Here is a 72,089-nt window from a genome sequence, read left to right as displayed (position 1 = left end):
AATATTCATGTTATATAATGTACTAAATGTGCAGACTTCATACGTACCGGGAAGTTTGTGTTCCATGTAAGTTTTTCTTTGAATGGACCTTTGTGTGTCCTTATGAATTGTTTCCATATGCTGCAGAATAGAATAATGAATGATATAGTGTAACGGGGATAAAATTTAGGAAACAAACTTTTGCATAGAGATAAAGGTTCAAAATTATTACAAGCCTAGCATGTCTTGGTACTCCACCGGATCTTTCCTCAACGAATCGAAGATAGTGACATGGCTTCTTTCAAGTTCAATTATAATGAGGATCCAGTGGAAGTTGCGTACGTAAAATGTTCATGCATATTAGAGCTAACTAATTAATCATGTAAGGAAAAAGACAACGAAAGTAGACAGTATACACACAGTTACTTGAAGTTGTATAGAAGTAGTATGAAATCCTTGAATTTTTGTTTGTCTAGGAAATTGTATACTTCCACCAAGGTTTTTTCTAGTGATAATTGTATCTGTTTTTGGTTAACTATGGATGGATCCATGAAGCCAATATGTAGGTACGCCTCTCGTCGGCACATCTGAATTAGCATGTTACATAAAATGGAAGACGAAGTTAGTACGGTGACGCACGCAAAAAAAATAATGATATGAGGCAAAATTTACATGTAGATAAACGGACACTTACAAAACCCAAGCGCTGATTAGAGAGACGTCCAGGGCATCATGATGGTACACTTCGTATATATCCTTGAAGTCTAGCCACAGAACTTTCTCGCCTTCGCCGTAAAAATCTATCGATTTTACCTTAAGGCCCAACATCTTCCTCGAGTCGGCGGACACCATCATGTACCATTGATGGAATTCGTACATCTTTGTTGATAGCTTCCGTACCAACTCAGGCCTTACTACGGATTTGCCTAGCTCAAAAGTCCATCTCGGTTCAACTAGCAGTGCAGCTGGCGGCTTAACTTGCCCTAAACATTCATCAAGTCCCATACCAATTTCTTCCTTGAATTTCAATACTTGTGCTTGTTGATCCAAGGGCATTGCTGCTACCTTTTGAGCATCTTTTTTTGATAAATGCCCGAGGTTGGGGACAGCACCACTGGAAGATGACTCTCCTTTCCTTTTGTCCCTCTCATCAGCCTTTACTAAAGCCCGTTCGTAGTTTGATAGTAGTGGTATCATTTTTCTTGGCTCCTTCTTCCATCCTAATAAAAAATTTTAAATCTCTTCGATTTACTGGCGGTGGCTCCATCTCCCTTGCTTTTTTTTCTTCGGCTTGTTTCTTGAACCACGCACTGGCCTCTGCTTTGATTTCTGCCCACTATTCTGCATGACTCATTGCCTCCCAGCGTTCCTTATGAGTCACTTCAGGCTCCTTTGTTTTCTTCTTTCTCTATCTTTGCTTAGGAGGCGATGCTCGTGACTTCTTTAGTGGTGCTGCAGGTTCCTTCATCGGGGCTACTCTTAGTACCGGCGATGGTGATCGAGGAGGGGTGTTGTTATTGTCATCGTCGGTCCCACCACCAGGATGTGGTGGAGATGGAGACCTTGATAGAGTAGGAAGCGATGGTCCTAGAGCAGGTTGTGCAGGAGATGACGATCTCGAGCTATGAGGAGAAGGTTGATGCTGGGGATCTACGGGGAGCAGTCTTGAGCTTTGAGGAGATGGCTCCGTGCCGGGAATGATGATGTAGCATTTGCGCCATAGAATGATCCCATGAAGCGCATCTGCCAGTGTCCTTTCCCCATCGCCTCCCGGGAGGTCGAGCTCTAGGCCTTCATATTGGCTATCAACAACTTGCTCTACGCGGACGCTGGCATAGCCAGTTGGAATCTCCATGCCATGGCTGCTCTGCCCTGCCAGGATTGGTAACGCACTCCCATACACCACCTGTACATATAGCAGAAGTAAACAAGTTATTAAACTCCGATCCCGAGGCGTGGATCATTTGAGAAGATTGCATAAATATTATGTATAAGTATACCTTAATAGTTAGGTTCCTGACCGGTGCATGCAGCTCACATGAGGTGCGTTGTGTGATGGCATCCACGGGGATTCTTTGCTCCTCCACGGGTAACCTAGGTGTCTGTGCATCGGGGACCCCTGTAGAAGCACAACTACTTAAGAGACGTTGAGAAGGGCTGGTGTAGTTTAGATTCGGCAATGCTCTAGATTGGGCCAACTCCGCAACTGCATGGGCCACTCGACGATTGATTTCTTCCATCATTCTTTGTTCTTGTGCCTACATTTTGGATTCTAGCATCTGCCGCCAGCGACGGTGATCGGGGAGGGGTGTTGTTATTGTCGTCATCGCTCCCACCACCAGGATGTGGTGGAGATGGAGATCTTTATATAGATGGAAGGGACGGTCCTGGAGCAGGTTGTGCAGGAGATGACGGTCTCGAGCTATGAGGAAAAGGTCGCTGCTGGGGATCTACGGGGAGTGGTCTTGACCTCTGAGGAGATGGCTCCGTGCCGGGAATAATGATGTAGCGTTTTCGCCATAGAATGATGCCAAGAAGCGCATCTGCCAGTGTCTTTTCCCCGTCGCCTCCTGGGAGGTCGAGCTCTAGACCTTCATATTGGCTATCAACTATTGCTCTACGCGGACGCTGGCGTAGCCAGGTGGAATCTCCATGCCATGACTGCTCTACCCCGCCAGGGTTGCTAACGCACTCCCGTACGCTACCTGTACATATAGCAGAAGTAAACAAGTTATTAAACTCCGATCATGAGGCGTGGATCAATTGACAAGATTACATAAATATTATGTATAAGTATACCTTAATAGTGAGGTTGCCGACCGGTGCATGCAGCTCACATGTGGTGCGTTGCGTGATGGCATCCATGGGGAACCGTTGCTCCTCCACGGGTAACCTGGGCGTCTGCGCATCGGGGACCCCTGTAAAAGCACAACTGCTCAAGAGGCATTGACAAGGGCTGGCGTTGTTAGGATTTGGCAATGCTCCAGATTGGGCCAACTCCGCAACTGCGTGGGCCACTCGACGATTGATTTCCTCCATCATTCTTTGTTCTTGTGCCTGCACTTTGGATTCTAGCATCTGCCGCCAGCTCTCCTCGATCTGTTCCTTTCTTTGCTTGCGGCTTCTGTATGATGCATTATCGCCTCGGAAAGCAAACTTCCACGGAATGACCCCGAAACCTCGGCAATGTCCTGGGTGCTCGGGATTACTAAGGGCCAATGTGAGCTCATCATTCTCTCGATCCACCTTCAACCTTCCAGCCTTAGAATCTTCAATGTTCTTCATAAGACTTTCGGCCTTCTCACGTATTGTCTCGTTAAATATCAACATTCCATCCTCTTGGCTCAGGGAGCCTCTCCCTAGATGATGATGGTACCCTTTCTGACCAGAATTTATAGTGTTGGTCTGGATCTTTTTCACACCATCTTCACTCCTCTTATATTCAACAAATGCCTCCCAGTGGTCCCTCAACTTTGGCCACACACTGAAATCTGGAGTTCGACCCTTCTTAATGTAGTTGTCATCCAACATCTTCTTGAATATCTGGAATTGTGTAGCCATCTTCTTCAGGGTCCACGCTTTGACATCCTTTTCAATATATCCTTCAGGAAATGTGAAATGTCTCTTGACATCTTCCCATATCATATTCTTTTGTGTCTCCAGGAGCGCGTATGGATTAGTGCTTTTGCCCTTCCATTCTCTGATTCTGATAGGCACGTTGTCCCTTACGATGCCCCGATCTGACTCACGTACTTCTTTGCTACTTTTTCGGGAGCAACCGGCCTGCCCTCTTCTGTTAGTTCCGTGATGACAAGCCTCCCTTCCATCACCTTTGTACGACCTCGGGTCTTCTGCCTTTTCGTCGATCCAGAGGGCTAACAGTTCAAGATTTGTTAATTAGTACGTAGTATAAATGGTGGCGTCAAATAATACAAATTATATATACCTCGCCGGAACCTTTCGTCATGGCAAGGTGTTGCTGGGGCTCACGCTCTTCATTCCCATCGCTGGACATGTTGAGAAACATGTCCACCTGGGTGCCCTCTTCATCGGTGTATGATATTGAAAGGTTGTCGCCACTACCATCACCAGCAATAATCTGCTCCATGAGATACCTTGCGGTCTCGTCGTCTGCCATTTCAACTACTGATTGAAACATACATGGAATCATACATGACACTCATGAATCCTAGAACTGGATCATGAAATAGAAACCTCACACGAAATGAAACGTACATGAAATCATACAATAACATGAATCCCACAAAGTCCGGAATGTTTATACAAATTTCAACAAATTAGTAGTACTTTGTAAGAATTTCTAACAAATTTCTACTAATTTCTACATATTTATTGGAATTTCTACAAAATTTCTACGAATACCTAATAATATTACAATAACATGAATCCCACAAAGTCTGGAATGTTTATACAAATTTCAACAAATTAGTAGTACTTTGTAAGAATTTCTACCAAATTTCTACTAATTTCTACATATTTATTGGAATTTCTACAAAATTTCTACTAATACCTAATAATTTTACAATAATATGAATCCCAAAAAGTCCAGAATGTTCATACAAATTTCAACAAATTAGTAGTACTTTGTAAGAATTTCTACCAAATTTCTACTAATTTTTACATATTTATTGTAATTTCTAGCAAATTACTACTAATTCCTACTAATTTGAATGAATTTCTACAAAATTTATCAACTGATTTTCTAACTAATCTACAAATATCTATTGATTTTCTAACTAATCTACTAATATCTATTCATTTTGTAACTAAAAAATAAAAAAGGCCCTTGCTGATGCAAACCCGTGGGCTTGCGTCAGCAAGAGCCGTTCGTTCGCGGCGCCAGTACCGGCGGACCTCGCGCGCGCGGTGCCTAGCTGGGCGACGAGGTGGCCGGGGCGGCGGGATGGCGGCGGCTGGGGCGGCGGGACGGCGGAGGCAGGGACGGAGCGAGGTGGGCGCAGCACAACGGGCGGAGGCGGCCGGCGACGAGGGACGGAGGCGGCGCGCACGCGATAGAGGGGGCGACGATGAGGCGCCATGACGAACGAGGGCGCAGCGGCGATAGAGGATGTGGCGTTGATGGAGGAGGCGACAAGGCCCCGCGATAAAGGCGGCTGGCGGCGACGAGGTTGAGGGGGTGCGACAGAGGAGGATCGGAGGCGGGCCGGGGCGATGGAGGAGGAGGCGGTCAAGGCGCGGGCGAGGCGATCGAGCAGCGGGACAACGATGGCCGGGGCGGTGGGCGACGAGGACAACGGCGGCCGGCGAGGGAGACGGATGGGCGGCGACGGAGCAGGCGGGAGGGCGCGGGGTCTTGGCGGCTGTGAAAATTTGGCTAAGTGTCGTAACTGGCGTGGGGTGGGGGTAGAAGAGGCTATAGTGCTTTTTATCCCCCCCTTTTATCCCAGTTCGTAATTGAATCCGGGACTAAAGGTCCTTTTGTCCTGGGTGCCAACACCAACCGGGACAAAAGCCTTCCCCCCTTTTATCCTGGTTGCTAACTGTAACCGGGATAAAAGGGTACGTCCCCGGCGGGAAACGAAAACTACCCTTTTATCCCAGTTGTAGTTGTCAACCAGGATAAAAAGGGGGGCCTTTTGTCCCGGTTGGTGTTGGCACCCGAGACAAAAGGGATGGCCTTTGATCCCGGTTGCTTTTGGCAACAGGGATAAAAGATCCTTTTGTCCCGGTTTCTATTGGCACCCAGGATAAAAGGGCCTTTTCTCGCCTGTTTTTTTGAAAAGGATTTTATTTATGTTTTCACTGCATTTCAGGATGCAAAAACAAAAAACTTCACATATTTTGAACATGCAAAAATATATTTAATTAGCAAGTATATTGATAATAAGTGTGAATTAGTCATTAATTCTATAATAGTTCCTTTAGCCTCTAAAATAATTATTTTACTGCATCACTATGATAAAGAAATTATTCAATTAAATAATTTCAACGCGCAAAAAAAATCCATGTATGTATGTGGTTAACATTGTTCATGTTTATCTAATAAATCTTCACCTCAGCAAATTTTGAGAACATATGAAATCATACATAGGTTAAATTTAAAATTGTATCAAGTACTATACAAAGGTCAAGTAAATTTAGCGCATTACAATACAACGTTGTAAAATTTCTTCTTCACGAAAGTTCCTTGATCATGATCGCGGCGTAAGTACGGAGCCTCTTCTTTGGATAGCAGGATGCTTGGGTCAACTTCAACTGCGAATGGAGGCATGCCATCAAACTGATCATAATCATCTGATTGGTCTGTTTTATCCTTGACTCCCACGATTTTTCTTTTACCTGGAAGAACTATGTGGCACTTTAGCTCCCATGTCTCTTCTGCATTTCTCTTGGGTTTGCTGGACATGTCCTTCACATAGAAAACTTGATGCACATCATTGGCAAGTACAAATGGGTCATCATTGTATCCAGTCTTGCTCAGATCTACTATTGTCATGCCGTACTGATCTTTTGTTACGGTAGTTAGCTTCACCCAATTGCAAAGAAATAGAGGGATGTACAGCGGTCCGTATTCGAGTTCCCATATCTCCTGTATGAAACCATAATACGACCCCTTGCTATTATTTCTATCTATGGCATCTATGCGGACACCACTATTATGGTTCGTGCTTTTCTGGTCATGGGCTCTCGTGTAAAATGTATAACCATTTATCTCATAGCCATGGAATTTCACGATTGTGCTAGCAGGTCCCCTGGTTAACTAAGCGAGCTGTGGGTGAATCTCAGAGTTACCCACAAGTTGTTGGTGCAACCAGGAGGGAAAAGTTTCCATGTGATGACATGTAAGCTTAGCATCGGATTTCGTTGGGTTTTTGGAAACTACCATCTGCTTGTGCTGCTCGATATATGGAGACACAAAGGATGACTGTTGTAGAACAGTGTAGTGTGCCTTATCGAACAAATCAGTATCACTGCTCAACCTTAATTTCCTTCCAAGGGTGCCCATTCCCCGGAGCCTTACCTCGTGGCGTGAAGTTGGAACCCCAATCGAGTCAATTGAGTCAATAAAATCAACACAAAACTCGATCACTTCCTCTGTTCCATATCCCTTGGTGATCCTTCCTTCTGGATGGGCACGATTAAGAATGTAGTTTTTTAGGACTACCATGAACCTCTCGAAAGGCCACATATTGTCCAGGTATACAGGTCTGAGAATAACAATATCTTTTTTTAGGTGAACCAGTAAGTGCGTTATAATATTGAAGAAGGATGGTGGAAATACCAACTCAAAACTGACAAGACATTGCATCACATCGTTTTGTAGCTTTGATAGCTTGGATGGATCGATTGCCTTCTACGAAATTGCATTGAGAAACACGCATAGCTTTACGAGCGGCAACTGGATATTTTCTAGTAGAACACCCCTCAGTGCAACCGGAAGCAACTGGGTCATCAACATGTGGCAGTCATAGGCCTTGAGATTTGTAAACTTCTTTTGTTTCATATTTATTATTCCCTTTATATTCGAGGAGTACCCAGACGGGACCTTCATACTATTGAAGCATTCAAACATGGTATCCTTCTCTTCCTTGCTGAGAGTGTAACAGGCAGGATGTAAGTAGTGCTGTCCATTATCTCTCTTTTTCGGATGTAGCTCATCTCATTGCCCCATGGCTTTCAGGTCCTGTCGTGCTTCCAATGTATCTTTCGAGGTACCGTAAACACCCATGAAGCCTAGCACGTTCATGCAAAAATTTGTTCGTGAGGTGCATCACGTCTATTGCGTTGCGAACCTCTAGGATTTTCCCAATAAGGTAGCTCCCAAAATATTGACTTTTTCTTCCATATGGGTGCACGTCCGTTATCGTTGTTCGGAACAGGTTGGCTACCATGACCTTTTCCAAAGACTACATTTACATCCTTTATCATCTCGAAGACACGCTTTCCATTATGGTGTGCAGGTTTTTTACGATGGTCTAGCGCCCCTTTGAAATGCATCCCGCTCTTTCTCAGCTGGTCGTGAGCAGGGAGAAATCGATGATGACCCATATAGACGACCTTCTTACAGTGCTTCAAATACATGCTGTCTGTGTCGTCTAAACAGTGGGTGTAGATCCGATATCCCTTATTTGTCTATCCCGAAAGGTTATTTAGTGCAGGCCAATCATTGATGGTTACGAACAACAATGCTGGTAGATTAAAGATCTCTTGTCTATCCTCATCCCACACACGTACACCTTCTTCCTTCTAGAGCTGTAAAAGGTCATCAACCAACGGTCTTAGGTACACGTCAATATCGTTGTCAGGTTGTTTTGAACCTTGGATAAGTGTCGGCATCATAATGAACTTCCACTTCACGCATAGCCAAGGAGGAAGGTTGAACATACATAGGGTCACAGGCCAAGTACTATGACCACTACTCAACTCACTGAATGGATTGAATCCATCAGTACTTAAACCAAATCTTATGTTCCTTGCTTCACTTTCAAACTCCGGGAATGCTCTATCAATTGATCTCCACTGGGCCCCATCTGTGGGGTGTCTCAGCAAATCATCTTCCATACGTTCTTCTTTATGCCATCCCATCAACTTAGCATTCGCCTTGTTCCTGAACAAGCGCTTCAAGCGTGGTATTATAGGGAAATACCACATCACCTTCGCAGGAACTCTCTTCTTGGGAGACTGCCCCTCGACATCACCAGGATCATCTCGCTTGATCTTATACCGCAACGCTTTGCAGACGGGATAAGCATCCATTTTCTCTTATTCATCACCATGATAGAGGATACAGTCATTAGGTTATGCGTGTATCTTCTGAACATCCAATCCGAGAGGGCAAATAATCTCTTTAGCTTCATATGTTGTGGACGGTAATTCATTATTCTCGGGAAGCATCTTCTTGACAATGTTCAACATCCCCTGAAATGCCTTATCGGACACACCATTTTTTATCTTCCATTGCACAAATTCTAGAGTCGTACCTAGTTTTTTATGTCTCTGCTAGCAATCTGGGTACAACAATTTTCGGTGACCATCTATCATGCGCTGCAACTTTGCTGCTTCCTTCTCAGTTTCGCAATCTCTATGTGCATCTCGTAGCACCTGACGAAGGTCATCAGTAGGGCCATTTTCTGCAAACTCATCTTCATCAGCCTCGCCCATTGTAGTATCTGCAAAAGTTTGGCCTGCAACCCAGTCCAAAATGTTATCATCCTCCTCCTCATTCTCGTCGTCTTCCATTACAACCCCTCTTTCACCGTGCTTGGTCTAAACCAAATAGTTAGGCATGAAACCGTATCTAAACAAGTGGCTGTGAATAGTCCCCCAGGAATCCTTTGAATAGTCCTTCTTGTTATTGCATTGGAAGCATGGACAACATACGAACCCATTCTCTGGCTTGTTCGCTTTGGCCACTTCGAGAAAATAATGCAAGCACTGCCGGTCCATCTGTCTGCATTACACATCCACTGCCGATCCATCTGCATCGTATTACGCATGAAAATGGATTACACTTGAAAATGGATTACGTGTGAAAATTGATTACACTTGAAAATTGATTACGCTTGAAAATTGATTACACTTGAAAATGGATTACGCGTGAAAATTGATTACACTTGAAAATGGATTCATGATTGAAAGCATGTCAAACGTTGTAGTGCAAATAATGCTGAAAGTTTAGATATAGATATAAATACACATATTTAAATTAAAGATCCAAACAACATGATACAATACAACAAGCCATCCACTGGTTATTATCTAGGAGGACTTTAAGCATCCTTGGACGGTGAAGACGAAGGTTCCGCTGATCCAGCCTCATCTTGTGCTTTATTTGTGCTGTCTGACCGTACTAAGTGGACATGAAACACCCGGGACTAAGGGTGGAGCATAATGACTACAAAAAGGAGGTTCCTGACCCGCGGCAACAACGTCTTCATGACGTTTCTGCAAATAACAAAGCATTGCTTTCTCCAACGTGCTCATTTTGTTCGGCTTATCCTGAGGGCCAACTATGATTTTCCCCTTGCCGAAAGAGGAACGACGATCGCCTCCACTATTGCCATTTCCTCTAGTAGCAGAAGCCACTTATGTACAAAATTTTTTACCTTAGCACTGCAGAACTTGTTGAACTTGAAGATCATGATCATCTCGGTGAGCATGTTCTCAACTGGGCGGCACATCAATCTTCCTCACATTCTAGCTCAAAATACCTCTCCACTTTCTACTTCATCACATTCTAGCAAATAAACTTTCCATCTCCAAAGCATAAATCCAAGCGTAACACGAGGATGAAGTAGCAAACCTTCACAACACTTGTGTTGGCTGAGTGAAATTCCCACGAAAATGAGGGAAAAAAATTCAGGCAGCACCTCCCTTGCTTCGGCACCACCGAAGAGTAGGTGAAGCTGAGCTCTCTGTCTTTGTGGTGGACTGGCTGGGGCTGGAGGAGGAAGAAAGGCCTCTGTCTTGGTATATAATGGTGTTGAGTTTTTATCCCGCTTAAAACCTCCAACCGAGACAAAAAGGAACACCTTTTGTCCCGGTTGTAAGTTTACTCCCGGTTGAAATTACCAACCGGAACTAAACTTTTTGTCCCGATTGGTGTTACCAACCGGCACAAAAGGTCCACCATTTTATCCCGGTTGGAGCCTCCAAGCGGGATAAAAGGGTCACGCCACCGACACCCCGGAACTAGCCATTACAACCGGGACTAAAGGGGGCCTTTAATCCCGGTTGTAAATACCAACCGGGAGTAAATCTCCTCTTCATTTTTGTCTACCGTGACGCACCCCCTTTTGTCCCGAGCTAACTTTAAACCAGGAAAAAAGGAGCGCATCGATAGTCAGTTCTTTACTAGTGAGCGCTTTTACCAATACCGATTACTGTCAGTCAGTTTTCATGTGTTTTTCTTTCACGTGTAGACGCGCCCGGTGTCTGCTGAGCGCCACCATGGACTCGACGAAGGCGAAGACTTGAGTGCCTGACAGATGTTCCTATCGGTGACTGTAATTTGTCTGGCAGCCGGAAGAATAGTTACACCTCGGTACAGTACCGTTGCAGTACCTGTCGCCGTGCAGTACCGTTGCATCGACGACTATGCCATCCATTCGCGTATCGCTTTCACCAGCTGAAGCGCATGTCGCCGGGCACCGGCCGGTCGTGCTTCCATCACTAGCCCTGCCGCCGAGTTTGGACAAGGAAGAAAGGTATCAGCAATTTCCCCTTACCTTCAATTGGAATAAGTGCCGCCTCGTTTTACTGCTTTGATTTTGTTGGACAAATTCCACGTTCGGTGTGCTTCGATTGTTCTCACAATTGTCCTGTTTCCGAATAGTCAGTGACCGCCATATAACGGCAGGCTTTCCTAGCCGTAAGCTAGTATATATTCTCTGTCTAGTTTTTTGTTTTGAGAAAAATCTAATAAAATTAACTTTGCAGCTGAGAAAACAATATTGACACAGATAATTCTGATTATGATTTATGCACAAAAGTTCTTCTCGCAAATCCCCATGGGTGTTGCTGAATGGAGTCGAACACGGACAAATAAAGCTGGCTGCACTTCCTCGCAGCTTAGTGCTGAAAGTTAAGACAATATCGCTGGAACAAACTAGAGGACATTAGAGTTAGCTCCGCTCGTTCTTATGCGGCCGGTTAGCATAGGACTTGGAGGCGACAGGCGAGACGAGGGACAACATGGACAACGGCACTTCTCGCAGGTGCAACTAGTCTTCCGGCTGCCAAACGAATTATAGTCACACGATGTAGTGATAGAACTCAAGCAGATCAGACAGCGAAATCCAATAATGCACGTAGAAACAATCACGAAAGAAGGAATAGTCAAGTCTTCGGCGACTCGACGCTAGCGACGGGCCACCTGCAGGAATCCAGTAGGAAGCTGCATCGCTACATTACACACAAGCATCCAGTAGGAAGGTGGAAGCTGCACATCTATATCCAGCTGCGAGATCTTCACCTTTAGCTCAGCGGGAGGAGTTCAAATGAGGAGATGCGCAACACGCTCGAGCGCCACGGGGAGAGACACCGGCCAGCCAACGTTTTATCTGAAATATTATCAATTCAAGACAGATATATTGGAATTTCTACGACTTATTAGCACTGGTAGAGAAACGAGCATTAGTCTGTATTAGGAAACCTCATAGATATTGGTTTCCCAACTGGAACTAATTATTTAGGACTAAAGGTCACCACCTTTAATTCCGGGTCATTTACCTAAGACTAAAGGTACATCTTTAGTCCCGGTTGCACCGGTGGAAAACTCATCTTTAGTCTTGATTGGATAGGCTCGTAGATTCCAAAAATCGAACCGGTACTATCTATTCGGTAGAAAAGGAGGCTCTCTTTAGTCCCGGGTCATTCACCAGGGACTAAAGACCCTTTAGTCACGGTTGGTAAAATCAACCGGGACTAAAGGGGCTGCCAGTAGGCGCAAGCACGTGGCCCCTTTATTGTCGATTGGTTTTACCAACCAGGACTAAAGACTTTTTTTTAACTTTTTTCCCATATTAATACTAATTGTTGCTTCAAATATATATGTGTATACATCCTTAGCATACACTACTTACACGTATACACTCGTATTGTATGCAAGTTGTATATATATTTCATGATACTACTATATATATACAATTCTTAGTATATTATACACATCAAACTTGTATTTATATAATTACTATATATACAATAATTTGCCCTCTTCATTCTTAGAATCCTCTCGTTGTGATGTTGCTCTATTCGGCTACTAAATGTCCATCGTAATAAAATTCTCCTTCGGGATTTATGACCTCGTCCACTAGAAATCATATAAGAGCTTCTTGAATTGCCAAAAGCCTCTCCTTCTCCAAGAGTTCTTTAATTCGCAACATCTGTAATTTGGAAATATGTGAATGTTACACGAACAATTAAATATAAGAAGCTACAAAATAATTAATTATTCATATTTTTATTTTACGTACAGCTATATTGTCTGATATCACCTTGTCCCGCACAAAATTGTACATGTGCTCACAGACGTAGTATCCACATAAATTATTGCCTTGTTCCTATCTCAAGTACTTTAGTGGGAAAAAATAAGTTATGAAGTATTCGTGTTATAGAATGTACAAAATGTACAAACTTCATATGTACCGGGGACGTGTATTAAATGTAAGTTTTTCTTTGAATTCGCCATGGTGATTCTTATGGAATCATTTCCATGCGCTGCGAATTAAAATAGTGTATGATACAATGTCAGGTCAAAATTTAGGAAACAAACTTTTGCATAGAGATAAAGGTTCAGAATTATTATAAGTTTAGCATGTCTTAAATGTCTTTTATCGATCATAATAACAAGGAGAATCCAATGGAAACTGTGTCTATAAATGTTCATATTAGATCTAACTAACGTTAATTAGGTAAGGGAAAGGAAAATGAAAATAGACGGTACCCACACTTACTTAAAGTTGTATGACAGGTGTATGTATTGCTTGTAATTTTGTTGCTCCAAGAATTTGTATATTGTGTCCAATGTAGGCTTTGATTGATCCCATATCCGAGCTTGGTTAATAAATGATGGATCCATGAAGTCAATGTTGAAGTAGAATTCTCTACGGCACCTCTAAATTAGCATCCTACATAAAATGAAAGACAAAGTTAGTAGGGCGATGTGCACACACAAAATAATGATTTGAGCTAAAATTTACATCTCGATGACCATACACTTATAGAACCCAGACGCTGATGAGAGAGACATCAAGGGTATCCTGATAGTGCACTTCATATATATCCTTGAATTGCAACCACAAGAGTTTCTCACCTTCACTGAAAAAATCAATAGGTTTAACACGAAGAGCGAACATGACCCTTTCATTGGCTGATTACTCCATGTACCATTGATGGAATTCATACACCTTCGTAGACAGCTTTCGTACCAATTCAGGCCTGACTAGAGGCTTGCCTACCTTAAAGGGTCATTTAGGTATAATCTTTTCTGGAGCTGGTGGTTCAGCTTGTCCTAAAACTTTAGCAAGCGATAGACCTGTGTCTTCCATAAATGTAATGAATTGGATTTGTTGTTCTTAGGGCAAAGCTGCTATAGCTTGAGCATCTTTATCGGCTTGCTGCCCAAGCTGGGGGACACTACGACTAGAAGACAACTCTCCTTGTCTTTTCTTCTGATAAGACTTAACTAACAAACAATCATAGTTCGCTAGTAAAGTCTTCTTTACTTAATTTTTCATTCTAATAAAAAAACTTTAATTTTGCTGGATCTACTAGCTTTAGCTCCATCATCTTTGCTTTTCTTTGTTCAGTGCATGCTTGGAAGAACTCCCTCACCTGTGTTTGCGATGCCTTCTGCAATTCCTCAGGAGTCATATCGCCTGCTAGCTTCTTAATGGGCTACCTTGGCTTGGAGGATGGTGGTCCCGACTTCTTGAGAGGTGCTGCAGGTTCCTTGCTCACACTAGAGTTTAGTCCCGACGACGGTGATCAGGGAGGGGTGTTTTGGTCGTTGTCGCTTGCACCACCAGGATTTGATGGGGATGGAGATGGTGATCGAGCAGGATGTGATGGTGCAGTAGTGACGACGGTCCTGGAGGTGGATGTGCTGGAGATGACGTCTTGAGATCTAAGGAGATGGTGGCTGCGGGGGATCTATGGGAAGCAATGATGGCTCCTTGTCGGGGATAATGATGTAGCATTTGCGCTGTTGAATGATACCATGAAGTGCATCTCCTAGTGTCCTTTCCCCATCACCTCATGGGAGGTTGAGCTCTAGGCCTTCATACTAACTATCACAAATCTACTCTAGGCCAATGCTGGAGTAGCCAGGTGAAATCTCCATGCCATGAATTGTCTGCCCTGGCAGGATTGGTAAAGCACTTCCGTACACCACCTGTACATATAGGAGAAATAAAGAAGTTATTAAACTCCTGAGGCGTGGATCAATTGAGATAATTGTATAAATTATATATATGTATACCTTAATAGTGAGGTTGCCAAATGGTCTGTACAACTAACATGAGGTGTGCTGAGTGATGTCATCCATAGGGTACCATTGGTCGTCCTGCGCAACCACAGGTAATCTTGGCATGTTCTCATTGGGGACCCTGTGGAAGCATAGCTGCTTCGATGTTGAGAAGGGCTGATGACGGCGTTGGGATCTGGCAGTGCTCCAGATTGGGCCAACTTAGTAACTGCTAGGGCCACTCGCCAATTAGCTTCTTGTGCATGCACTTTAGCTTCTAACATGAGCTGCTAGCTCTCCTCTTGCGCCTCCTTTCTTCTCTTCCGGCTTCTATACAATGTCCCTACAAAAAGCAAACTTCCACGGAATGACCCCAAAGCCTCGGCATCGTCCTGGGTGTTCGAGATTCCCTAGTGCCAAAGTGAGCTCATCGTTCTCTCTATGAACCTTCAACTTTCCCGCTTTAGCATCTTCAATGTTTTGGATAAGCCTGAGGGCCTTCTGACGTATTGTTTCATTGAATATAAGTGTTCGATCCTCATGGCTCAGGTTTCCTCTGTGACCGTAATACCAATTCTTCAATCAATCGGGCCAGTCCATGGTCACTGGTACGATACTTCGATTGAATAGGTCTTGTAACATCTTTCTCCATTTGGGAATTGCACTCATGTAACCATCTTGCCCTAGACAATGATGGTACTCCTTCTTCTGGGCATTGGTTGAGTTGACACGAACCTTGTTCGCACAACTTTCACTCATCTTGTATTCCAGAAATGAGTTGCAGTGATCCCTTAACTTTGACCAGTCATTAAAAGCTGGAGTTTGACCCTTCTTGATAAAGTTGGCATCCAGATTCTTCTTGAAGGTCTAGAATTGGGTTGCCATCTTCTTCAGCATCCAGTCTTTCACAACTTGTTCTTCGACACTATCAGGAAATGTGAAGTGTTTCTTGACATCTTCCCACAACATACCTTTCTGTGTCTGTGGGAGCACGTATGGATCATCTTTTTGACCCTTCCATTCTCAAATGCTGATAGGCACGTTGTCGCTTACAGTAGCCCCGCATTGACTCACGAACTTTCTAGCCACTTTTTTGGGAGCAATTGGCTAGCCATCTTCTATCACTTTGGTGATGCGAAGTCTTCCCTCCATTATCTTTGTATGACCTTGCGGCTTATTTTGCTTCATCGATCCAAAGGGCTAAAACTTCAATATTAGTTAATTATTACATAGTAATAATGAATATGAAATTATAGATGGGGTAAACTAATGAAAATGATACATACCTCGTCAGAACTTTCCATTACGGCAAGGTCTTGTTTTGCATTGTCATCAACGCCGTGCTCGGGCTCATCCTTGCCATCACCTGATATGTTGAGAAACATGTCCGCCTGACTACCCTCATCCTCGGTGTAGGTTCTTGGAACGTTGGAGCCACTACCGCCAGCAATAATCTGCTCCATTATATACCTTGCTGACTCTTCATCTCTCATCTCAAATAATAATGACATTAGTTAAACACACATGAATCATAGATACATTAAATTAAAAATTGTATCAGGTAGTACAATTAATGTATAAACATGAAATCATAGAACAACCATGAAATAAAAGAAACTTGTGAAATATACACATGAGATAATTGAGACCCATGAGGAAGGATAAATCTTCACAGGAAGCCTCTAATAAGATACTTCTAAAATATACCATTGCTTCTATCCAAACATTAAAATTGTCTTCCTTACTCTTGAAATTTGAAATACAAGATACTGAGAATTGAAATGCCTCTAATAAGATTCCTCATAGTAAGCCCTCAGATAAATACAAGTGAAAGCATGTTACATATTGGAACTTTGATCGACCATAAATTCATAAAATACCTAATATTTGGACATTAATTCCAAAAGATCCAAGTTCATGACTATTTATTTTCTAAATGACCTTTTGTTCACATTAACTACCAACGAGTTTCAAAAATCATTATCACACTAATGACATGTACATACAATTAAAAGAAACTAGTGAAATATACAATTTTTCTATAAGTATTTAAACAAATTTGTGCTAATTTATCTAGGTATTTAAACTAATTTGTACAATTTTCCTAAGTATTTAAACTACTAGTTTGTACTAATTTTTCTAAGTATTTAAACTAATTTGTACAATTTTTCTAAGTATTTAAACTATTTCATACTAATTTTCTAAGGATTAAATGTAATTTATACAAATTACACATTAAAAACACTAAAAAATGGAGCGGGGGGCGCGCCCGTACCTGCGGGACGACCGACGGTGGGGCCCGTAGCAGGGCTAGCGAACGGGAGGGCCGGCAGACAGCAGACGGCGGGCCGGGAGGGCACCGCCAGGGATCCGGGGTGCAGAGGCGAAATGTGGTGGCGGCGATGGATCATGGCCGACGGTAGTGTGTGGCGGCACACGAGGTGAGGCTGGGGGAGGGCGCCGGGGAGACGAGCAGACGAGATCGTGGAGTTATGTGAGGAGGAGATGAGGCGGGGGAGAAAGGGACGGACGTTATAACCCCCCTAGTCCCAGGTTGAATTAGCAACCAGGACTAAAGGGCCTTTAGTCCCAGTTGCAAATTCAACCTGGGACTAAAGGGATGAGGGCTTTAGTCCAAGTTGGAATTCGCAACCAGGACTAAAAGCCCACCCTTTTCATTTTCCCGTTGGTTTTGTAGTTTTAAGTTGTTTTGCATAGGTGTTGTTAAAGAAAAATAAAAACTTTACATATTTTGAACATGCCAAAATATATTAAATTAGCAAGTATATCTAAAATAAGTTTGAATCAGTCAATAATTCTATACTAGTTGATTAAGTTTCTAAAATAATTATTTTAATGCATCCCTATCATCAAGAAACTCTTCAATTAAATACTTTTAACGCACAAAAAATGCAATTGATGTATGTGGTTAAGTTAACATTGCTTATGTTGATAGAGCATTACAACATAATTCAAAGGTTCTAATGGCCATAGAGCATTACATAAATGTGCACCATATTTAGTGCATTACAATGTAACGTTAAAAAGCTTCTTTTTGATGAAAGTTCTTTGGTCATGATCGGGGTGCAAGTACGGAGCTTCTTCTTTGGCTAGCATGATGCTTGGGCTAACTTCGTGTAAAAACTCTACCTTAATTAGGTGTAATTAATCATAAACAAGTCTTTGGTCACTAAGCAAAATAGGTGAAATGTCCTTTTTGACCCTAAGAAGCTCTTTTTTCTTCGACTTTGTAACCTGTTATCTCACAAGTTCACATCTAACCTCGAGATAGACCTTTAATAAAAGTTGTAGTCCCTTGAGTGTGTTCCCAACTTTGTTACACTCACCCGGTCTAAATCATAACCGAACCTGCTCAAAATCTTGGTCAAAGTTGGGTAAAATAGTCAACTCGGCCCTCTGGGCGTTCCAGCTCTAAGTCTGGAAAACCATCCAAAGTGCGCCTCTTGGCGAGGGTGTTCCTCCAAGTTTTTGAACTAGACTCAAGAAAAGCCCTTAATAGAAGTTGATGTCCTAAGACCGAAGAGCAACTCCTTCAATAACACCTTGGTCTTTTTCAAACAAGAAACTGCCCTAAAGTCGAGTCAAGGACAGCCAAACTCCTGAAATTTTCACCAACTCGGCTGAAATGCCTAAGTCCGAAAACTCTAGTTTTTGGCAAACCTTGGCCCAAGTTTCTCCAAATCCTTTCAAAATCAGAGTAAACACTTTTAATAAAGTTGAACTATGACCACAGTACTACAAGTTTGTTTAAGGGTCTTTTGAACGTTTAGTTTGAAAACCGTGAGTGGAGGGTCCCCAAAGCAAGTCAGATTTTTTGCTCGAGGTCGCCTCGACGCTAGCGCGTCTGAGCATGTTCGCCCGCGCGCCGCCCGCCACGTGGCCACCATCCCCTGGCGAGCTCGTCATCGCCCTACCCGCGCCCATGACAAGATGGGGCGAGCGCTGTGCTGGCCAATCGCCGCCGAGGCTGTTCCCCTCCCCCTGTGCGCGAGCCGCTCCGCCCAACCAGTGCCCGCGTCTTCCTTCCCCTCACACGCCACGCCACTGCCAAGCACCGGCCGTGCCGCCACCCCCAATCCGGCGCTTGACGCGACCAGACGCACGCCCGGCCTCACCAATCCTCCCACCCAGCAAAACCACACTTGCCAGACGCTATATCGTTTGCCCAATGCCTGGAGGATCCTGTCCCTGGAACTCCGCTTCTCCGGCCAATGGAGGCGCCAACCAATCGCCACCGCGACAGAGCACTTCCTTCTCCCTCGATCTTATCCTCTCGCTCGCTCGAGCTCGTTTCCTTCCTCCGAACACTTCCGCACATCTATAAAAAAAGGTACCAAAGCCTCTTACTAGAGTTCCCTTTGCCATCACCGCCTTTGTCGCTCTACCTGCTCTATTTTTTTCCACCGCACTTGGAGCTGCCACTCCGGCCAGCCCCGTGCAGCAACTCCTTCACCGTCAGCTTTGCCTTAGTCGCCTAGAGCTCGCCGACCTGCTCAAGGAGCCTCTAAGGCCCCTGTCTCGTCGGATCGCTGCCACCAGTTTCTGCGACGCCGACCCAAGCCGCCGCTGTTCCTCGTTCTCCCCCGGCTTGTTTCTTCCCGACCCCAAGACCTCGTCCGTAGGACCGGAGGTGAGCTTTCGAGCCCTTTCCAGCTCTGCCCGACCCTGATTCATCCACGAAAGTGACCGGACCTTGTCCGCCTCGCCCGAGTGCTGTCCGCCTTGCCCAAGTGTTGTCCGCCTCGCCCGAGGGCTCGGTTGAGTCTTTTCTTTTGATCGAGGGTATCTGTGTTAAATTCCAAGGACTTCTCTGTGTTAAATCTGAGGATCTCGATACAGTTTTTCCTTAAGTCTAAGGGTGAGATCGTAAGTTTTCCCCGATCCGACTCTTTTAACTCGTTTTAAATCGACAGAAACTTGGAAGTTACATCTTAAATTGAGGAAAAATCATAAAAATACCAAATCACTTTTGTTGGAGTCCTTGTTCTATCTAGTTTCTTACAAAATAAGTTTTCTCATGTTGCTATTGTAAATAATATCTTATGGTTTTATTCCTTGTTTAGGCCTTTTAAATCATAGTAAATAGAAGAAAAATGCTAAATAGGTAAATCTAACTCTGTGGTGAATGTTTTTGTGAGTTGAAACTCAGAGAAATGTTTAGGAGCCTGGAGAAGAACTTAAAGTTACTGTTTTAGCTTTACATTTGAAATCTAGAGTTAAATCTTACTTTTTGCATAAGTATTAATCCAGAGCTGAGAAAAATAAGAAATTTTAGGGAAGAGGTACATAAAAACTTTCAGAAGTAAATAACTCTCCTAATGCACTTGAACCACCCCAAACACAACCTCCCTCTCGCTTTCTGCAAACTCTAAGTTGCAAGAATCTAAATGTGTACGCAGTCACCATCAAAGTCAACTGCAAGTTTAAACCCGACTTCACCTTCCTTTGTGAAGTTAAGAGAAGTTAAAAACCTTGTTTAGGTGAATGTGGCCTATAGGCAACTTCCTTTCTACCATAATCAATGCTGTGCATCATTCGTGTTCGCGCCTGGTTGAAACTAAACTCTTGCATGTGCATGTCGTCTAGAAGCAAATCTCGCCGACGGAACCTACGAGCACTACCCCGCACCGGAGGAAGAACCCACCGTGGAGCTTCATCACTTGGAAGGAGAGCCTGAGCTAGATCAAGACCTTGAAGAACCGCTAACCCTTCCTGAAGGCAAGCCTCGGTGCATGCTCCCCTATTTTAAATTACGCAATATGTTGATGCTTAGGATTGTGCATTTACGTTTATAGGAGTTGGATGACACCTTAGATGCATGAACTTAGTACCCTTCTGATCTGAACACTAGCATGATAAGTCGCATAGATGCAATGCTAAATAGGACTCGGTAAGAGTTGAGTGATTGTCTGTCCCTCGCGAGTTATAGGAGTTGTTTGTTTACTCTTGCTACAACTATAAGGACAATGGACGGGACTGGGCTTATGTTCAGTTTTTGGTGGTTTGCCCCGTTTGTCTACACAAAAATGGACTAAGGTCGAAATGTGTCGGCGTTCGTGATCAAGTGTTTGAAGGTACTAATCTCATACCTAGTATGGGATAGGGAAGCCTACTACCTGATTGAACTGGGGCGTGGCATATCCTCCAGCTGTCCTTGGAACGTCGTTCCCATCATGCATCATGTGGGTGCAAGTGCGGTCATAGTACGGCAGAGGCCGGGATTATGGAGCATTGCATGCCAAAGGAAGTTGGCTCTAACACGTGCCTAAGGGATTGATGGGGATGGTTGACAAATGAAGCGACCCATCGTGGTGCGCGGATATCGTGAGATTAGGTTTGCCATGCATGGTTAATAAATTCGAATCAATCCATCTGGCTATCACAGTTTGGGACTGCTTGATCGCTATTCTGCACTGAGTGAAGATGGAACATGATGATGATATTAATCTAGATGTTTGTTCTTTAATTGCTTGGGAAACTATGATTATTTAGTATAAGTTGCTAATCTAAGCTAGTTAGTGAACATAGAACTTGAGCTAAAACATTGAAAGTAAGGACTGACTATATGTGCTTTTGGCAAAACAAACCCAAAGCCAAAAAGGCCTTGCATGTTTAGAAGTTGGTGACAGTATTGATCACCGGACGGGTCAGTCTTGCTGAGTATTAGTTGCTTAGCCTTGTTGTGGCATAACTTTTCAGGTGATGTCAATAGTTTGGCTGCTAGCACCACTTGGCCAACTCAGCTCCCTGCAGGCTGGACAGTCGAGTGGGATCCCTCCTCGGACGGCGAGGGCAGAGATTATTGATGTCATGATTGTTTGCATCATGATATCGTGTATCGACGTTTAGCTTCTGCTTGTTTTACTTCGTCTGGTTGAACATTGCAAACTTGTTTGAATTTCAAAAAACTCTGATGTAATAAATTGTTGAACAATGTTAATATGATGGGAATGTTGTAATCTCTGTGCTACTCACCTTCGTGTGAGCAATGCTTCTCGATCCTGTGTAAGTGGTTTATCGGATGAAATCAGACCGACGACCAAGTTGACTTGCTTAAAGTGCATGATCGCGTGTCAGGCGACTTAAGTGCATTTAAGCCAGGTTAATTTGGACGGTTCCGCCACAACTAGTATCAGAGCTTGAAGCACGGTACGGAGAGCAACAGACCTTAAAAACCCCTTTTCTGAATAAAAATTGCAAGAAACTAGTTGAAAAATTTGTAAGCTCGTTAAGGACGAGTTTAGTACTAGAAGCCCTAGGGGAATCTTGGGGTCATTTAAGGTGGCTAGTAACTATTGGTTATTTGTACTGACTTCTAGCACTTGTCGCCACATTTATCATACATGTGCAGAGTTTTGGATCACGAGTATGCGAAGGGTGATAGGAATTTGATTCCAACGAGCCTATCATCATGGTTGTCTTCCACCCACGTCTCTTATACGTGTGTAGGTTCCATATGTTAACGCATGTGAAGGATGGTATGGTTCGATTTCAACGAGCCTTTTGTCACGGTTGTCCGCCCACGTTTATTATACGTGCGCAAGATTCCGCATCACGAGAATACGAAGGGTTATGTGGTTCTATTCAAAGGAACCTATTTCCATGTTTGTTTCCATATCCATGCAGCGTTAAACACATAGGTGTCGTTTCTATAGTGAACGGTAATGTTTGTGAATGCTTTCGTGAGTGCTGGTACGAAAGGTTCAAGGTGTGATGTGTTTTTTTCTACAGGTACACTAACCACGTTTACGTACGAAACGAAGCTTAGCAACTCGACTAGTTATTATAGTGAGAGTCGTACTGTTGCCTTGCCACCAGCACTAACTGCGTAAGTCCAAGCTTTTTGGCGATTGTTTTGGTTGTGAGGACGACTAGGACGTGCATGCATTGTGAAATAAAAATCGCAACCTAAAGGAATAAGTTCAATCTCGTGTATGTCATAAAAGCAATGTACCACGATAAGGATTTTCTAGCTGTCCTTTTTCCGCCATGCAAGTATTGATAAAAATCTTTCAGGTTGTTCCAAGTAATAACTCCAGAAACTTTATATAATAAAGTTATGTTAAATATCCTAAATAACTTGCTGTAAAATTTTCATGAAAAGCTACCACCTAGGTTGAAAGTTAGGATCAGCTTTGTAACCCCCTTGTTTGGCTGATAACACTGAGTGTACACCAGTTGGAGTGTTACTGTTTCGACCACCCTAACGACTTTTTCTCCTAGGAGTCCTTTAATCAAAGTTTCTTAGAACTTAGTAAATAACATGGTGGTAAAGTTTCAGCTTCATTAGGTCTCTGGTTTTAAAGTTATGCTCAGCTTACTTCAACTCGGTTTGAAAAATTCCAGCATCTACCCCCTAATAGAAATCTGAGCTTATCACCCTGTTAGGTTCTGTTTTAGCTCTACCTTTGAATACCAAACTTGTTGCACACTACCTAAAGAACATGCTGATAAATTTTGAGGAATTCTGGATAAATTCTTGCTGAGTTATGAGTTTTTCTCTAACTATCAGAAATCTTTTTGATTTCCAAGTGTTGATTCCGTTCCTCACTTGTCCTTTTGTTACAGATGGCTCAGCACGTGTACATTGCGGTTGGTGTGGATGGCACCACCCACTCGACGTGCCTCCACTACGAGGGTTTTTTGGCCATACTGTGGGACACCCTGCGCTCGTTTGGGTACCCGTCACCGTCTGTTTACGCGGGACGCGCATACCAGGACCAAGGGATTCCTCGGATCTGCGTGCATGTGAAGGTGGCCCCACCCCCGGACCAGCCCCAGTGGCCACTTTTGGAGGTTGTGGCTGAGAGACACACGTTGCAGGATACATGGAAGTTCGCGGCTTTACAGGCATAGACACAGTTTTGCAGGGCGCACCCCCAAGAGATTGTGTTAGAACCGATTGGGTTGTTTCCTACCAGGGATAGGAGAGATCCGGATTGGTTGGACCGCATGGAGTACATGGACTTGCTAGGAGTTATGGACCCACAGCGTACGATCTTCGTCTCAGCCCATTGCATGAATGTGTTCTATCGGATGATTGAGATGCAAAGCAGGGCGATGACCACTGTGATTGGGATGGCCGTGGCCAACTAGGTTGCCCTCACCACCGTGCAAAATGGCATGGTACCGAAGGATGTTCAGATAGTAGATATGCAGGACCGGATTTCTAGTTTAGAGGAGGAGATAGTAGAAATGGAGCATGACATGGAGATGCTGGCTGACCAGTTCTATGATGTGAACATGGAGCTGGCAAACGCCAATGAGCACCAACAGGAGCACCACGCTGAGCTTAATGCTATCCACGCCTTAGAGGTGCAGTTGGATGAGCCTATGGCTCAGGAGGAGGAGGAGCCCAAGGAGATTGAGGGCTTTTCGAGTATGGATTTTGAGGAGGCCTCTCTGCAGCCCCGAGTTGGCGACGCACACTCTACTGCTCTTAGCCTTGCCTCCGTAGGCAACCTAGACTTTTAGATATATCGACTTGTTGGGAGCAGTTTCTTTTGTTGTACTCCTCAGCAACCTATATTTTGGCCAGTGATCTAATAGGTTAGCTTGAGTTGAGTATTAGGGTGTTGAAAAACTGATTCCATGTATGGTTTTGCCATGGCTACCGGCCAGTTGCAATGTCTAAAAATATGTGGCAGAATTTCAGTAGCTGTTTCTCCTCAGTTTTACCCCTGTTTCCACTCATTTTTGATGCAAGGTTTGAATACCAAAGTTGTGCAAAAACATGTGTTCTAACTTCTCGCAAAATTTCAGCTCCTTTGGATCGGTCAAACTCACGTTAGAACCAAAACATCGCAGCTCAGCTTGCTGAAAATCAGCCCACATCAGAGGAAGAACCCGCCGCGGAGCTTCATCACATGCAAGGAGAGCCTAAGCTAGATCAAGATCTCGAAGAACCGCTAACCCTTCCTAAAGGCAAGCCCCGGTGCATGTTTCCCTATTTTAAATTACGCAATATGTTGATGCTTAGGATTGTGCATTTACGTTTATAGGAGTTGGATGACACCTTAGATGCATGAACTTAGTACCCTTCTGATCTAAACACTAGCATGATAAGTCGTGTAGATGTAGTGCTAAATAGGACTCGGTCAAAGTCGAGTGATTGCCTGTCACTCGCGAGTTATAGGAGTTGTTTGTTTACTCTTGCTACAACTATAAGGATGATGGATGGGGCCATGCTTATGTTCGGTTCTTGGTGGTTTGCCCTGTCTGTCTAAACGAAAATGAACTAAGGTCGAAATGTGTCGACGTTCGTGATCAAGTGTTTGAAAGTACTAATCTCATACCTAGTATGGGATAGGGAAGCCTAGTACCTGATTGAACTGGGGCATGGCATACCCTCCAGCTGTCCTTGGAACGTCGTTCCCATGGTGCATCATGTGGGTGCAAGTGCGGTCATAGTACGACAGAGGCCGGGATTATGGAGCATTGCATGCCAAAGGAAGTTGGCTCTGACACGTGCCTAAGGGATTGATGGGGACGGCTGATAAATGAAGCGACCCTTCGTGGTGCGCGGATGTCGTGAGATTAGGTTCGCCATGCATGGTTAATAAATTCGAATCGATTCGTCTACCTCTCACAGTTTGGGACTGCTTTATCGCTATTCTGCACTGAGTAAAGATGAAACATGATGATGATATTAATCTGGATGTTTGTTCTTTAATTGCTTGGGAAACTATGACTGTTTAGCATAAGTTGCTAATCTAGACTGGTTAATGAACATAGAACTTGAGCTAAAACATTGAATGTAAGGACTGACTATAGGTGCTTTTAGCAAAACAAACCCAAAGCCAAAAAGGCCTTGCATGTTTAGAAGTTGGTGACAGTATTGATCACCGGACGGGTCAGTCTTGCTGAGTATTAGTTGCTCAGCCTTATTTTGGCTTAAATTTTTAGGTGATGTGAACAGTTTGGCTGCTGGCACCACTTGGCCAACCTAGCTCCCTCCAGGCTGGATAGTCAAGTGGGATCCCTCCTCGGACGGCAAGGGCAGGGATTATTGATGTCATGATCGGCTTCATCATGATATCATGTATCGACGTTTAGCTTCCGCTTGTTTTACTTCGTCTGGTTGAACCTTGCAAACTTGTTTGAATTTCGCAAACTCAGATGTAATAAATTGATAAACTATGTTAATGTGATGGGAACGTTGTAATCTTTGTGCTACTCACCTTCGTGTGAGCAATGCTTCTCGATCCTGTGTAAGTGGTTTATCGGATGAAATCGGACGGACGACCAAGTTGACTTGCTTAAAGTGCATGATCGCGTGTCAGGCGACTTAAGTGCATTTTAGCCAAGGTGATTTGGGCGGTTCTGCCACACTTCGACAGCGAATGAAGGCATGCCATCAAACTGATCATAATCATCTGACTGGTCTATTTTGTCCTCGACTCCCGAGATTTTTCTTTGACCTGGAAGAACTATGTGGCGCTTTACCTCCCATGATTTTTCTTTATCTTCTGAATTTTTCTTGCATTTGATAGACATATCCTTCACACCGAAAACATGATGGACATCATTGGCCAGGACGAATGGTTCATCATTGTATTCAGTCTTGGTCAGGTCCACTATTATCATTCCATACTTATCTTTCGTTACGCTACCTCCAGTTAGCTTCACCCATTGGCAACGAAATAGAGGGATGTTCAGCGGTTCGTGTTCGAGTTTCCAGATCTCCTCTATGAAACCATAATACAAGTCCTTACTCCTGTTGCTGTCTATGGCATCTATACGAACACCACTATTTTCATTGGTGCTTCATATGAAGGTCATCTCGTTGCTTCATATAATTTAGGTCCTATCGTGCTTCCAATGTATCTTTTGATTTCCCATAACAACCCATGAAGGCTAGCACGTTCACACAAAGATTCTTCATTAGGTGCATCATGGCTATTGCGTTGCGTACTTCTAGGATTTCCTAATAAGGTAGCTCCAAAAATATAGACTTCTTCTTCTCATGGGTGCACGTCCATTATCATCGTTCGGAACAGATTCGCTACCAAGACCCTTTCCAAAGGCTACCCTTACATCCTTTATCATCTCAAATACACGCTTTCAATTATGGTGTGCAGATTTTTTTACGATGGTCTGGCGCCCCTTTGAAAGCATCCCTTTCTTTCTTTATGGGTGGTTAGCAGGAAGAAATCGAGAATGGCCCATATACACGACCTTCCTACAATGTTGCAAATACATGCTGTCTGTGTCATCTAAACAGTGGGTGCATGTACGATATCCGTTGTTTGTCTGTCCTGAAAGGTTACTGAGCGCAGGCCAATCATTGATGGTTAGGAACAACAATGCTAGCAGGTCAAAGCTATCTTGTTTATCTTCATCTCAAACATGTATATCTTCTTCCTTCTAGAGCAGTAAAAGTTCATCAACCAGCGGTCTTAGGTAGATGTCAAAGTCATTGCCAGGTTGATTTGGGCCTTGGATAAGCACTGGCATCATAATGAACTTCCACTTCATGCACAGCCAAGGAGAAAGCTTGAACATACATAGGGTCACAGGCCAAGTACTATGTCCACTACTCAACTCACCGAATGGATTGAATCCATCAGTACTTAAACAAAACCTTATATTCGTTGCATCACTTTCAAAGTCCGGAAATACTTTATCAATTGATCTCCACTGAGCCCCATCCGTGGGGTGTCTCAGCATCTCATCTTGCTTATGTTCTTCTTTGTGCCGCCGCATCAATTTAGCATTCGCCTTGTTTCTGAACAATTGCTTCAAGTGTGGTATTACAGGGAAATACCACATCACCTTCACGGGAACTCTCTTCTTGGGAGGCTGCCCCTCAACATCACTAGGATCATTTTGCCTGATCTTATACCGCAGCGCTCCGCACATAGGATAAGCATCCAATTTCTCGTATTTACCACCACGATAGAGGATACAATCATTAGGGTATGCGTGTATCTTCTGAAACTCCAATCCTAGAGGGAAAACAACTTGTTTAGCTTCATACATTGTGGATGGAAATTCATTATTCTCGGGAAATGTTCTTTACAATTTTCAATATCCCCTTAAATGCCTTATTGGACACACCTTTTTTGCCTTCCATTGCATCTTGTCCAGTATGGTACCCAGTTTTTAATGCCCTTACTTGCAATTTGGGTACAATAATTTTTTGTGATCATCTATCATGCGCTGCAATTTTTCTGATTCCTTCTCAGTTTTGCAATCTTTCTATGCATCCCGCAGTACCTGACCAAGATCATCAATATGGCCATCTTCTGCAAACTCTTCTTCATCGGCCTCGCCCATTGTAGTATCTGCAAAAGCTTGGTTTGCAACCCAATCTGGAATGTTGTTATCCTCATCCTCTTCTTCGCCGTTTTCTATTACAACCACTCTTTCACCATTCTTGGTCCAAACCAAATAGTTAGGCATGAAACCGTATCTAAACAAGTGGTTATGAACATTTGCCCAAGAAAAGTAGTCCTTCTTGTTATTGCCTTGGAAGCATGGACAACGTATGAATCCCTTCTCTGGCTTGTTGGCTTTGGCCACTTCGAGAAAATAATGCAAACCATCAACAAACTCCTTGGTCCGTCTGTCCATGTTATACATTCATTACTAATCCATTTGCATCATATTACGTGAGAAATGGACATAGGTCTTCATATTAGATAAAGAACTTGATCAATAATAGGTAGGGGAAAAATAGATTAAATGTGTTTATAATATTTCTTGTGGCAGACACGTGGAAGATTGTACACATGCATGTACTAGGATGTTGTGAACCAACAAGATCTCTAAGGAAGAAGCATGACTTCTCAGCTCGCTGAGGTCACTACTAGGGAATCCACGTTTAGTATTGGCTTCACAACCAGTACTAGTAGTTCGGTACTAAAGCGAGAGTCTTTAGTACCGGTTGAAATAACCTGCCATCGCTGCCGCTCTCTGCCCTCCACCCCACCCTCTACCCCGCCACCGCTCCACCTCTCCACCCCACCTCCGCCTCCGCACCGCCCCGCTGCCCTCCACCCTGCCACCCTCCGCTCTCCACCTAGCCACTTCCGCCGCCCGCTGTCGCTGCTGCTCTCCGTCCTCCGCCCCACCCTCCACCCCGCCGCCTTTCCTCGCCGTCGCCCTCCGCTGCCGCCACCTCACCTCGCCCCACCGCTGCTCCTCACTGCAGGTGAGGGGTGAGCGGAGGGGGGAGGGCAGGCGAGCCAGATCGAGGAGATCGAGCCGGCGGGTGAGTGTGTGAGAGAGAGATAGAGAGAGGAGGGGGGAAGAGTTGGGTGAGAGACAAATAGAGGAGGGGGGAGGGACCGGGTGAGAGATAATTAAGGACTGGGTAGTAGGGGTGGGGGCGGAGGCGGACGGGAGGCACTTTAGTACTGGGTGGGGTTCCCACCCGATACTAAAGGGCCCCCTTTAGTACCGGGTGGAGCCTCCACCCGGTACCTGGCGTATGGTAGCCTTGTAGCACCATCGTCATTGGTGGCAGTCTGGCACCATTGAGGTCGAGGTGATCTTCCACGTCCTGGATGTCCTAGTAGAGTTGCGGAGGAACCGCGTACTCCAACGCTCTTGCCCCTTCATATGTGCATGATTATGCTAACGGCTAACCGGATGTGTTGTGTTGTATGCGTTGTGTTGTGGTGTTTGTGTAAACTATATGTTGTGTGTTGTGTCTCTTTGCCTGTGATGTGCAGGTGTAGGATGCGACATGGCGGTCGACAGCATGAGGTGAAGGTCAAGTGAAAGGTTCATGCTGATGAACTAGGGCTGTGAAGGGTGAACACGAGTAAGCTTGGACCGAGGGACCCGAGGAGTCCGGGTGGAGTCATGGGCGATCCGCATTGTGGCGGAACCGTCCAACTTAAACTGGTTTAAATGCGCCTAATTGCTGCCAACGCAGCAATTATCCGAAACACACTTAAAACAGTATAAGTCCGGTCGTCCGCCTAGTGTCCCTAGGACTCCTCGAAGGATCCACGTCGTGTCTCATAGCCATACATCAGGATTGTATCCGCGATGGGATAGCATCAACAAATATTACATTTTTACATACATATATGAGGTACGAGTTAATACAAGACGTAGTTTGAAGCAAACTTAACAGTGCAGTGTTAGACAGAGTCCTAGGATTTAAACATAAACGGTTTGGTGGAGATGAGCATTATAACACTTCTTCTAAGGGTATTGTGAGACTCGTAACAATACCCTAGGATTTCGGGGCTTCCTCTCTGGTGGACTCCTGTGGTGCTTCTGAAAATAGCCACAAGGGATAACCCTGAGTACGGGATACTCAGCAAGTCTTACCCGACTAATCAATATATTAGTTTTTCTTGGAAGTACATGATAGCTTTTTCGGTGTACTTGGCTGATACATTTTTACTAAAAAGCTTACTACAAGTGAGACCTTAGTTTTATCTTTTATTTGGGTTAAGTCGTTACCTAACTATTCTAGGTGATGATAAAAGATTAATTGCAAACAACAAGGTATTAAGTCATACACCAAACATTATCAGAAAGATATGACATTCATGAATTTATGCTACGATGCTCAACAGTGATCAAGTGCATTCATAACCAAGAATTGCGGCGATCCGGATCATATTACATCCTGCAGGAGAGTACCCTGATCACCAGCTATATACGACTGTCCAGGTCGTACGTAACGACTTTTCGATTAGCAAAATCAATGATTGGGAATAAGACTACCCGGACCCAGGGATGCACCCCCACATGGGACCCCACGTCTGGCCCGATCACCATGTGAGTTTTAGGCTACGCCCCTGCCAATCTCCAGCATGTCAAGCGCGGGTACGAAGTATTCCCGATCAGAGAGTTTACTAACCTACTGGGCTTTACTGGTCCCATACCCAGTAAGTGATCAGATGATTATCACTTGATCAAAGGTTAAGACAACGAATCGAGCCTTAACCAAATTAATCTAGCAGACAGAACTACATCCTTAGCTTCTGTCCGCTTCTCAATTTTCAAGTCATCTTTCCATGATTAATATGTATGACTCAAAATTTGCCTTAAAATTTGGTAAACCAAGTATTTAAGCAACTAAGCAATTCTAGACTTGGGTTATTTACTAAAGGTTTGAGCAAGTGGCAAAGATGTCCTTAAAACAAGGTATGATAATGCACAAGAATGGGTTTCAAGCAACTCCTAGACTTAGTGCATACATATGGCAAATAACCAATAATAGACACATGAAATATTGACTCTAAAATAATAGGGATAATGCACCGGGGCTTGCCTTGTTTGCTAAAAAAGTTAGCACTGTCCGAAGGGTTGGCCTCGCAGGGGACCAATTCAAAGACTTCCTCAAATTCCGGAGATCCTTCTGAATATTCCGAGAAATCTCCTTCTGATGCTTCGGTGTCTATAACACAACGTATGCAGGGGTTAGGAATGCAAATTTTTGAAAACAAGACTATACAACTTTCCTTCATGATAAAGTTGCAAGCCAACAAGGACTATACAATTTATCATAATAAAGTTGCAAGCCAACACACAAAAACCCGAAAAGATTAGCCCACAATTTTTATTTCCTTAATTATCCTTACTTAAGGCCTTTTCTTTTATTTTTAGAAAATTTTATAATTATTTTCTAGCTTTAAAACCTAATTTCCTATGATTTAATAATAATTTGTAATTATGAAAATGTTATTCCATATTTTATGCATTTAATAAAGATTAAGTATTTATTTAAATACCTTAAAAGAAAGGCATTAAATAAATACTCAAATTTTTATTATTTTTCTAGGGTATAAAAATTTTAATGCATAGAGGAAAATAAAACAAGCCTAACAAAATGGGTTTCACTAATTTTGGACACTCCTAGAAATTTCTGTGATTTAAATGGTGAGATTCGGATTTAAACTAATTATTCTATAAAGGAAATCTAATTTTTCCCGAAAAAATACCCCCGGCAACTTTTCTCACGCGACCCTACTCTACCCCCTCTCTCTTGCGCTGGGCCCGTGGCGCGGACCCACCCCTTTTCCTATTCATCCTACCCGCCGGTCTACCCCCTCCTCTAACGGGCTCTCTGGGCCGATTCTTCTTTTCGTTTTCTTTTTCCAACCGGTGACGGCCCGACGGCCCATCCTTCTTTTTCTCTTTCTCCCGCAACGCCGGCCTGCTAGATTTCTGGGCCTCGGGTCCTCGGCCCACTCGACGCCCGCGCCCGGCCGGCCTGCCTCCTCTTCTCCTCTTCTCCCCACTGACGCGCGGGCCCGGCTCCAGCGCCTTCTTCTTCCTCCCGCCAAAATCCTGAGCGCAGCAGGGGGCGGCGCGGCTCGCCGGCCGGCACCCCACCGGCAACGGGGCTAGGCCAAGGAAGCATCCCCATGCCATAGCACACCCGGGCGCGGCGACAGCTCCCCGGGAGATGGCCGGAGCTACTCCCTCCACGACGGCGGGCGGCGGCGCCTACGGCCGGTCGTGGCGAAGCACGACAACGGCTTAGCTTACCCAAGGACCCGCCTACGACTACCTAAGAAGAAAGAGAGCAAGCGCAAAGAGGTGCTCACCGTGAGCAGGAGGTGCGGCGACGGCGGACAGAAACAACGGTGGCGTAGGGTATTCCAGCAAGGATGTTGGACAACGACTCGACTGAGGTGTAGCTGGGGTGTCTGTGGAGGAGTGGGCAAGAGGAATCGGCGGGAGCTGTGGTGTGGTGGGAGAATTTTACCCGGCGGTGGCGGCTTCGACAGAAGGAGCGGCGGCGGTGAAAAAGAGCGGCGGTAAAAGGGGCAGCGCGGGAGCGGTAGTTATTCATGGTTTTCACCGCGCGCATGGTTGCCACCGTGGTCTACTCTTAGGCCTGCGTGGTGAGGAGGGTGGCCTAGCTATCTTGAGCTGGACAGCGGCAGACGCACCGGCGGCGACACGTCCTGCTTGCTCTGTCGCCCCTCCCCTTTCTTATTTTCTAACGCCCGAAATTCAGAGCTCCACCACGGCCGATTTCAAATCCAACGGTTCACAAGTCACTTAAACAAAGTTGTAGATAAACTTGAGTCCTTCAACTTTCATTTAAGTTTCTACCCGAGATAAACATCCTAGCACAGTTAAATTTCGAATTCCCTTTCTTCTGTAACTGAATCACTTGAATTCGAAGTTCAGCTCGTCAGTCTTGAACAGAGTCACTCACCTGACTTTGAAAATGATTTCAGTGATCTAAATCCCTTCCTCTTTGTCCAACTACTTCCCATTTGTGTTCTACAACCTTCAAAGGTTCCATTTTGCCCATAAACACTTGCACCTTTTGTTCTACATTTTTCTGAAATCGGCTCCAAACTTGGCCATATAGTGCTGTTTCAGACTTAGTTAAATTCAGCAAGACAGTCTACCCGTGACAATGTGCTGACTTTGAGCTTAAATTTAAATTTGTTTCCCCTCACTGTTCCGGATCAACAACACCTGAAAATACCTGTCCAAAGTCCATACTTTAATATGGTATAGTTGTCTTGATCCACTTATTTGAAAAATTCAACAGAATTTAATTTCCAAAAATGAACTCTGTGCTGTTTTTCTGAAATTGCTGTTGTCGGACAGGGAACAGTAACTTTGATTTTCAATTTCTTTCTTTGATTCTCTTGAGGTATTTAGGACCAAATCTTGTCCCAAATCTTGATCTTTAAGTTCTAATCACCCTTACACCTCCATTCCATATTTTTGCCAAATGTTTCTGAATTTCGAATTCAAAAATCAAATTTCGGTCAAATTTGACCCGAATTTGATTTTTAGCCAATTTCTTCTCCTTTTCTTCATGAATTGCTTCCATTTCCTCAGGGCTACTTTGATAACTAAAAATGGCAGGTATTACACGCATGATGCACGGAAGAGTAAGAGTATACGGATGGTGATGGAGACAGCGTCGGTCGAGTCAAGCGGGATGGAGGCGAGTCGAGTAGGCTTGATCTTTTGCTTAAAGTGATCAAGACTTTATGGTTCTCCACACCGTTTGGATAGCCCTTAAGAGGCTTTTTTACACTTGTATAGTGAGTTTTTTCTTTCTTGTATACTACTCACTTGTATACTACTTTCATGTGTTACCCTCGTATCATGCTGTGAATATACCATGGTAGGCTAGCCACCTTCTCATGTTAGCTTGTGTGATCTTCATGTATATCTTGTCATGCTAGCTTTGTAATATATCTTGGTGGATGATCCACATGAATATCGTGCCATGCTTTAGATTAGTCTTCATATTGGGTATGGCATGTTGTTCATTTGGTATCATTTTAGCTTAGTATCTTTGTATGATCATTTGCATCTTCTTGACATTTTTGTTTGCCCAAACATTTATTCATAAATATGGAATCATGTTACAATGCTTAAGTTCCTCTCATTGGTATCATCATTGCATTGTGTGGCATGAATTGAGCTTCATCTTGGTTTTGGGCCTGCTTTGTCATTGGGTTGCATTTTGCTCCTTCTTTGGATTTTCTTTTCCCTTTGATTGGCGTTGGAGCTTTTCTTTTGCCCCCTTCTTTTCCTAGTTTTTGTTTGCTAGGTGTCTTTGGTTGAGGGGGAGTTCGACTACATTGGAGGGGGAGTTTGAACCAAAACTTGCTTTGGTTTTTGATATCCACCTTTGATCTTTTAATTGGTATCACATTTGATCTTTCAATTGGATTTCATTTTCTTTAAGTGATATCAATTTTTAATCCTTCAATTAGTATCCCTTCCATGGTACTCAATTGGAATCGTTGGTGGTTCTTCTTTTGCCATGGAACTCTTCCTAGTTGGTTTAACCCTCCTGGGCTATCTTGATTTTGAGCCAAATCCCATCTCTTTTAGCATTGCATTGTATTTGTATCATATTGTACTTTGTATACTTTACACGAGATGAGCTTCTCCTATATATCCTTAGCATTTCCTTATGCTATTTGTGAACTAGTGCATTAGTTGGTGATTGTGCAGCATATGCTCTTGATGATATTGTCATATAACCATGTTGAGCTAAATGCTTTTCTGAATCAAATGTCAATCTTGAATAATGAATTATGAAATGCTTATCACCCATGACTAGCTACCTGTTCATGCATTGCTAAATTAACATGATGTAATTTTCACTTATTTCCTACAATTTCCTATACAAAATGGTGCATATATTTAAAAAAATCACAAATATGAGCTTGAAAAATTTCTCCATTGTATTTTATTATAAAAATCACAAATTACTCTAGCTCTAAAGTATAAAGCTTAGTATACTAACCATGTATCAAGGAAGAATGAAGTTTCTAACCTTTAGAGAATGAGTGAAATCCCTAAGAAATGGTTTTCAATCCAGCAGCACCTCTGTTATGGCGTCACGGTTAGGGTGAAGCTCAAGCTGTGGTGAATGGCACGGGCAGAAGAAAGAAGGAGGCAGATTTATAGGAGTAACTTTAGTACCGGTTTGAGACACCAACCGGTACTAAAAGGCCCACATCATTGCTGGTTGGTGCTCCCACTACTAAAGGGGGTGGCACATTAGTACCAGGTTGGGGTATCAACCGGTACTAATGTGCCTCCAACCGGTACTAAAGGGGGTGGCACATTTGTACCAGTCAAAATACAACTAGTACTGAGTCTCGGGACAAATGGTCAATTTCGAGCTGTGAACTGACAGTGATAACGTTTTACTGTCTGTTCCAAGCAAGCAGTTGATGTTGTGTTGGTCGACGGCGTTATCTCCATGGGCGGCACAGGACGGTGTGTGCTAAAGCGCCGCAGCGTCGCCAGGCCCCCAACCCACCTTTTTCCAACCCATCACAGCCACCTAAGTGGTCTGCCGGAAGCCCAGCGGCCTCAAGGATGGCAGTGGCGATGGTAGTTGAAAGAGCAGCTAGAGCTGATTTTACAGGGGAGAGAAGAGTACACAAGGTCGGAAGGGGATCGGTGCCAACCCAGCAGGGCGCACGACTGGTCCAGACCTTGAAGTAGGCAGCGATGGTGTCAATGAAGGCGTTGAAATCGATCGCAAAGCCGTACAAGACCATGCGGTTGCGGCTTTTCCGGTCACACAAAAACCAGCAGCAGGGTAGCGCTGTTGCCGATTAGTTAGGGAGCATAGACGCGAAGGACGACAGTGTTTTTAATTTAAGGTAAAAATGAAGACTTAACAAAAGCACTTCATTATAGTCTAATGTGTCTGTAGCCTGCGAAGCAAGGAATATATGCGTTAATCGATTACAGTTGATGGACCTGCTGCACAACGCGCATCCATGGTAACCATGTAACAATAATCAAAACAAGCGCAACGCTGAGTACTGATCATTTTATTTACTTACATACAAATGAACCAAAGGGTTTCAGAAAAGAAATGAAAAGAAACAACAAAAAATTACAAGAACCCCTCTAGCCATTATTTTATTCACTGCGCCGTAATCCGGTGGACTATATATCGGATGAGAATGGTCATCCATGACCCCTCCTGATGTCATACTCCTCCCAGCATCTGCTATAATTGGTATCATAAGCGCTTGCAGGTGTTCGAGAATTTAGGGAGATTATTGCGTTTACGTACCATGGGCTGCGGAGCTTTCATCAGCAAACGATGGGACAAGGAGTAGGAGAGAGGCGAAGCAGAGCACCAATAAGCCTGTGCTGCTTGCCCTGGGAGCCATCGTGGTAGCGTCTGCAGTTGCTGCGTACTCTCTGTAAGCATCGTGGTAGCCCTGGATGGGCTGTTGGTGTTGGGAGGGCAACCTAGACACGGCCATTCATCCTTCCAGGTCCCTTGTCCTTTGGTGTCCAACGGCACTGGACAGCCTTGTCCATGCTGGTCAAGCTCAGTCAGCGGACTAAGTGCTGACCATCGATAGTGTGACAGTAGCTAGGCTCTGCCAGCTGGAGTAAAGTGGTAGCATGCGAAAAATTCGGGACATGTCTTGTCTGCGAAAGAGTCCGGATTTCGTTGCAAGTGCCACGGCTCGTTGGACCCCTCCTGCTGATGCCACACAGCTCGATTTTGCAAGTGGAACCGCTCAATTTGCTACTTGCAGCTTGATTTTGCTTCTGTTAATTGCTTCTCAATTTGGCCTTCTACTGCTTAAATTTGCTGGTGGTGTGGTGGAATCGGCATGGTTCTCATAAAGGGTGCTAAAAAGGTAGGTTAGAACTAGTTTGGAGACATTGCCCAAAATTATTGTGTGGGAAAAAATCCTCCCAAGCCAACAGTTCCCAAAAACTTGGCTGCAAAAAATCGAACTTCTGCCGCATCATCCATCCATGGGACCATCGGTTGATTTTTTTTGCATGAACAGTACCGAACGGTGCCTCCTCTCTTGTCGCTTTTCCTTTTGCCACACGTCCTATAATCACTGCAAATAAACTTGCTTCTGAGAACTATAACCAGACATGTAGGTTACTGAAGTCGTCCAAAGACAGTTTACTGCTGCCCTCGATCAACAAGTTACTCCAGTATTCTTCTCCTTCCATTTGTGTTGCCATTTGCCCTCTGAGCTCTGAAATTGGGTCAGAGCTTAGTGTTTCTCAAGCTATACCTGTAGAGTCCTATTAGAATAAATAACAGCCTTGTTAACAGACAAGTATCAATTGTAGCCCCATATATGATTTGAGTTTGGCTAATTGAAATGTGGCACTCAACATTGCAGCATGTTCAGGAAGGTATCGTTATCTAGCGTGCAGGCATCTCTTGATTAATGGTCGACATGGTAACCCTAGGATCTCTATGGACTTCAATCTCCAGAAATGGAAGCCCGACCAAGAGCTAGATAAAAGGCTAGGCCGATGGGCCCAATGGGTGCTAGGCCCACCGGCCCATGACATTTTTAACCCTCCAGAAGACCGTTTTCATCGTGTAGGCATCGAGATAGGCCCATCAGCCTATGACCTTTTCGTCTCTCTAGATGCTCATCTTCGTCGTATAGGCTACTCTTTATAACCCTTGTCCAGGTGTATGTCAAGCCCATACAAAAACCTTATGTTGTGTTATGGTCGGCATATCTTATCAGAGGAGGCGTTAGGAATATTCCGCTGGTTGGTGCAGTTAGTAAATTCTAGTTTGTTTCATATTAGAGTTTGGATTAGATTTGGTTGTTAGCAGGGGAATTGTTTTGGGACTCTAGTCTGTACGTGACTATTTATGTACGCCTGCGCAACAGAATAAACAAGCTTGAATCAATCTACTACCTCATCTCTGTTCTCTGTCCCTCACCTTCCTGCTGCCGTCGCCGTCCCGGCGACTCTCCTACGCGCACCACGGGCAGGAAACCAGCAGCCCAGCGGCCGGCAACCTCCCACAGCTATCCTATTCGCTCACTGCCGCACGGCCGTGACAACTTGGTATCAGCTTCCGGGTATGCATCCATGGGCTCCCCAGCTGATCTCGACGAGATGAAGAAGCTCCTTGCGGAGCAAGGCGAGGCCATTAGGCTCCTGCGCCAGGATACTGACGATCGTACCAACAAGCTCACCGCCAGCGTCGACAAGATCGTCACGTCGGTGCAGGTCCTCCTGGACTGCATGACTAAACTGGAGGCCGGGAAGGACGTGCTGGACGCGACCTCCGCGGACTCGGCTCTGCCGCCGCCCAAATCTGCAGGACCTGTGGTTCCGCCGGAGGGAACCGCCCGGCCAACGTTGGCCAGCAAAGGGATCCTCCCCCTCGACGGCACATTGCTGCATGGTTCTGATCTGTTGCCCCAGAGGCCGTTCAACGATTACAACCCGCCGAAGAGCCTCGGTTTTGCTTCGACCAACACCAGTAATCCTACGGATGGCATGGTGCCCCGCTACTTCAAGCTCGACTTTCCTCGCTACGACGGGAAGGACAACCCGTTGCCGTGGCTTAACCGCTGTGAGCAATACTTTCGGGCTCAGAAGACAGAGGCACCGCACAAGATGTGGTTGGCCACCTTCCACCTCGATGGCGACGCGTACCACTGGTATGCGCACCTGGAGCGCAGCCGCGACGTACCCTCGTGGGAAGATTTTCGCGACCTTTGCAACGCCCGCTTCAGGCCGCCCATCCGGAGCAACCCCTTGGGAGAACTCCGGCATTTACGCCAAACCGGTTCGGTGGCGGGGTTCGGTGGCGGAGTACCAGAGCAAGTTTCTCGCACTTCTCAGCCGCGCCGATCCGCTGACAGACTGCCAGGAGCAACAGATGTTCACGTCTGGCCTCATCGACGACATTCGCGTGGACGTGGAATTGCAGGGCCCCCGGGACCTCGAGCACGCCTGTACCCTCGCCCGGGCATATGAGAAGAAGTTCCGCTTCCATAGCACCAGCCGCTCCGGGCCTTCGCGCACGTTCTTGCCATCGCGGCCAGCATCGACCCCGGTAGCGAGCGTGGGACAGCCAGCGCCGCCGGAGCTAGCGCTTTCACGTCAGATCCGTCGATTGACACCCAGGGAGATGGCCGAACGCCGCCGGCAAGTGCTGTGCTTCAACTGCGACGTGAAATTCATTCACGGCCACAAGTGCGCCTACCTCTTCTTCATCAAGTACGACAACTCGGCGTCAGGCGACGTCGATTGGGGCGATGACATGACAACCGCTGACGAACCACACATCTCGTTGTACGCTTTGGCGGGTGTGCAAGCGGCCGACACGGTGCGCCTCCGCGTCCGCATCCGGGGCCACGAACTACTGGCTCTTGTGGACTCCGGCTCGTCGCACAACTTCATTCGGGAGGACGTGGCGGCTCGCCTAGGCGTTCCACTGCAGCCGGTGCGGGCCGGTCTCAACGTCATCGTCGCCAACGGCGACCAGTTGCCATGCACGGGTGTCTCAGTGCCTTAGACGTCGTGGTGGGGGCGGAGCCGTTCTAGATCGAGTGCTTCTCCCTCGCCCTCGGCAGCTACGACATCATCCTCGGCACACACTGGCTCCGCACACTTGGGCCCATCCTTTGGGACTTCTCCGTCCTATCCATGACGTGTTTCCTCGGGGGCCGCCGCGTCACATGGTAGGGTGAGCCAGGACGCGTGGCGGCGTCTTGCCAGCAGCTGCAGACGGAGTCGCTACTGGACCGCCTCCTCGAGGAGTTCGCGGACCTTTTCACTGAGCCCACCGGCCTCCCCCCGGCACGCATCCATGACCATCGTATTCATTTGGAGTCCGGTGCTCAGCCGGTCGCAGTCCGACCGTATCGCTACCCCCAGCTGCAAAAGGACGAATTGGAGCGGCAATGCGCCTCCATGTAGCACCAGGGGCTCATCCGTCTCAATACATCCGTGTTCTCGTCTCCGGTCCTCCTCGTTAAAAAACACGACGGTTCGTGGCGATTCTGCGTCGACTATCGAGCCCTCAACGCCATCACAATCAAGGACAAGTTCCCCATCCCTGTGGTGGAGGAGCTTCTGGATGAGCTCCATGGCGCGCGCTACTTCACCAAGCTGGATCTCCGTTCTGGGTATCACCAGGTGCATATGCACGCCGCTGATGTGGAGAAGACGGCGTTCCAGACTCACCAGGGACACTACGAGTTCCTTGTGATGCCTTTCGGACTGTCGAACGCTCCGCCAACATGACCTCCATCTCAAGAAGTCCAAGTGCGCGTCTAGCGCAACCACGGTGTCTTACTTAGGCCATGTGGTGTCCACTGACGGCGTGGCGATGGACAGCCAGAAGGTTCAGGCGGTGGCTAATTGGCCGCAACCTCGCTCGGTTCGAGCACTGCGCGGTTTCCTTGGCCTTGCGGGCTACTACAGGCGCTTCATCCAGGGCTACGGGGCCATTGCAGCCCCGCTCACGCGGCTTCTCACCAAGGATGGGTTCATATGGACGGATGTGGCGGATAGCGCGTTCCAGGACCTCAAGCGCGCACTGTCCTCGGTGCCCGTTCTTCAGCTGTCGGACTTCACTCGCCCATTCGTGGTGGAATGCGACGCGTCCGGATTAGGGATGGGCACCGTCCTACATCAGGGCAACGGTGTCGTCGCGTTCTTCAGCCGAGCCATGGCGCCGCAGCACGCCGGGCTCGCCGCCTACGAACGGGAGCTCATCGCATTGGCGCAAGCAATCAAGCACTGGCGGCCGTACCTTTGGGGCCGCTCGTTCGTCGTAAAGATAGACCATTACAGCTTGAAGTTCCTTCTCGACCAGCGCCTGTCCACAATCCCGCAGCACAGGTGGATCAGCAAGCTCATGGGATTTGATTTCACCATGGAATACAAGCCAGGCAACACCAACACCGTGGCAGATGCACTATCGCGACGTGAGGCTCACACGGCCTCCGTAATGGCGCTGACCACACCTACGTTCCAACTCTGGGATGAACTGCACCTCCAATTGGCCTCAATGCCTGATTATCAACGACTTCTTCAGGAGGTGGGGGCTGGGCGCAAGGGGCTGGACTGGGTTGTCAAAGACGGGCTGATAACGGTTTCATGCAGGGTGTTCGTTCCGGCAACTGCTCCTGTCCTTCAGCAGCTCCTGGCGTATGCGCATGAGGTTGGTCATGAGGGCGTTCAGCGCACGCTCCATCACCTTCGCGCCAACTTCAAAATTCCCGGTGACAAGGCCCTGGTGCAAGCTTTTGTCCGGGACTGCTGCACCTGTCAACGAAACAAAACTAGCCATCTTCACCCATCGGGTCTCTTGCAGCCACTTCCGATTCCAGCGCAGATTTGGAGCGACCTCGCCATGGATTTTGAGGGTCTGCCGCGTGTCAACAACAAGACAGTGATTCTCACGGTGGTGGATTGTCTATCCAAGGCAGCGCACTTCATTCCGCTTGGCCACCCCTACACTGCGACGTCGGTTGCTCACGCTTTCTTCGACGAGGTTGTGCGCCTCCACGGCATGCCAGCATCTATAGTCAGTGACCGTGACCCCGTCTTCACAAGCACCATGTGGCGTGAGATTTTTCAGCTTTCGGGGACTAAGCTACACATGAGCTCTGCATTTCACCCGCAGAGCGACAGCCAATCCGAGGCAGCCAACAAGGTGATCGTGATGTATCTCCGTTGTCTCACCGGTGATCGTCCCAAGCAGTGGCTCAGGTGGCTGCCATGGGCCGAGTACTGTTTCAACACGGCGTACCACTCTGCGCTTCACACGACACCTTTCAAACTGGTGTATGGCAGGGATCCGCCGACCCTCGTTGCTTACAAGAAGGGCGATGCTCGGGCGCCGGCGGTGGACCAGATGCTGCTGGAGCGTGATGAGTTCCTACTGGAGGCTCGTGAAAGACTCCTACAAGCTCAGGAGCATGCTAAGCTGTACTACGACGCCAAGCACACGGAGATGGCGTTTGGTGCCGGCGATTGGGTCTGGGTTAAGCTTTTACATCGTTCTGTGGCTTCTCTTCCTTAGCAGACCAAGGGCAAGCTCTCTCCACGCTTCTACGAGCCCTATGAAGTATTGGAGCGCATTGGTGACGTCGCCTACCGCCTGCAACTACCGCTAGGGGCATGCATTCATAATGTGTTTCATGTTGGCATCTTGAAACCATTCCGTGGCCAGGCTCCTTCTGATGTGCCGCGCCTGCCTCCATTGCTCCAGGGGCGTGTTCTACCAGTGCCGTCAGCTGTGTTGCGCGGCCGCCTTGCTCGGGGCCAGTGGCAAGTGCTGGTGCTCTGGGAGGGTCTCCCTGCTAGTGAGGCGACTTGGGAAGACGTCGACACGTTCAAGAGCCGTTATCCTGACTTCACGCTCGAGGACGAGCTGTTTCCGAAGGAGGGGAGAGATGTTATGGTCGGCATATCTTATCAGAGGAGGCGTTAGGAATATTCCGCTGGTTGGTGCAGTTAGTAAATCCTAGTTTGTTTCATATTAGAGTTTGGATTAGATTTGGTTGTTAGCAGGGGAATTGTTTTGGGACTCTAGTCTGTACGTGACTATTTATGTACGCCTGCGCAACAGAATAAACAAGCTTGAATCAATCTACTACCTCATCTCCTGTTCTCTGTCCCTCACCTTCCTGCTGCCGTCGCCATCCCGGCGACTCTCCTACGCGCACCACGGGCAGGAAACCAGCAGCCCAGCGGCCGGCAACCTCCCACAGCTATCCTATTCGCTCACTGCCGCACGGCCATGACAGTTGTGTCCTATTTCATTCAAAATGTGCAATAAATCCAAAACACAATACATATATAAATATGGGACTATTTTCATGTGACAAGTAGCGGGATAGTATAAGAATTAGTTCAAAATCAACACCAAAAATGTAGATTCATCGAGCGTCAAGGTGATATTAAACCATAAACCCTAAAATATAATCTATTGTGCAGAGGATGCCTTTTCAATATGCTTCTTATGTGATAATATATTGAATATTTATTGCATAATGAAAAATCAACATAAGATTATATTTTAAGGTTATGGTTTAAATATAATCTACCATGAAAAAATATTTTTTCTCACCATTATGCAACATGTTCAACAAAAAAAGAATATTATAGGGTTATGGTTTAAATATAATCTACCATGAAAAACAATATTTTTTCTCACCATTATGCAACGTGTTCAACAAAAAAGAATATGCAGATACTCATCCACCCATTTTGTGCCCATTATTTTTAAGTACAATATAGAGAACTTCTCACCAGGTTTTGTCATCTTAATATTTAGAATATGAATCCTCGCATTCATTTTCTTCTTCTGGTTAAACCGAATGCTTAGATTCATCTTCTTTTGGTTCATCTGAATCCTCATATAACTTCTTCTGGTCCAATTAAACCAACCCATTCATCTTCTTATTCTTGTTCATGTGAATGTTCTTGCACAGGATCCGGCCAACAAGCTTGTTGGATGGAGTTGACCATATGCCATAGATAACCGTTTTTAACTCTAGCATGAACTGGACTCTCCTGCCTTATTCTATCAAATTATTGTGGATGGGAATACTATAATTTGAATATTGGTGCAAATTTTAGCTATTTATCAAAAATTGTTGGTACAAATAATTTACTTATTTCTCATGTAATTCTTGTGGTTAATGGTGTGCATTGTTGGTTTAAAAATTCAGAACACATGATGAAATTGTGTAGGTACCAAAGGAGTACACGTGTACAACATGTAAACTTTATAACATTTAAAATTCAGAGCTCTTTCTTTTTTATACTTAGCCAGAAGTTCTTTGATATTGAACTTCGGCTTCTTACCCTTGTGCTTATCATGGTCTTTATGTCAAATTATATTGGGATGTTTAAGTTTCAATATCTTTGGATGCCCTTGACCATGACTGATGTCTTGGTCGGTTCGCAAAACTAGCCTATCTTGTTTGGAAAAATGGGCCTAGCCTATTTGCAAAATCGGCATGGTTTGTTTGCAAAATCAACTCCCTTTTTTATTAAGAAGAACATGCTTGCCCCCCTAGTGACTTTTTGGATTTTGTAGACAGATAGTCCTCAAGAATTTTCCCAATTTGCAACTCATGAACGACATCTTTTTTATCACTTCAGGGCTTTAATTTTTCCAGTTTAGCAATCAACTTTTCATCTTCGGATGAATCAGCTGACTTTAAATATTAGAAATTTGTATCAAAACAAGCGCCATGCTGTGTACATGTCATTTTATTTACTTACATACTCCACAAACATAAACTCGGCTGTCTGCCGTGTTCTTTAGATTGAAACAGGAGGGGCTATTCCCACTAATTAATATACATTAAAGTAATCAAAACAAAAGGTAGGTTTCAGAAAAGAAATGAAAACAAACAACAAAATATTACAAGAATCACTCTAGCCATTATTTTTTTCACTGCGCCGTAAATTGGTGGACCGTACGTTGGATAGTCGTCCGAGACCCCTCCTGATGTCATATTCCTCCCAGAATCTGCTACAATTTGTATCGTAAGCGCTTGCAGGTGTTCGAGAATCTAGGGAGTGTATGGCGTTTACGTACCATGGGCTCCGGAGCTTTCATCAGCGAACGATGAGACAAGGAGGAGAAAGGCGATGCACACAGCTCCACCAAGCCTCTGCTTGCGCTGATATCCATAGTAGTAGTGTCTGCAGTCTGCGGATAGGCTGTTTGTGTTGGGAGAGGGCGAGCTAGGCACGGGTATTTATCCTTTGGTGTCCCACGATAATGGACAGACTGTCCTTATGCTGGTCAAACTCAGTCAGCAGAATAAGTGCTGACCATGCTGTGACGGTAGGGTCTGTCAGCTGGAGTAAACTGGTAGCATGTGAAAAATTAGAGCAGGTCTTGTCAGCGAGTAACTACTGAACGTACGCAAAAGGATCCGATGATACGCTGCAAGTGGCACGCATCTTGGTTGGACTATTGATCCCAATCGAGAACTGACCGTCCATCCGTCCATCCATGTACTTTTGTTCCAAATGTGCCACCAAAAGCTATTGCTGCGGGGGAGGGGGGAGGCGGGACTTTAGTCCCGATTTTCAAGAATAACCATGACTAAACCCCCCCTCAGTCCCAGTTATAACAGCTAGAAATATTGCACCGACTGCTGTTCTCTTTTATCCCGGTTGGAAAATCCAACTGGGACAAAGACCCCCCTTTGTTTCAGTTAGAATTTCCCCTTTAAAATCACGAGACCGAAAGCTCTTCTTCCTCCCCCAGCCCAAGCTACTCCACCAGAGACATCCTCCTCTCCATGGTGAGCAAGCAACCTTAGGGGAGGTGCTGCACGAATTTTTTTCCTCATTTCCGTGGGGATTTCACTCATCCAAAGTGTTGTCAAGATTAGCTACTTCATCCTCCCTTCATTTATTGTTATTATGCTTTATTTTATGCTTTAGAGAGGGAGAAAAATGAGTTTTTTTAGAATGAGTGAGAATGGAGAGGATTTTTATTTATACATATTTTTGAGCTACAATTTGCTAGATAATTTTTTTGTTATATATGATTCATATTAGTTAAAAAAAACTTGATCAATCATAGGTATGGGAAAAAATAGAGTAAATGTGTTTGTAATATTTAGTTATTGCAATAAAATTAAGGTAAATAAATTGTAGATGTAAGAAAGTAGGATTTGGTCATTGCTACAATTTTTCATATCACTGTAATTTAATAATAATTGTATTTCTTTGACTAATGATTTATTTATCTCATATTTAGTGCAAGAACTAAATATTATAAATACACTTACTCTATTTTTTCCCCTACCTAATATTGATCAAGTTCTTAATGTAACACGAAACTCTATGCTCATTTTTCACGTAATACGATGCAGATGGACTAGCAATGGATGTACCACCTCCGTTCCTCCAATCCTAGAGAACAGTGTCTGCACATGGCATAATGTGCTTTTCACTATTCTCTGCACATAACTCAATCTTCTCCGAAGTCTATGGAGAGTCACCTTCGCTCCTCCAGTACCAGAAAATAATGGTAGAACAGAGGAGCTTTGAGTCCACAAACTCAGGCTGAATATCATAAAATAATTTTGAGATAGTATTCCAAACCCCTTTTGGAGCCTAAGTCTCGTAATAGAAGTATGCTGGCCCAATATCCTCTTCAGGCAAAGATCTATTCACTGACCTTGACCTAGCAGCTTTTGGTTGGTTTTGGCTTGCCACTATGGACCATGCTCAGTGAATAGATCTTTTGTCTGGATGGGCTATTTTGTGTGTGCTAGTTACACTCTCAGCAAGTAAGAGAAGGATAGCATGTTTGAATGCATGAATAGTATCAAGGTTCTGTATGGGTAGTCCTCGAATATAAAGGGAATAATAAATATGAAACAAAAGAAGTTCACAAATCACAAAGCCCATGACTGCCACATGTTGATGACTCAGTTGCTTCCGGTTGCAGTGAGGGGTATTCTACCAAAAAATGTACGAATGGTGCTTGTAAAGCTATGCATGTTTCTCAATGCGATTTCGCAAAAGGCAATCAATCCAACCAAGCTAGTAAAGTTACAAAACGATATGGTACAATGTCTTGTCAGCTTTGAGTTGGTATTTTCACCATCCTTCTTCAATATTATGATGCACCTCCTGGTTCACCTAATCAAAGAGATTACTATTCTCGGTCCAGTATTCCTGCACAATATGTGGCCTTCCGAGAGGTTCATGTCAGTCCTAAAAAACTATGTTCATAATCGTGCCCATCCAGAAGGAAGCATCGCCAAGGGATATGGAATAGAGAAGGTCATTGAGTTTTGTGTTGATTTTATTGACTCAATTAATTTGATCGGGGTTCCATCATCATGCCATGAGGGGAGGCTATGAGGAACGGGGACACTTGGAAGGAAATAAAGTTTGAGCAATGATATTAATTTGTTCCACAAAGCACACTTCACTGTTCTGCAACAATCATCCTTTGTGGCTTCGTATATCGAGGAACACAAGCAGATTCTATTTTCCCAATACCCAACAAAATCCGATGCCTGGATTATACGTCATCACATGGATACTTTTCCCTCTTGGTTGCGTCAACACCTTATGGGTTACTCTGCGATTCATGAACAACTCGCTTGGTTAGCTAGGGGACCTTCTAGCAGAATCGTGAAATTCCAAAGTTACGAGATAAATGGTTATACGTATATTTCACACGAGAGCCCAAGACCAGAAAAGGACCAACTAGAATAGTGGTGTTCGCATAGATGTCATAGACAGCAACAGGAGCAAGGACTCATATTATGGTTTCATAGAGGAAATCTGGGAACTCGAATACAGACCGCTGAACATCCCTTTATTTTGTTGCCAATGGGTCAAGCTAACTGGAGGTGGCATAACGAAAGATCAGTATGGAATGACAATAGTGAACCCAACCAAGACTAGATATAATGATGAACCATTCGTCCTTGCTAATGATGTGCACCAGGTTTTCTATGTGAAGGACATGTCTAGCAAACCCAAGAAAAATTTCAGAAGATAAAGAAAACCATAGGAGCCAAAGCGCCACATAGTTCTTCCAGGTAAAAGAAAAATCGTGGGAGTCGAGAACAAAACACACCAGTTAGATGATTATGATCAGTTTGATGGCATGCCTCCAATCGCTGTCGAAGTTGACCCAAGCATCATGTTAGCCGAAGAAGAGGCTCCGTACTTACGCTGCGATCATGACTAAGGAACTTTCATCAAGAAGAAGTTTTTAAATGTTACATTGTAATGCACTAAATATGGTTCACCTTTATGTAATGCTCTATGGCCATCAGAACCTTTCAATTATATTGCAATGCTCTATGGTGAATATTTATTCGATCAATATAAACAATGTTAACTTAACATTAATTGTATATATGATTCCATGTACATATAATTCTATTATAATGCTCTATGGTGAATTATATTGTAACGTTCTATGATTTCATGTTTATACAATAATTGTACTACTTGATACAATTTTGAATTTAATGTATATATGATTTCATGTGTGTTTAAATTAGTTGAGGTCAAGATTTATTTGATCAATATAAACAATATTAACTTAACCACGTGCATCAATTGCATTTTTTGAAATTATTTAATTGAATAGTTTGTTGATTATAATGATGCATTAAAATAATTATTTTATAAACTTAAACAACTACTATAGAACTAATTTATATTCAAACTTATTTTAAATATACTGGCTAATTTAATATATTTTTGCATATTCAAAAAATGTAAAGTTTTTATTTTTTCTTTAACAAACCAGTGAAAAACATATATAAATCGTAATTACAAAACATGCGGGAAATGAAAATCCTACTAAAGGGCCTTTAGTCCAAGTTGAAAAGTCAACTCAGGACTAAAGGGGGCCTTTAGTCCCAGGTGGCCTTTGCAACCGAGACTAAAGGGGTGGGGGGAGGGTTAAAACACGTTGCTTGCTCGTCTCCCACACTTCAATCCGCCGCCATCGCCATCCGCTCATCTCCCGTCTCGGTGGCCTCGTTGTCGCCCACTATCGCCCGCCTCGACCATCGTCCTCCACCCGCACCATTGTCGCCCGCCCCGTCGTCCTCCACCCGGCCATGCCATCACCGATCATCGTCGCCCACCATGCCGTCGCCCGTCTTCGCCACCCCGTCATCGCCTGCCCCGCTGTCGTCCTGCCCCACTGTCGCCCGCCGTCGATCTCCTCACCGGACTGTACGGGCTGGCGCCACCCCCCCCCCACCACTACCACCGCGCCCGTACCGCCGAGGTACTGACGCAAGGGCTCCTTTTTTTACTATTTTAATTAGTAAAAATTAATATAATACTTAGAAAATTAGTAGCATTTAGTATAAATTAGTATAATACTTGGAAAATTAGTATGATTTAATATAAATTAGTACAATTTAGTACACATTAGTATACATTTAGTATAATTTAGTGTACAGTAGTATAATTTAGTATAAATGATTAGAAAATTGGTATAAATTTGTAGAAATGCTTATAAAATTAGTATAATTTAGTAGAAATTTAGTAGAAGTGTTGTATATATAATTTAATAACATTTTTTTGATGATGTACAAGTAGAGGTGTTGTATATAATTGTGTGATTTTTTTAATATTTAATTTCATGTAAAATTCATGTAATAAATTTGGTAGAGGTGTTGTATATATAATTTAATGTATGGTTTCATGTGTATATTTCAAATAGTTTCTTTTATTTCATGGTTGTTCTATGATTTAATGTTTATACATTAATTGTACTACTTGATACAATTTTTAATTTAATGTATCTATGATTTCATGTGTGTTTAAACTAGTTGAGATGGAAGACGAAGAGGATGCAAGGTACTTAATGGAGTAGATTATTGCTGGTGATAGTGGTTCCAACGTTCTAATAACGTACAGTGGGGATGAGGGTAACCAGGCAGACATGTTCCTCAACATATTCGGTGATGGCAATGATCAGCCCAAGCTCTGCGTTGATGACAACACAGAACAAAATGTTGCTGTGCCGGAAGGTTCCAGCGAGGTATATATCATTTTCATTGTTTTACCCCATCTATAATTTTATATTCATTATTACTATGTACTAATTAACGAATCTTGAACTTTAAGCCCTCTGGATCGATGAAGTGAAATAAGCCCCAAGGTTGTACAAACATAATGGAGGAAAGGCTTCACATCACGGAAGTGACACAAGAGGGCAAGCCAATTGCTCCCGAACATGTGACTAGAAAGTTTGTGAGTCAAATCGGGGCTATCGTAAGGGACAACGTGCCCATCAGCATTAGAGAATGGAAAGGTAGACAAGATGATCCAAACATGCTCCTGAAGACACAAAAGGATATGTTGTGGGCAGATATCAAGAAACACGTCACACTTCCGGAAGGTGTCGAAGAAAAATATGTGAAAGAGTGGACACTGAAGAAGATGGCAACCTGATTCCACACATTCAAGAAGAATCTGGATGCCAACTTTATCAAGAAAATCCGAACACCAGATTTCAATGAGTGGCCAAAGTTAAGGGACCATTGGAACTCATTTGTCGAATACAAGATGAGCGAAGGCAGTATGAATAAGGTTCGCATCAACATTGCCAATGCTAGGAAGGAGTACCATCATCGTCTAGGGTGAGGTGGTTACATCACTGCAATTCCAAAATGGCGCAAGATGGAACAAGAACTATTTGATCGAGGTATCGTACGAGCAACTATTGACTGGCCCGATCGATCAAAAAATTGGTATTACGCTCATGGAGGCAACTTGAGCCAAGAGGATGTGACACTTATCTTCAATCAAATAATATGTCAGAAGGTTGAAAGGCTTATCAAAAGTATTGAAGATGCTAAAGCTGGGAGGTTGAAGGTGGATAGAGACAACGATAAGCTCACATTGGCACTCAGAAATCCCAAGCACCCATAACGTTGCCGAGGCTACGGGGTTGTTCCGTGGAAGTTCGCTTTTTGTAGGGACATCGACTCGTAAAGAAGCTACAAGCAAAGAAAGGAACCACAAGAGGAGAGCTGATGATGCATGTTAGAAGCCAAAGTGCATTCACAAGAAGTAAGAATGTAGGAAGAAATTAATCGTCGAGTGGCCCTGGTACTTATCGAGATGGCCCAATCTGGAGCACTGCGGGATCCCAACGTCATCAATCCTTCTCAAAGCCGAAGCACCTATGCTTCCACAGGGGTCCCCAATGAGCAGATGTCAAGATTACCCATGGACAACCAACGGTACCCTGTAGATGACATCACTCAGCGCACCTTATGTGAGCTGCATAGACCATTTGGTGACATCACTATCAAGGTATACATATATATAATTTATGCAATCTTCTCAATTGATCTACGCCTGGGGAGTTTAATAACTTCTTTATTTCTCCTATATGTACAGGTGGTGTACGGAAGTGCTTTGCCAATCCTGTCAGGGCAAACAAGCCATGGTGTGGAGATTCCACTTGGCTACTCCAGCATTGGTCTAGACCAGATTGTTGATAGTCAATATGAAGGCCTAGAGGTCAACCTCCCGGGAGGTGACATGGAAATGACACTAGGAGATGCACTTCATGGGATTATTCTATGGCGCAAACGCTACATCATCATCCCCGGCAAGGATGCATCATTGCTCCCCGTAGATCCCCCACAGCAACCATCTCCTCAAAACTCAAGACCGTCATCTCCAGCACATCCACCTCCAGGACCGTCGAGACCACCAGGACTATCGCATCCTGCTCGATCACCATCTCCATCTCAATCGAATCCTGGTGGTGCGCGCGACGACGACCACAACACCCCTCCCCGATCACCGTCACTGAGATAAGACCCGCAGTGAGCAAGGAACCTACAGCACCTCTGAAGAAGCCGTGACCACCACTTTCCAAGCCAAGGCAGCCAAAGAAAACAAAGAAGTCTGAACCCATTTAGAAGCTACCGGCCGATATGACTACTGAGGAATTGCAGGAGCTATCCCAAGCAATGGTGAAGGAGTTCTTCAAAAGATACACTGGACAAAGAAAAGCAAAGGAGATGGATCTAGCAAAATTAAAAAAAATTTATTAGCATATCAACAAAAATAAAGAGGACTATACTATCGAACTACGAGCGTTCATTAGTTAAGTCTGATAAGAAGAAAAAATGGCGAGGAGCGTCATCTTCAAGTCGTACTCTCCCCACCTTGGGGTTCTACCAGATAAAAATGCTCAAACTATACAAGCAATGCCCTTTGAACAACAAATCAGAGTCATTGGATTTATGCAAGATATAGGTATGTCTCTTGCTAAAGTTCTAGGACAAGTTGAACCGCTAGCTCTAGAGCCAATTGTACCTAAATGGCCCTTTGAGGTAGGCAAGCCTCTAGTAAGGCTTGAATTGGTACGGAAGCTATCCATGAAGATGTACGAATTCGACGAATGGTACATGGAGCAGTTTGCCCACGAGAGGCTCATGTTTGCTCTTTGGGTTAAAATGATTGATTTTTTTTTGGCGAAGGTGAGAAACTCCTATGGATGGAATTCAAGGATATATATGAAGTGTACCATCAGGATGCCGTTGACATCTCTCTCATCAGCACTTGGGTTCTGTAAGTGTCTGTTTATCAATAAGTAAATTTTGGCTCATATCATTATTTTTTGTGTGTGCCTCGTCCTACTATCTTCGTCTTCCATTTTAAGTAGGATGCTAATTCAAAGGTGCAGCAGAGAATCGTACTTCAATATTGGCTTCATGGATCTATCGCTCATTAACCAAGCTCAGATACGGGATCCTCCAAAGAAAACATTGGAGGCAATATACAATTTCTTGGACAAACAAAATTATAAGGAATATATATTACTGCTTTAAGTAAGTGTGGATATTGTTTATTTTTGTTTGTTTTTTCCTTACCTAATTAATGTTAGTTAGCTCTAATATGAATATTTATATACACAGTTTCCACTGGATCCTCCTAATAATATTGATTGATAGAAGCCATGTCGTTGTGTTCGATTCATTGAGGAAACCACCGGCGGAGTACCAAGACATTCAAGATATGCTAAACTCATAATAATTCTGGACCTCTATCTCTATGCAAAAGTTTATTTTCTAAATTTTCACCTAACATTATATCATTCATTATTTTATTCCGCAGTGCATGGAAACGATTCCTTAAGACTCACCATGGTAACTTTAACAAAAAACTTACATTCAATACAAAGTTCCCGGTACGTATGAAGTTTGCACATTTTGTACATTATATAACACAAATATTTCATAACTTGTTTTTTCCCACTAAAGTGCTTGAGATAGGATTAAGGCAATAATCTATGTGGATACTACGTCTATGGGCACATGAACAATTTTGTGCATGGCAAGGTGCTGTCATCGCATGATCTAAATGTATGTAAAATAAATTTATTAATAATTAATTATTATCTAGCTCCTTATATTTAAGTGTTCGTGTAACATTCACATATTTCCAAATTACAGATGTGGAAGATTCAAGAAAGATTCTTGGAGAAGGAGAGGATTTTGGCAATTTGTGAAGGTCTCATAGGATTCCTGTGGACGAGCTGACAAATCCTACCGGAGAATTTTGTTACAACGGACGTTCAATAGCCGCACCGAGCAACACCATGACGGGAAAACCCTAGGAATGAAGTGCACAAATTATTATATATATATTAATTGTATAAATACTAGTTTGATTTGTATAATATACTAAGAATTATATATATATATTACTACCATGAAATATATATACGACTTGCATACAATATTAATATGACATGCATATGATATTAATATGGAAAAGAATTTTAAAAAAATCTTAAGGGGTACCTGCATGCGCCATGCAAAACCAACCGAGACTAAAGGAGCCCGTGCTATGCCTAGCGTGGCTGCCATCAACCGAGACTAAAGGGGATCTTTAGTCCTGGATGAATGACCCGGGACTAAAGAATCCCCTTTTGTCTCGAAAATTTAGTCCATATTGGATTTTCAGGATCGATGGCCCTATCCAACCTTGACTAATGCCGTGTTTTCGAGTAGTGCGACGCCACAACTTCATTTTGCAAGTGGAACCGATCGATTTTTCTTTTTTCTTTTTTATGAAACACCACGGGCGAGCCCCCAACCAATTTATGTATTAAAAGAGGATAACGTACATTACAAATAGTAAAGGAGTGAAGCCATTGATCAATACCATATTGGGACAGTTTATTTATGAAAAGATGATGCCCCAGCAAATCTCCTTGACCTTTCCCTTTTTCCAATAATTATTGGAACAAATCAATAATCCATCCTAACTCTCCTAAAATAAAGGAAAATCTTTCCCTTTTCCTAATAATTATTGGAACAAATCAATAATCCAGCCTAACTCTCCTCAAATAAAGGAGGAGTTGTGACTCTCCCAATACTAACGTCGCCTGCCAGCATAGAGCGGTCTGTGCTGGCTCAAGGTTGTTGGCGGGTGCTTGACCCACCATCATAGAGCCCTTTTAGCCGCCAGCACAAATCTTTTGTGGCCTAGTGTGCAAAAGCAACTCTCCCAGTAACCACAAAAGGATTATTGGGACATCTGGATTAGCTAGTTATTGGGATAGATTTATTGGGAACTGCTGGAGATGCTATGCAACCCTTAGAGTATCTCACTAGTTCCCCATTCCCCAATCCAACTACCATGTTGGGAGAGTTGGTTAAAAAATAGTGCTCCAGCAGACTCCCTTTACATTTCTCCTTTTCCAATAATTATGGGGACAAACCAATAATTCACCCCAACTCTCCCGAAATAAAGGAGTTGTGACTCTCCAAATAGGGTAGTTAGATTGGGATGAGATTATTGGAAGACTGCAAAAGCAACTTTTCCAATAACAATGAAAGTGCTATTGGGATATCTAGTTATTGCCTTATTGGGAAACATTTATTGTGAGATTGTTTGAGATGCTCTAAAGAAAATCTGACACCTTTCAATTGTTGGGGCTAAGGCCAGTCTCAATGGTTGTTTCAAAAAACTTTCATGAGCATTAAATTTGTTGCCACATCAGCAAAATTGCTGACTTGGCAAGGTCATTATGAGGGGGAGTTTCATGAGGAAAGAATGTAGTTTCGCCCCCATGATACTCAACTGGCACAGTTACCAAGTTCTTAGTCCTAATAACTGTGCAATGAAACTGTGCACTAAAACTGACCTAATTTGTTGTGAAAGATGAAACAATTTCTAGTCAGCCAAATACTTCAGCACATTAATATTATCACCTTCATGAAGACAAGTTGCGCAATCTGATTACGTAGTCTTCGCAAGTTGTCCAACCCAGACAGGTCTGAATGGACCTGTAGACTGATATTATTCAAGCAGGACAGTGCAAATGGGCAGAAAAGAAAGAGCTTGTTGGAGTTAATTCAATTAAATATAATTAATATTACAAGGCACATTAAATGTTAGAGAGTTAAAGTGGTTAATTCCACATTGGTTGTTTAGGAGGATCTTAAGCAATTTATTATGTAGGCTTCGTCAACACCGGGGAGATTGGCGCGCGCTCGCTTGCCTCACCGAGGTCGAGGCCATGGTCGTGTCGAGTCATACGTGCAGGAGACGCGAGACGTGTTGCGTTGCAGTGAACGTTTTGCTGTTATAAATAGTGATTAAATGGTGCAATCAAATATCTGTTACTAGTAACTAAAAGTTTATGACGGATCATTATTCTAACCGTTACAATTAACTAACAGGTTTGATGACTGTCACTGCTGCACCAGAAGCGTACAGGTTCATCCCCCTCACTTCTTAAATAAATAATATGCCAATTACAACTTTATTTTTTATCTAAAATATAACTTCCGGTCTGCAACAACTGGAGATGCATGCAATTATCATATAAATTTTGTCTCATCCAAAATCGTCTATATACCTATACTAATCACAGGTCATCTAGAAAATTCCTTGTTAATCGGAGAAAAAGAAAACAAATCTGACCGTATATCTGGTAGGACCAGTTAAGGGAACGGCTCTGATCTAATCTAAGAGAAAAGGGGAAAACTGATCGGAACTGGTGGGACCAATTACTGGCCACCATATATCGTTAGATCAGTAATAATAATAAATAAAATAAAGTTCCAAGCAATTTTTCCTTCCTTCCCTTACAGGTCTGGAAACATTCTTTCTTTACGAGATAAAAATTGAAATGGCTAGCGTCTTGTCTTCTAAAAGATAGTAAACAAACACACAAAAAAAAACACCATGTCAGCAGAGTCGTTGGGTTATTTTCTTACTGTACTTCTATTTTATTTTATTTTTTGAAATGGATACTTCTATTTTATTACATTGAAACTTACCGTGATATATCGAGGAGGTACCTGCAAAAGGATAGACGCTGTAACTCCACAGGCCGTCAGTATCCTGGGACATCTCCTCACCAAATTAATCGCCATGCATGGAGGTCCTAGTCACCGTACTACGAACATCTCCTCCACATTCTCCACGGCCTGCTCCCGGTGCGCATCAGTATATGTGACAGCATCAAGCTGCCGCTGCTTAGCTAATGGCTAATGAGCTATACGGGAGCAACACGTAAAGGTCCGGAGCTAGAGGTAACGAGATGTCATCTCGGGGGTATCTACAGAAGTGCTTGGTCATCAACGTGGATTAATCGCCGCGGCATCTTGACCAGTAAACAGCAATAATGATCCAATGCGGCGAGAGCAGTACTGGACTATATATAGTTGCATGGATACAAAGAGGTATGATGGGGATGGTGAACCACATTTGTGATTAAAAGGAATTTGGAAGACTGCAGAGGATGTACTTCCATATTCGACCTTTGATGACCGCAACAGGTCTGTCACTGCAGACTGCCGAGGCAAACATGCATTAGATGATGAGTCTCCTCTGTGCAACAAGGCTTTGTATTTCCCTCCAGCAAAAGCTGAGGAAGCGACCTTGGTCACCGCATCTCTGATGCACTATAAAGGCATATTGGAAGGGGTCGGCATGTTGGAAGCTGTTATAAGATACCACTATTTAGAAATATTCTCAAGCAGTTTATATATCAAAGTAGAAAACAATCTAAAAATTTCGTATATCTACTGATATATAAAGTAGCCCGTGCGAATGCATGGGTTAGCGACTAGTAAAAATAATCTGCCTATCCACAGTTCCACACCAAGATCATTTAATCAAGGGGAGTGGGCGCGCTGGGATAACTTTGTGATGCAGTGGCATCATCTTGTTTTATTAAGATAGAAATGAAGCTAGCTTAACCAAATTAAAGCACTTTATTTAATCTTTCAACTCAAGATTTGACATGTCGATGGTACAGCTGGAGCCTGCAAAGCAACGCCACTTTATAATTTGATTACAGTCGACAGACCAGCTGTGCCAAACGAGCGTCCGTTGTGGCTACGTGTCGAAACAAGCATCAGTGCACCACACCCCGGCCAGTGGTAATTTTATTCACTTACATATATATATATATATATATTATATATATATATATAAACTAGCATACGTAATTCATCTGTGCCAGACTCGCACGTGGATTCACGGCTGTGTAGGCGTGTATGTTGGTACAGTCTGCGAGGGCGGCCCGTACGATGGTGGTAAGGGCGGCGTGACGCCGTATGACGGTGGTAATGGCGCGTATTCTTCGTCCGCGGCCACCAATTCTCGCTTCATCTTCCTCCCAGTATCTGCATACATGATGCAAGGTAACAGTTATGTCGGATGGCTCGGCTATAGATTCTTATGTTGCTTACCCATCTTTAGACGGACTTTTTTACAATAATTATGGTCTGATGCATCTCTAACTTATAGGAAATGGTTCGAAAATCGCTAATCATAAATGGAAAGTGTTCAATTAGAAGATGGCTAAAGCTGAAAATATATATCTTTTTATCATTAGAAAAAAGTGATTGCTTCGGTATATATTGGTATCATTAGCTCTTGCAGGTGTTCCAGAATTTAGGGAAAGTAGGGCGTGTACCTTGGGCTCGGGATGTTGTATCAGCAAACGATGAGACAAGGAGGAGAGAGACGAAGCACAGAACTACCAAGCCTTTGCTGCTTGCCCTTGGAGCCATCGTGGTATATAGTGTCTGCAGTTACGTTGTTGCGTACTCTATAAGTTCGTTCGTAGATGCTCTGTTGGGTGTTGGGTGCCCAAGCTGGGCTGGGCTATTTATCCTTTTGGTGTCCTACGGTATTAGCCAATCTCTCCATGCCGGTCAAGCTCAGTCTGCGGACTAAGTGCTGACCATGCATACTGTAAGGTATGAGTCATTTGGCAGCATCTGAAATTCTTGGACATGTCTTGTCACCGAGTTATTCCTCTGAACGTATGCAGAAGGATCGTGATGATGTGTCGGTTGTAAGTGCAACGGCTCCTGTACACACGCCACGGCTCCATTTTGACATTTCCACCGATCGATTTTCCTAGTTGCCGCTTGATTTTGCGTCTGCGTCTGCTCGATTTTGTTTTTTTGCGTGTTGCGTCTGCTCGATTTGGCCTTTTACCGCTCAGTGTTGCTGGTGCTGCAGTTTCGCAGTGCTTGTGACAAAAAAAAAAGGAACCAGTCAGAGACCTGTGGATACACCACGTGAAAAAGCTCTTTAGAAAACCCGGGATAAGTAACGGACGAACAACGGACATACAAATAAAAATAGGCGTTAACAACCATTACATGTAAGGTCTCGAGGAAAAGATGCTCATGTGACTCTAACTTTGGTTTAGTGCCGAATTTTGCAGTACATGGGAATAAGCGTGGTTGTTGTTACCTAGGGGCATAAAACATAGGTAGCAGGCAAAGAATAAAGTTCGTTACCTACTACCCTATACGCATATAACCACGATATATTTCATTGCGATATAGCTGAAACATATAACGATGGCACGTACCTTGTTGTAATACCTTGTAAGCACGTAACGACGCTTTCTCGTTGTGATATCCATTGAGCGTATAACCACGACCCGTATTGTGTTGCACTACCCTATACGCATATAACCACGACATATTTCGTTGCGATATGGTTGAAACATATAACGACGGCACGTACCTCGTTGTGATAACTTGTCAGCATATAACGACGCTTTCTCGTCGTTGCGATATCCGTTGAGCATATAACAACGACACATGATTCGTTGCGCTACCATGTATTTGTAACACGACGACATATTTTGTTGAGATATGGTTGACGCATATAACAACGACTAGTATTTCGTTGAGATATCCTGTTAGCATATTGCAACAGCATAAGTCTCGCATTACAACAACATTCTTGCGTTGTATTAACGCTTGTTTGCAACAGTGCAATGTCATTGCAATAGCCACTATAGCAACGGCGCCTACCGTTGCAATTACCAAAATTGCAACGACAATGGACATTGTAATTTCCACTGATTGCTACGACATTCGTCGTTGCAACAACTCACCCTTATGCCCACGTCTTCCTGTGTCGTTGTAATATCATATTACAATGCAAGTTTAAGCAACGACATCATTTTTAAAGCAATGACACAAAATCGTCATAATAGCTCGCTATTGCAACGAAACGACCCGTATTGCAACGATTTCATGCAGTGATGCTAGTGATAAAACCTTGTAGTGTTAGTACCGCGTGATGTTATGACCTGGTACTAAAGGTCTCTCTATAGGTTACTTCAAAAGGAAAACATATCTACATCCATCACATGTGCTGTGTAGATGAGATGGTAAGGAAGGATCGCGTGAAGCTTGAGGTCGTGGGTTTGCATCCCATGAAATGCGCATGCGCATATTACGCGTGAAAATCGCATGACTTGTGACTTGTGTGCGGGGGCCTCCCGGCGGTCAGCATATTTTTTGTGCGAAAAAACGGATTATTACCGGTTGGTCTCCCCAACCGGTACTAATGCGTACACTTTAGTACCGGTTATTTGACCCGATACTAAAGGACTCTCTTTAAAACTGATATAGCAATACCACTTGCACAACTAGTACTAAAAGGGGGTTTGGGATCGGTACTGAAGGCCAATTACCTAGCAGTGTTTTGACATTAAGGATCCAATGGCTAGCAATGCGAGGAGCAGGAGTAAAGATCTATAGGACCTAGCATATATAAAGGATATAAAGCATGTAAGATCTAACCAGCTTATATGATTAGATAACTAGTGAACGCTTAAACAAGATCTAGGAGCGGATGAAGGCAGTCTAACCAGATCTAAGCCATTCGATAACTGAGAGAGCTTGATAGAACTAAGAGATCGATACGATGCAACTTAATAAAATCGAACAACTCAATAACTGTGAGCAAACATCAAAGACAAATAGAATATTGGACAAAGACTAGAAAGTTCTACTTGAAATCTAAGTTAACTCGATAACTAGCTTTTATGATAACAGATCAGAATATTGAATGATGCCTACTAAGTTTTGATATAGATAACGTAACGACTGGGTGACGGTATTTACAAGCTCGTCTAAGATCGAAGCCGATGCACCCTACACGTAAGAAGAAACTCGCCGTTTTCTACTCTACTTCTACTAGTAGGTTTTGGCAGCATGGCGTTTCGCCGAAACGTTATGCTGATTGATTAATGATTATTCATTACAGAGCTCATGGGCTTATATTTATACTTTGGAGCAAGTTAAAATCCTACTCGATTGCAACATGAACTATGACAATAATTCTAAAAAAACCACTAAAGATAATATTTCATATTTTCTCTTGTTTGGTGGAGTCAATTTTGCTTCAGAACAGATTCCTCCCGGTCTTATATTGGTTTCTGGAATCCAGCTGCATGTGGTGGGCCTTGGTCAACATCGAGCTGTCAACAGACTCTTTCCTCTGGTCAAAAACTAACTTCAACAATATTTATGTTAATACAGACATTAAGTTCACCCTTTGGAGCAGACGCGCAGGCGATATTACCACCGACCTCTCGTACAAACTCCTCGATACCATCCGCCAACTTCTTTCCTTACCATTTGTAATGACCGCTTTGGTGTAGTCTGCTACAATTACTTTTATTTGAACTAAACAATTATTTTTTATATGTACCCCTTTTTTGTAGGTGGTTATTTATGTCAGTCACCTGTGCAGCACAGGGGGTGCAGTGCAGATTTCCCGCAAAGCTATGAAAGGGGACACTGTCATGTTATGGGAGGATTCTTTGGATGTGGGTGTACTCAAGTGGAGATTCCCTCATCTATTTTCTTATGCTAGTAACCATATAACATATCATTGAGCAAGTTCCTAGATATATCAGGATGGTCACTACTGAAAGAGATATTTTTGTTCAAGTAATTGGGGATCAGATTCTTATACTCTCAAGCAAGACTATAATGCTCTCATTTGCAGGACCTTAATTTCTCCGCTCTTCAAATGGACATGGAATTCCTTTGGCAGCTGTTGTGTGACAGGTTAAACACCACATATGACCTACGAAGGAAAAAATAGAGTTCTGGGTAATTATGGATGTGTGCTTTGTAGTAGTGGGGTTGAAGGGACCCTGTTGTGATCTGTTGTTACTTTGTCCTTTCAGGGAGACATGTTGAAGAAAACAAGGCATCCTTTGGGAACTTTCAGTGCCCCCAACCAATACAGTTATACAGTCATTGTAGCAAGGCATGCTTTTGGCTCAAGATCTTAAGAGAAGTGATGATGACAGCGTGTTGGTGCCTATGGTGCCATAGAAACTCCATCATTATATTCTTTATACTGTGTCACTTTCTATAGCTAGATGGAAGGCCTCATTCACAAAGGAGATTGGTTTAGCTCTGCATCTTGTAAAACCCTCGTGGATCATTTAAGTGTCTTGGTTAGAGCATCTATCAGCAGTCTTCTTTTCCCTAATCCAACTACCATATTAGGAGAGTTGATAAAAAAATAGTGCACCAGCAGTCTCCCTTTCATTTTTCCTAATAATTATTGGGACACCCAATAATTCACTCCAACTCTCCCTAAATAAAGGAGGAGTTGTGAATCTCCCAATATGGTAATTGGATTGGGATGAGATTATTGGAAACTGCAAAAGCAAAGCTACCAATAACGGTGAAAGTGATATTGGGATATCCCTATTAACCAGTTATTGGGAACATTTATTGGGGGACTGCTGGAGAGACTCAGTAAACGTTTGTTATTAGGGTCTCTCCTTGTGCCTTGGGATTTGTAAACGTATCCTTTTTTATAAAATGAAAAAGATGTTTAGGGACCTTCCTTACTGTTCATAAAAAAGGAGCTTCAATATACAGACCATCTCTAGAAATCAAAATTTCCAGAGGCAATCGCTTAAGCTTACCACTTCTAGAAGTAGGGTTATATGCGTCAGGACTCGGGTGTTATTCACGTGAGGGAGATATTAAACGTTTGCAGGCTACCTAGGTTTTATTTCAATGGAAGTTTGTGAAAACAAATACCATGTAAACGAATCATTTTTCACAATGGAAATCATAAATGCATCCTCCTGTCTTAATCCTTCCACTTTTACAAAAATATTTAGATTTTTAGTGTTGCTTCAAAAGTATTACCATAACGTAATGCATCAATTATCACTTCAAAAGTAATATCATAACACAATCTTCTCGAAAATTATTGAAATCAAATACATATTTAATTCTTTGAGTACAAAAATCATATAAATCTTATTAATGTGAAAGAAGTTTCTAGATAAAAGATTTTATAAACAAAATATGTTGGCATTACCACATAATAAATATAGTGTATATGTTTTAAATATGGTCGTAGAAGAGCAATAGCTATTTCTTGCATTCTAGTTAGCACAACTATATTGTAATTGATTATTAAATTTCTAGATAAGCCAATTGTCTCGTGACTTCATTCTTCTAAAAGCCTGAGAGTTGGCATGACTTTATTTGTCAAGATGTGTCGTGTCCCTTGGAAAAAGAAATAGGAGTCGTAAAGCTCAAAAAAGCTCATGAACACAACTTGTGAAGCATATGGGTATCGCATGCTCCTATGTGTTAGGACTGTCAGGTTTCACGGGCAGCTAATAATCAAAATTTCTTTTCATTTGAAAATTAAGTCTTAACTCACTAATAAAAATATATACTACAATGATATATATTTAGAAACAAAACATGAATATTATATACACCTATTTTAAACTTTTTTCATATCAATTAATAAAAGATACCACTTTTCGTATCTCTCAAAATGAACTAAACCAGCCACCATAATCAAGGTGTCCATATACATTTTGAAGATAAGTTTCTTGATCGAAGCTACGAATCTAATACAAATATAAATAGTCTTTCTAGGATCTACATGATTTATAGTTCTGTATTGAAATACAATAGACAATTGTCATAAATACTCTAAGAAATATGAAATGCAGATCTCCGTTATCTAATGATGGATTGCCTTTCTATGAGTTCAAACCTTTTTGTGCATAGCTTTCAAGGATGCATCCATTTATCGTATCCATACTTCTGATAGTGCAAGGACTCAGTTATTCCTGTAGTAGTGTAAATAATTATGTTTGTTATAACAAATTATTAAATCTATGAGGCACCAAGGTCTACCAAATTAACTTATTATCAAATTGATGAGGTATTGATATTGACATTTAGAGTTCAATATTTTTAATAAAATGCATATTTCCCTTGATCCTTTTCAAAGAATGTGATCACATTCGGTAGGAAGATCAAATCATTTTAGTCTAAAAAACAAAACAACAAATCAAGAAAATACTATGTGCATATATATCAATACCACTCGTGGATGCACAACTCATGTTCCTATTGAAACAAGGTCATCATTTCTTGCAACTAGGTCCTAACATCAAACACAACAAAGAAATCTATGTAAGTGCTAGGATACAAGATTTGACATATTAATTATGTCTGATATCTATGTAAGTGTACTAGAATATAATGTATGCACTTGAATATTTAGATAAATAAGAATAGAAACTATTATTGATATGTGTGTAATTTATGTATCCATTCCATTGTTCCAAGAGTTAAATGACAATTTAGCATCTATAAACTATCTAAGTGAGCATTTACAATCTTGTACTTTTCGTGTGTTTCACTCGAACTTGAGTTTAGATAGAATTAAACACATTGAAAATATAAGAACCGCAATGTTCACTAGGAGTGTTTATGGATAAGTGCTAACCAAAAGAAAAGTGTAAGACAACCTAGGGTATAAATGACGCCGGTAAAATAAATGACAAATAAAGAAACACACTAGTAGAGAACTGATCTTCCATGCGTCCCCTTTTGTTCCGGTTTAAAGTTGGCCCGGGATAAAAAGGGGCGCGCCACGGTAGGCTGGAATGGAGCAGAGATTTACTCCCGGTTGGTATTTGCAACCGGGACTAAAGGCCCCCCTTTAGTCCCGGTTGTAACAGCTAGTTCCCAGGCGTCGGTGGCGTGCCCCTTTTGGCCCGGTTGCAGCCTCCAACCTGGCCCTTTTGTCCCGGTTGGTAACATCAACCGAGATAAAAAGTTTAGTCCCGGTTGGTAATTCCAATCGGGAGTAAACTTTCAACCGGGACAAAAGGTGTTCCTTTTTGTCCTGGTTGGAGTTTTTAACCGGGATAAAAACTCATCCCCCATTATATCCCAAGACAGAGACCTTTCTTCCTCCTCCAGCCCGAGTCAGTCCACCACAAAGACAAAGAGGTGAGCTTCACCTACTCTCCGATGGTGCCGAAACAAGGGAGGTGCTGCCCAAATTTTTCCCTCATTTTCATGGGAATTTCACTCATCCAAAGTGTTGTGAAGGTTGCTACTTCATCCTCTGTTATGTTTTGATTTATGCTTTAGAAAGGGAGAAAAATGAGTTTGTTTGTTAGAAAGAGGGAGAATGAAGAGGATTTGTATTTATACATATTTTTGAGCTAGAATGTGATGGATTGTTTGCTTGTTATATACGATTCGTATTAGTTAAAACAACTTGATGTGTAGAATGGACATGTATAGTTTATTTGCTAGAATGTGAAGTAGAAAATGGATGAGGATTTTGAGCTAGAATGTGAGGGAGATTGATGTGTCATATATAGTATGTATCCTTGCAGTGGTTTAAGAATGATGCTACCCTTATCTAGACGGTTTATCTTGTCAAATTCAATATGGTTTTTCAAACCCATACCTGTTGAACTTGCATACCGTGTTCATCTCGGTGAGCATGTTCTCCGCCGAGCAGCAACGGACGTCAAGGAGGAGCTCAGATTCTATAAGAAAGAGCGGATACGGATATCGTGGAAGACCGTGACCCCTTTTTCGTAGAATCAAAGCTCTTCCATGACAAAGTACGGTGCCTCCTAGTTGAGAACATGCTCGTCGAGATGATTACGGTCTTCAAGTTCAACAAGTTCTACAAGCATACCGTGTTCATCTCGGTAAGCATGTTCTCCACGGAGCAGCAACGGACGTCAAGGAGGAGTTTTGATTTTACGAGAAAGAGCGGCAACGGACATCGTGGAAGACTGTGTCCCCTTTCTCGTAAAATCGAAGCTCTTCCATGATGATGTACGGTGCCGCCCAGTTGAGAACATGCTCGCCGAGATGATCACGGTCTTCAAGTTCAACAAGTTCTGGAGTGCTAAGGTATGAATTTTTGTACATAGATGGCTTCTTCTACTGGAGGAAGTGGAGATGGTGGGGGCGATCGTTGTTCCTCTTGTGGCAATGGGAAAACCATAGTTGGCCCTCAGGATAAGCCGAAGAAAATGAGCACGTTGGAGAAAAGCAATGCTTCGTTATTTGCAGAAACGTCATGAAGATGCTGTTGCGGCAGGTCAGAAATCTCCTTTTGGTGGTCGCTATGCTCCACCATCAGTCCCGGGTGTTTGACGTCCACTTAGTACTACCGTTCCAGGAGGCACAAATAAACCACAGGATGAGGCTAGGTCAGCGAAACCTTCATCTTCATTGCCCAAGGATACTTAAAGTCCCCCTAGATAATAATCAGTGGATGGCTTGTCGTAGTGTATCATGTTGTTTGGATCTGTAATTTAAATATGTGTATTTCTATCTATATCTAAACTTTCAACATTATTTGCACTACAACGTTTGACATCCTTTCAATCGTGAATCCATTTTCATGCATAATCAATTTTCAAGTGTAATCCATTTTCATGTGTAATCCATTTTCATGCATAATATGATGCAGATGGACCGGCAATAGATGTATAATGCGGACAGACGGAGCAAGGCGTTTATTGATGGCTTGCATTATTTTCTCAAAGTAGCCAAAGCGAACATGGCAGAGAACGGGTTCGTATGTTGTCCATGCTTACAATGCAGTAACAAGAAGGACTATTCAAAGGATTCTGGGGGACTATTCATAGCCACTTGTTTAGATACGGTTTCATGCCTAACTATTTGGTTTGGACCAAGCACAGTGAAAGAGGGGTTGTAATGGAAGATGGCGAAGAGGAGGAGGATGATGACAACATTCCGGACTGGGCTGCAGGCCAAGCTTTTGCAGATACTACAATGAGTGAGGCTGATGAAGATGAGTTTGCAGAAAATATCCCTACTGATGACCTACGAGATGCACACAGAGATTGTGAAACTGAGAAGGAAGCAACAAAGTTGCAGCGCATGGTAGATGATCACAAAAAATTGTTGTACCTAGATTGCCAGCAGGGCCATAAAAAACTAGGTACAACACTAGAATTTGTGCAATGGAAGGCAAAAAATAGTGTGTCTGATAAGGCATTTCAGGGGATGTTGAACATTGTTAAGAAGATTCTTCCCAAGAATAATGAATTACCATCCACAACATATGAAGCTAAAAAGATTATTTGCCCTCTCGGATTGGAAATTCAGAAGATACACGCATGCCCTAATGACTATATCCTTTATCGTGGTGATGAATACGAGAAAATGGATGCTTGTCCCGTGTGTGAAGCGCTGCGGTATAAGATTAGGCGAGATGATCCTGGTGATGTCGAGGGGCAGTCTCCCAAGAAGAGAGTTTCTGCGAAGGTGATGTGGTATTTCCCTATAATACCACACTTGAAGCGCTTGTTCAGAAAAAAGGCGAATGCTAAGTTGATGCGATGGCAGAAAGAAGAACGTATGGAAGATGAGATGATGAGACACCCTGCAGATGGGGCCTAGTGGAGATCAATTGATAGAGCATTCCTGGACTTTGAAAGTGAAGCAAGGAACATAAGGTTTAGTTTAAGTACTGATGGATTCAATCCATTCGGTGAGTTGAGTAGTGGCCATAGTACTTGGCCTATGACCCTATGTATGTTCAACTTCCTCCTTGGTTGTGCATGAAGCGGAAGTTCAATATGATGCCAGCGCTTATCAAAGGCCCAAAACAACCCAGCAATGACATTGATGGGTACCTATGACCGTTGGTTGATGAACTTTTACAGCTCTGGAAGGAAGAATGTGTATGTGTGTGGGATGAGGATAAACAAGAGATCTTTAATCTATGAGCATTATTGTTCGTAACCATCAATGATTGGCCTGCACTGAGTAATCTTTCGGGATAGACAAACAAGGGATATCGGGCCTGCACCCACTGTTTAGATGACACGGACAGCATGTATTTGAAGCACTGTAAGAAGGTTGTCTATATGGGTCATCGTCGATTTCTCCCTGCTCACCACCAGCTGAGAAAGAGCGGGATGCATTTCAAAGGGGCACCAGATGATCGTAAAAATCTGCACACCGTAATGGAAAGTGTGTCTTTGAGATGATAAAGGATGTAAATGTAGTCTTTGGAAAGGGTCATGGTAGCCAACGTGTTCCGAACGACGATAACGGACGTGCACCCATGTGGAAGAAAAAGTCAATATTTTGGGAGCTACCTTATTGGAAAACCCTAGAGGTCCGCAACGCTATAGACGTGATGCACCTGACGAAGAATCTTTGCGTGAACGTGCTAGGCTTCATGGGTGTTTATGGGACCTCGAAAGATACATTGGAAGCACGACAAGACTTGAAAGTCATGAAGCAACGAGATGACCTACATCCGAAAAAGAGAGATAACGGACAACACTACTTAGGTCCTGCTAGTTACACTCTCAGCAAGGAAGAGAATGATAGCATGTTTGAATGCTTGAATAGTACGAAGGTCCCGTCTGGCTACTCCTCGAATATAAAGGGAATAATCAATACAAAACAAAAGAAGTTTACCAATCTCAAGGCCCATGACTGCCACATGTTGATGACCCAGTTGCTTCCGGTTGCACTGAGGGGTGTTCTACCAGAAAATGTCCGATTGCAGCTCGTAAAGCTATGCGCGTTTGTCAATGCGATTTCGTAGAAGGCAATCAATCCATCCAAACTAGCAAAGCTACAGAACGATGTGGTGAAATGTCTTGTCAGTTTTGAGTTGGTATTTCCACCATCCTTCTTCAATATTATGACGCACCTCCTGGTTCACCTAGTAAAAGATATTGGTATTCTCGGACCTGTATACCTGCACAATATGTGGCCTTTCGAGAGGTTCATGTCAGTCCTAAAAAACTATGTTCTTAATCATGCCCGTCCAGAAGGAAGCATCGCTAAGGGATATGGAACAGAGGAGGTGATTGAGTTTTGTGTTTATTTTATTGACTCAATTGACTCGATTGGGGTTCCAACTTCATGCCATGAGGGGAGGCTGCGGGGAATGGGCACCCTTGGAAGGAAATCAAGTTTGAGCAATGATACTAATTTGTTCGACAAGGCACACTACACTGTTCTGCAACAGTCATCTTTTTCGGCTCCGTATATGGAGTAGCACAGGCAGATGGTAGTTTTCAAAAATCCGACGAAATCCGATGCTTTGCTTACACGTGATCACATGGAAACTTTTCGCTCCTGGTTGCGCCAAAAACTTATGGGTAACTCTGAGATTCACCCACAGCTCGCTTGATTAGCCAGGGACCTGCTAGCACAATCGTGAAATTCCGAGGCTATGAGATAAATGGTTATACATTTTACATGAGAGCCCATGACCACAAAAGCACGAACCAGAATAGTGGTGTCCACATAGATGCCATAGATAGAAACAATAGCAAGGAGTCGTATTATAGTTTCATAAAGGAGATATGAGAACTCAAATACAGACTGCTCTATATCCCTCTATTTCTTTGCAATTGAGTGAAGCTAACTACCGTAACCAAAGATTAGTACGGAATGACAATAGTGGATCTGAGCAAGACTGGATACAGTGATGAACTATTTATACTTGCCAATGATGTGCATCAGGTTTTCTATGTGAAGGACATATCTAGCAAACCCAAGAGAAATCCAGAAGAGCCATGGGAGCCAAAGCGCCACATAGTTCTTCCAAGGAAAAGAAAAATCGTGGGAGTCAAGGACAAAACAGACCAATCAGATGATTATGATCAGTTTGATGGCATGCCTCTATTCGCTGTTGAAGTTGACCCAAGCATCCTGTTATCCAAAGAAGAGGCTCCGTCTTACGCCGCGATCATGATCAAGGAACTTTCATGAAGAAGAAATTTTGAAATTTTATAATGTTGTATTGTAATGCGCTAAATTTACTTCACCTTTATGTACTACTTGATACAATTTTTCATTTAACATATGTATGATTTCATGTGTGCTTAAATTAATTGAGGTGAAGATTTATTAGATAAACATGAACAATGTCAGCCACATACATAAATTGAATTTTTCGCGCGTTGAAATTATTTAATTGAATAATTTCTTGATCATAGCGATGCAGTAAAATAATTATTTTAGAAGCTAAAAGAATTGGTATAGAATTAATGACTCATTCACACTTATTATCAATATACTTGCTGATTTTATATATTTTTGCATGTTCAAAATATGTAAAGTTTTTTGTTTTTGCATCCTGAAATGCAGTGAAAACATAAATAAAAACCATTTCCAAAAAATATGCGGGAGACGAAAGTGTGGGAAAAGACCCTTTTTTCCAGGGTGCCAACACCAACCGGGACAAAAGGCCCTTTTATCCCGAGTGCCAATAGCAACCGGGATAAAAAGGGTGGCCCCACGCTAGTTACACTTAGGCAAAATTTTCACCGCCGCCAAGATCCGCGCCCTCCCGCCTGCTCCGTCGCCGCCCGTCCGCCTCCCTCACCGGCCGCCCAACGCCCCGGCCACCGTCGTCCCGCCACCCCGGCCACCTCTCCCACGCCTGAACCGCCTCCTCCTCCATCGCCCCGACCCGCCTCCTCCTCCGTCGCGCCCCCTCGAGCTCATCACTGCCGCCTACGTTGCGCCGCCTCGTCGCCGCCTCCGTCCTCATCGCCGCCTCCGTCAACGCCACCTCCTCCGTCACCACCACCCTCGTCCGTCGCGCCGCCTCCGTCCCTCGTCGCCGCCTCTGCCCCTCGTCGCCGCGGCTACCTCGCTCTGTCCCCGCCTCCGCCAGCATCCGCTGCCCCAGCCTGCACATTGCCACTCCGCCACCCCAGCCGCCACCGTCCCGCCGCCCCGGCGGCTGTACGGCCTCGTCGCCCCAGTAGCTAGCCACCGCCTATCCCCGCCGGCACTATTGCCGGCAACGAACGGCCCTTTTTATTTTTTTACTTAGAAAATCAATAGATATTAGTAGAAAATCAATAGATTAGTAAAAAATCAATAGGAAATTAGTTGAAACTCAGTATAACTAGTAATTTGTAGAAATTTAGTAGAAATACTTAGAAATTAGAAGAAATTTGGTAGCAATTCTTAAAATTAGTGGGAATTACTAAAAATTTTCTAGAAATTCCAATAAATTTGTAGAAATTTGTACAAATTTGGTAGAAATTCTTACAAAATACTAGTAATTTGTAGAAATTTAGTATAAATATTTAGAAATTAGAAGAATTTTGCTAGGAATTCTTAAAATTAGTAGGAATTAGTAGAAATTTTTTAGAAATTCCAATAAATTTGTAGAGATTTGTATAAATTTGATAGAAATTCTTACAAATTACTAGTAGAAATTTGTATAAACATTTCGGACTTTGTAGGATTCATGTTATTCTATGATTTCATGTATATACCTTAACGTACATGTAACTAAGGTGATTTCATGTAAGTTTCATTTTGTGTGAGTTGCCTATTTTATGGTTGTTCTATGATTCATGACTGTCATGTATGATTTCATGTACGTTTCAATCAGTAGTTGAGATGGCAGATAATGAGAACGCAAGGTATCTAATGGAGCAGATTATTGCAGGTGATGGTAGTGGCTCCAACCTTCCCATATTGTACACCGATGAAGAGGGTACCCAAGCGGATATGTTCCTCAACATGTCCGGCTATGGCAATGAAGAGCCCGAGCCCCAACAAAACCTTGCCGTGGCGGAAGGTTCCGATGATGGCAAAGAGCCTAAGGCCCAGCAAAACCTTACTATGGCGGAAGGTTCTTGTGAGGTATATATAACTTCCATTGTTTTACCCCATCATTATTACTATATACTAATTAACGAATCTTGAACTGTTAGCCCTCTGGATCGACAAAACGTCAGAACCCCCGAGGTCGTACAAGGGTGATGGATGGGAGGCTTGTCATCACGGAAGTCACATAAGAGGGCAGGCCGGTTGCTCCTGAAAAAGTAGCAAAGAAGTGCGTGAGTCAGATCAGGGCAATCGTAAGGGACAACGTGCCCATCAGCATCAGGGAATGGAAGGATTAAAAGCACTAATTTGTACGCGCTCCCGGATACACAAAAGAATATGCTGTGGGAAGATGTCAAGAGACATTTCACATTTCCCGAAGGATATATTGAAAAGGATGTGAAAGCGTGGACGTTGAAGATGGCTACACAATTCCAGACATTCAAGAAGATGCTAGATGCCAACTACCTTAAGAAGGGCCAAACTCCAGATTTCGATGTGTGGCCAAAGTTGAGGAACCACTGGGAGGCATTTGTCGAATACAAGAAGAGCGAAAACGGTGTGAAAAAGGTCCAGACCAACACTACAAATTCTGGTTAGAAGGAGTACCTTCATCGTCTAGGGCGAGGTGGTTATGACACAGCAATTCCCAGATGGAAGAAGATGGAACAGGATCTGATCGATCGAGGTATCGTACCAACAACTATTGAATGGCCTAAACGATCGAAAAATTGGTATTACGCTCATGGAGGCTCCCTGAGCCAAGAGGATGGGATGTTGATATTCAATGAGACAATACGTCAGAAGACCGAAAGGCTTATCAAGAACATTGAAGATTCTAAGGCTGAGAGGTTGAAGGTGGACCGAGAGAATGATGAGCTCACATTGGCCCTCGGTAATCCCGAGCACCCAGGACATTGCCGAGGGTTCGGGGTCATTCTGTGGAAGTTTGCTTTCCGAGGCGACAATGCATTGTACAGAAGCCGCAAGCGAAGAAAGGAATAGATCGAGAAGAGCTGGCGGTAGATGCTAGAATCCAAAGTGCACTCACAAGAAGTAAGAATGTTGGAGGAAATCAATCGTCGAGTGGCCCACGCAGTTGCGAAGTTGGCCCAATCCGGAACATTGCCGAATCCAAACTTCGCCAGCCCTTCTCAATGCCTCGAGAGTAGTTGTGC

The 72,089-nt window shown here is 43.5% G+C and overlaps 3 long non-coding RNA genes across 3 annotated transcripts; all 3 read right to left on the bottom strand.

Annotated features, from left to right (window-relative positions):
• Window positions 1-36,041: 36,041 nt before the first annotated feature.
• Window positions 36,042-36,666, bottom strand: LOC111257737. Its single transcript, XR_002678318.1, has 2 exons — window positions 36,450-36,666; window positions 36,042-36,380 (listed from the first exon to the last, which is right to left on the bottom strand). It is a non-coding gene; the product is annotated as an uncharacterized LOC111257737 (long non-coding RNA).
• Window positions 36,667-44,394: 7,728 nt separating this feature from the next.
• Window positions 44,395-44,868, bottom strand: LOC111257772. The gene is made up of 2 exons (XR_002678355.1): window positions 44,742-44,868; window positions 44,395-44,672 (listed from the first exon to the last, which is right to left on the bottom strand). It is a non-coding gene; the product is annotated as an uncharacterized LOC111257772 (long non-coding RNA).
• A 12,022-nt stretch (window positions 44,869-56,890) lies between these two features.
• LOC101772600 lies at window positions 56,891-57,800 on the bottom strand. The gene is made up of 2 exons (XR_215382.3): window positions 57,621-57,800; window positions 56,891-57,327 (listed from the first exon to the last, which is right to left on the bottom strand). It is a non-coding gene; the product is annotated as an uncharacterized LOC101772600 (long non-coding RNA).
• Between the last annotated feature and the right edge of the window lie 14,289 nt (window positions 57,801-72,089).

This window comes from Setaria italica, chromosome VI (assembly GCF_000263155.2).
Source record: "Setaria italica strain Yugu1 chromosome VI, Setaria_italica_v2.0, whole genome shotgun sequence".
NCBI lineage: Eukaryota > Viridiplantae > Streptophyta > Magnoliopsida > Poales > Poaceae > Setaria > Setaria italica.
Note: the sequence above shows the minus strand (reverse complement) of the source record. Positions and strands in the feature narration are given on the sequence as shown.